Source organism: Nothobranchius furzeri, chromosome 5 (assembly GCF_043380555.1).
Source record: "Nothobranchius furzeri strain GRZ-AD chromosome 5, NfurGRZ-RIMD1, whole genome shotgun sequence".
NCBI classification, from domain to species: domain Eukaryota; kingdom Metazoa; phylum Chordata; class Actinopteri; order Cyprinodontiformes; family Nothobranchiidae; genus Nothobranchius; species Nothobranchius furzeri.
The window spans coordinates 7869624-7925344 of NC_091745.1; the positions used below are offsets into that span (position 1 = coordinate 7869624).

At 41.1% G+C, this 55721-nt stretch overlaps 3 protein-coding genes across 9 annotated transcripts; 1 reads left to right on the plus strand and 2 right to left on the minus strand.

Annotated features, from left to right (window-relative positions):
* The first annotated feature begins 4077 nt into the window (after nt 1-4077).
* map3k14a (mitogen-activated protein kinase kinase kinase 14a) lies at nt 4078-28647 on the plus strand. 6 transcript variants are annotated; one of them, XM_054740204.2, is made up of 16 exons: nt 12256-12283; nt 20671-20925; nt 21010-21091; nt 21169-21391; nt 21514-21903; nt 21998-22132; nt 23834-23963; nt 24093-24221; nt 25309-25413; nt 25499-25656; nt 25741-25891; nt 26180-26491; nt 26570-26676; nt 27909-28047; nt 28129-28229; nt 28305-28647. In XM_054740204.2, the coding sequence occupies exons 1-16, from the start codon at nt 12271-12273 to the stop codon at nt 28464-28466; spliced, it is 2592 nt and encodes an 863-aa protein (XP_054596179.2). In that variant the 5' UTR covers nt 12256-12270; the 3' UTR covers nt 28467-28647. The 6 variants fall into 6 exon arrangements, with proteins under 6 accessions (XP_015804196.3, XP_015804195.3, XP_054596179.2 ...); XM_015948710.3 differs by lacking the exon at nt 12256-12283 and adding an exon at nt 4078-4140 and having other exon boundaries at nt 27909-28229; XM_015948709.3 differs by lacking the exon at nt 12256-12283 and adding an exon at nt 4081-4167 and having other exon boundaries at nt 27909-28229.
* A 1660-nt stretch (nt 28648-30307) lies between these two features.
* On the minus strand, nt 30308-34561 carry LOC107378479 (apoptosis regulator BAX). 2 transcript variants are annotated; one of them, XM_015948713.3, is made up of 6 exons: nt 34473-34561; nt 33858-33906; nt 31261-31419; nt 31031-31166; nt 30852-30956; nt 30308-30775 (listed from the first exon to the last, which is right to left on the minus strand). In XM_015948713.3, exons 1-6 carry the CDS (start codon nt 34504-34506, stop codon nt 30677-30679), a joined length of 582 nt encoding a protein of 193 aa, XP_015804199.1. In that variant the 5' UTR covers nt 34507-34561; the 3' UTR covers nt 30308-30676. The 2 variants fall into 2 exon arrangements, with proteins under 2 accessions (XP_015804199.1, XP_054596181.1); XM_054740206.2 differs by lacking the exon at nt 34473-34561 and having other exon boundaries at nt 33858-34073.
* An 814-nt stretch (nt 34562-35375) lies between these two features.
* Nucleotides 35376-55241, minus strand: LOC107378480 (apoptosis regulator BAX). Its single transcript, XM_015948715.3, has 6 exons — nt 55079-55241; nt 36528-36576; nt 36259-36414; nt 35997-36132; nt 35815-35919; nt 35376-35727 (listed from the first exon to the last, which is right to left on the minus strand). The coding sequence occupies exons 1-6, from the start codon at nt 55104-55106 to the stop codon at nt 35635-35637; spliced, it is 567 nt and encodes a 188-aa protein (XP_015804201.1). The 5' UTR covers nt 55107-55241; the 3' UTR covers nt 35376-35634.
* Nucleotides 55242-55721: the final 480 nt, after the last annotated feature.

Sequence of the window (55721 nt, forward strand, 5' to 3'; positions counted from 1 at the left end):
TGGGATGTACTGGAGAAGGCTTTGTGCGGTGGTCAGACTCTACCATCATCAATGCAAGATCTTGGTGAAACATTAATGCAACACTGGATGGAAATAAATCTGGTGACGTTGCAGAAGCTCATCGAAACAATGCCACAGCAAATGTGTGCCATAATAAAAGCTAAAGGCTGCGTGGTGGTGCAGTTGTTAACACTGTTGCCTCGCAGCAAGAAGGTTGCAGGTTCAAAACTTGGCTGTGGCCTTTGTGCATGGCGTTGCATATTCTCCCCATGCATGCATGGGTTTTCTCCGGTTTCCCCCACAGATCACAACATGCCCTATAGGTTAAAAATTGAACATTGCTTTGGATAAAAACATCTGCCAAATATAAACACAAACATAAAGACAGTCCAATTAAATATTAGAGTGTGTGACCTTCTTTTGTGGGTTTTTGAAGAAAAAAAAAACCTAATAAATATTATCATGCATTACCAATATAAATGTAGTTAATAATTTAATTTCACAGGCAGACGCTAATCTTTTTCAGTCTTGTCATCCATTATTTATTCAGATGTTGATCATTAAAACACCTGCTAGCCAAATCATTTTTCATTTAAATGTATTCATTATTAATATCGTAGAGAGCTGATCACCAGAATCAAGCTTCATGTGACAGTGATCCTAACATTATGACCCCCTCTGGTGGTAAATCTGGACCAATACAGAAACCCATTTCTATGCATTCCCCAGTTTACAAGAAACAAGCCAAACAAAAAGAGAAAGTCAGAATGCACCGCATTCCTTTGGAGAACAAAGAGTCACATAATTTTATTTTTGGATTTCATTTGGTCAGACTACTCAACATATATTTCGTTTAGCATTCCCCATTACCAGTAGTTTCTCAGTATGAGTTTGTAGTTCATCACAATAGTCACATTTCATGGCAGACATGTTGATTTGAAAACATTATCAAGGACTGCATCCCCCTTTGTCACATGTGAACAATGGATGATAGTACCCATTTCACTACTGTTGGTTTAAACCTTTTTTTTAAAAAAAAGGTCAAACATTAAAGCAATACAATGGGTTTGTTGGTGCAAGGGAAAAAAAGAAGGAGAATTCTTACTTTTTTCTCAGAATTCTGACTTTTAATCTAGGAATTCTGACAGGGAATTCTGGGGAACAAGTCAGAATTCTGTTTCTTTTCTTTTCTTTTTTCCTTTTCAGTGGCCCCAATCCTCTTCCATGCCTCTGTCTGTCTGTCTGTCTATCTATCTATCTATCTATCTATCTATCTATCTATCTATCTATCTATCTATCTATCTATCTATCTATCTATCTATCTATCTATCTATCTATCTATCTATCTATCTATCTATCTATCTATCTATCTATCTATCTATCTATCTATCTATCTATCTATCTATCTATCTATCTATCTATCTATCTATCTATCTATCATCTATCTATCTATCTATCTATCTATCTATCTATCTATCTATCTATCTATCTATCTATCTATCTATCTATCTATCTATCTATCTATCTATCTATCTATCTATCTATCTATCATCTATCTATCTATCTATCTATCTATCTATCTATCTATCTATCTATCTATCTATCTATCTATCTATCTATCTATCTATCTATCTATTAGCAGTAAAGAGTTACAGCTACATGTCACAAATGTCACACAGGAACTTTTACTTATAATTAATGTACATTTTTAAATTTCCATCTAGGGGTGGGCAATATCATGTCATTCATAATATTACCAGTTATTATTTCCTGCCAAGAAAAACAATCCATCATGTTACAGTTTTTCTCAGTCGCTTTGGTGCGTTTCTCAGAACACTATTAACATTTGCACAGCAGTTAGTGCGTTTCTCAAAACAATTAGTGCAAACTGCACTGCAAAAGCACGTCACATGCTCAAAATTGATAATCCATTCCTCAAAAGCAAGTATTCATGTCAATGAAACTGTCAGTGCCATCAAAATGAAAAGTCTTGACACCATCACTATGAACAAGATAGTCAAATGGCTTTGTCATGTTTTCACTATGACAGTTTATAATTTCAGTGTTTTCCATTGCAAGAATATTTGGTGACACCAGAAAATGCTCAAGACAGCACTATGCCCTACTTGTACAGCCATTTGAAATGTGCAGTAAAGTTACTGTAGACGTTATGGGAGTTTGGGGAGTAACTGAGACACTGAATACGTACGTTTTATATTTTTACTGTATAGAAGTGTTTGTAATTCTACAGCATTGTGCAAAAGAAAATATGCTACAGTCACTTGTTTACTGTAGAATACATGTAAACAAAAAATCACCCTTTTGGTAGAGCTGTTCACAAATGTGAACAATATACAGCACATGTAACAGTACATACAGTATTGCACAGTACTGTAACATACAGGTACAGTAAATCATTCTGGCACATCCAGACGTTTCTGTCTGTCTGGCCACATATTTTCATCTACATCACAATGGATGTCATCCCTCGCAATGCAGCGAGGAAAGTATCTCCTGGAGTGGAGAAGTATACAGAAGTATAGAAATGGTACACACTAGCTCCTGCTCAGTTCATATATGCTTGCCAATTGAGGATTCACCTCCTCATGAGTGACAGATGAAATTCATCTGTGATCAATTGTTCAATTTAGGAGACATTTCCAGAATAAAATGATAAAGAAAGGTATAGAATTTGCTTGACAGATGACTGATATTTGACATTTGATAACTAGTTCAACAATTTTGTGTGTAATGACTCAAGCAAGGAAAGTAAGACTATTAGTTTTATTGAGAGTGACTATTCAGCATCCATTAGTATAATTCATTTTGACTGACATGACATAAGCAAATGGAAATGTCAAAAAACAGCAGAGAAATGTATGAAAGCAACTGATACATGTCCAAAATCATTTGCAGTTTGTTCAGAGAAAGGAGAAATTGCTACTATGATGTGCACAAATGACTAAATGTTGTGGAGGTTGAACTAATAGTTATGAGAATTTTAATTCTGATCTGAGAAACGCACCAAAGCGACTGAGAAAAACTGTATATCAGCAGTAGAAAAAAAGTTTGAGGAATTTTGGCCCTTCCAGGCTTCCGTACCAGTATCAGGAGGGTTCGCCTCACAAACAGGAAAAACACACTGGTGAAGTGGTGAATTAAAACATTAAAATATTGTTTGAATTCACCGCGTCACCAACTAATGTAGGAGAGGGAACATATGAGGGAGTCACCACGGTAGAAAGACCAGCTTGCTGTGAGCGAGTGATATGTGGCTGATGAGTGAAAACAAAAGAGAAACATTCGGGACTGAAGCTCCGTCAACACCGGCTGACGACGCGGCTGCATTTCTAAATAAAGCATGTCATTTTGATGGCACGCGCAGCCCAGCTCATGGTTCTGGGAGAACCGGACCCGTCCCATCAACAGCAGGTGGAGCTCACCGCTCCGTCCATCTCACAACCAGAGCGGGGGGGGGGGGGGGGGCACATTGGCTTGGATTATAAAATAAAAATCCTTTATTCATCAATCAACTGTGCAGTCACATTGTGATATAAAATCAAATTGTGTGCCGGGAAGAACCTATCAAGAGAGAACTATCCAAGGATGGAACTTCTCTGATGTTTTTGAAAAAACAAATAAAATACATTTGTAGTGTAAACAATGATCTCTCAAGTTTCAACTATTTGTTTTAGAATGATGCTTCTTTTAAAACGATTAACAGCATTAGATACATTATTCTTATTATTTATTAATGTAATAATTAATTATAATGGATTTTGCATGCATAAACTAACTTTTATGTTCTTATTATTGAACAAATGTCTTGCTTTTTTAGTCTGGAATAACTTTTTCTAACTCTTCACCAACTCTGCGTCTAAAGGCAAAATCACATTTTACTTTCAAATTAAAAGCACAACGAAAAATATGCCACAAAAATATGAAAATTTAAACTAGAAGTTTAAAAAAAACATTAAAACGTGTAAATATGGCAAGTTTCTAGTGTTTGTGTTGTAGTTTTGTTGAATGTGCCAAACAGATGCTGTTAATCATGAACAAAATATTTTGAAAATGACTGTTCGTTTCCGGTCTGAAAACGAGTCGAACTTCAGTCAGCCGACGCCTCTCACACCAAGAACCGTGAGTTACACTGTTATACGTGTAAAGGTAATTGTTCATATCACGTTTTGCGTCTGTAAACTTAGTGGCTTCTGTTTAACTTTTATTCCAGAAACGTTTTGTTAAGTTTCGGTGCTCCGTCGCAGTTCCGTTTTTGTGCCATCATGGCGTGCGGATGTGGCTACAAAGAAGTTACATTCTTTGCTTGTAAAGCACACGCACGAAATATATATATTCTAATGTTGCAATGGTGTCCAACCTGTTCATGTTAGTAATGTTAAAACCATAGTGAGGTAGATCAAGTCATCAACTTTTAGGGTGACCATACGTCCTCTTTACCCTGGACGTGTTCACTTTTCACTCTTCTTTCCTACATTGATCAAAATGACCGGTTTTTCATCTAGGAGCAGGGATCGAGTTATGGGGGGCTAGATATCTTTTAGGCAGGGGCGGATCTACAAAATTTATGGGGTGGCAGAATTGGGGCAAACATTTTTCTAGGATGGCAATACATATATACACACACATGTGGCAAGTGGTAGTCGTGATAAAGGAATAAATGGTAAAAAAGGTGGTTGCAACTGTCTGCCTGTCCCATCACATATACATATATACACATATATATATAAATACACACACACACACACACACACACACACACACACACACACACACACACACACACACACACACACATATATATATATATATATATATATATATATATGTATATATATATAATATACATATACACATAAACATATGTGTGTGTGTGAGTGTGTGTCCCCGAGCTGAACCAAGGTAAATCCAATTGCACTGTGTGTAAAGAAATATTTCACTGCAACGAGATATTGTACTTTGGTTTTATTGTTCACTCAGAAACATGTTTTCCTTTTTCTTTTCCCAGTATTTACATACTCATTTGTTTTGGGTCCTCATTTAATAAGCTTAAAGGCCCATCACGCAAATAAAACACATAATAAAATTATGTCCTTCCTACAACAGCTAAACGCGGCAGTTTCCATGTTGCTCGGCAAAACAATTTACACATTCATCAAGATCCAAAGATTTTGTCCATTTTGATTCAATGCTGAGTACAGCCTAGCTTGATAGTCTTATCTCTGTCAAAGCAGACTGCAAATAGGTCTTTATGAGTCTGAGAGTTGGAAAAACTTTGTTTTTTCTTAAATTTATAGCTGCCAGCTGGGGCGGCTGTAGGGGTAGCAAGACTTTCTTTTAGGGTGGTAACTGCCACCCTTGTAGATCCGCCCCTGCTTTCAGGGAAAGATCCAGTTTCTATATTACAATATTTATGGACTCTCAGCGTAGCGAGATTCTGTTGAGCGGAGAGGACGCAGATCACTGATCGTTGGTGCGCCTGCTGCATCCAGCGCACAATACATTCTCAAGGTGGTGCAACAAAACATTATTATTAACACGTGATCATTAATTTCTGTTTATATTAGAGGTGGGAAAAATGATCGATTCTAAGATGCATCGCGATTCAGCCGTGCACGATTCCGCATCGATGCAGCAACGTGACATAATGAGATTCTCTCCCTATGTCTATGTTGGGGGTCGGCAACCGCGGCTCTGGAGCCGCATGCGGCTCTTCCATCCATCTGATGTGGCTCTCTGTACTTATAAAATAATGAATGGATATTTAAATAAAAAGTTTTATATTTTACTGCATTAATTTTACATCTGTATGCCAATTCTAAATGTAAAGATCGTCTGCGTAAACCTGAACAGCTCCAACCCGGTCTTACTGTGAGACCGGGTTGACGCGTCACGCTTGTGCGTAATCATATAGGCGCATTCTGAGCTGACGAGGACGTGAGATTCTGAGATTCTCCTCAGCTCCTGGATGTGTCGCCACATTGGAGACAGGAACAAGCGCTATTCAGCCAAAGTTTCATAATCAGGGAACATTTTCTAAGTGACAAGTCTCGCTTCAGTCGGAGGAATCTTCCTGCGCTTTGGTTCTGCGACGTGCTCCAAGCCCCTCTCCACAACTTCAGCTCGCTGTGCGCCGTACGTACGCGCTGACAGCGAGCTGCGCTGAGCTCAGTGTCAAGCTCAGATGAGAATAATTTCTTAAGTGATTTAGCGACATCTGCGCGAAACGAATAAAGTGTCAGTTCGTCTGCATGCGTCGGGGTAGTTCTTTCTATTCTTTCTCCGTCAAAATAAACGGTTAAATACGGGAACTATCCGGTCAACACAACACAAGCCCTGCTTTTAACTGTTCTGTTTTCTTTTGAAAATTGTTGCAAAGAGATATAATTTAACTTGATTAACACCAGAGCCAGGCGCACTGCGCCGTTATCTCCGTCACTGTAAATGAGGGAAAAACAAAATGATCGGATCCTTTTCTGACCTTCCCCACCTACAAAGTTTAATTACAACAATCAAACGTGACAGAGCCTGGATTTGTATTCTGAACAGTCTAAACATGTTTTAAAAAGAAACGTATGACAAAAGTGGCACCTGCTCAGTAAAACCACCAACAGGGTGAAAAATATCAAAATATTGTAGGCAGAGACGGGCTACAGCTTCTGGATCAACTTTATATAAATCATTTTATTGATTATCTTCTTATGAAAGATAACTTTGATGTACACGAGCGACCGGTACTGGCTGCTGTCACCTGTTGTGAGCCAACACATTAGCGCTCTGCTGTCTGAGGGTAGGCCCCGCCCACAACGCCGCGGCTGCTGCGGTGTTTTCTTTACTGTGGGAAACGGTTAATAATGGGTAATAATGGATCTTTGATGGGAACAGGTTGCCGATCCCTGGTCTATGTCTATGCAGGACAATAAAGTTTTGAGGTTTTACAATTACTTCTGGGGGCAGAGTTGCAATGACATGTGCACTGAGTTGCCCTAGCGCCAATTTAAAACAGAAAAGGCAGACAGGGATACAGGGCCAACATTACCAGTAATCAAAGATGTACCCGTTACATTTAAATCGGATGTCTGGGCTAATTTCGGTTTTGGGATCCTGGATGTGAAAGAATCACTTAACACAGTATTTGTTTACTATTTTTAAGTTCAGTAATATTCTATCTTAAAGCTGCTCTACCGAAAACATTATTTCTTAAAGCTGCTCTACCGAAAACATTATTTCTTATATTATTTAAGTAATTATAGGCAGCACACTTTAAAAATTATTGCTCACTATAGTGAATAGATGAATGTTCTGTTTTTCAGGGATTTCTAAATCAAAAAGAAATTGAAAACTATTCTACTGCTTTTATTAAGTAATGAAAATTTTTGTGTGAAGAATCGTGATGCATTTCAGACTCAAATCGAATTGTTAGGCAGATAATCGGAATCGGATCGAATCGTGAGGCAGGTAGAGATGCACACCACTAGTTTATATCCTCTGGTATTCTGTCTTTTAATCGTTCCTGACGCGCTCCGCTCATCGTGTGCTGCGGTGATTTCACCTCACTGACGCAGCATCGAAACGCGCACTCCGCTTTGCGGTCAGGAGATCTCTTTGACCTGCTCAAAAGTAACTGATGAGGTGAAAAAGTAAGAATCCAGGCAGCAGTTTTTCTGGAGAGTTTAGAGGAGATGCAGGAAGATGAGAGACAGACAGGACAGGAAATAGTTCAATAAAAAACAAGAGAACAAAACTAAGTGCTGAAAAGTAAGAGGTAGCTTTATCTTCACTACATGTTTTTACCTGTATAACGTAAGTTATACACGTGTAATATTTATACATTTGATACAATTCAGATCACCTTCAAAACTGTCACACACCCAGGGCCGTCTCAAGGCATTTTGAGGGCCAAAGCAAAATGGAACACCCCCCATCTGTGCAATTCCTACCCTGTCCAGGAATGTTAATTATACAGTGTTTGTAAAAACACCTCAGACATCACTGACATGTTCTAATATTGTCCAACAAAAAAACAAAATTGTCAGGCCCGCCGTCTCATCTGCTTCTTTTCTAAACACAAAAATCTGTCAGTAACAAAACCATCTGAAAGACACTATTTGTGGATTCTCTGAAAGTTTCCATGGAGTCTGTGACAAACTATTTTTTTTTTATCATTGACCCTATCGTCTAATCTCACAGCTGAAACAAACATCCTTAATAATCTGTGCACAGGAAGCGTATCGATGCTGTAGTTAAACAAAAGGTATAATAATTTATTATTAACAATAAAATGTTGTTGCAGCACTAAAGCAGCAGAAAAGATATTTTGCAATAAATATGCAAAATATTTACATATGAATTGTTTTAGAGCCTTTTTGTTGGCAGAATCCGATATTAATTTTAACTCTTCACCTGGGAAAAAAAATGAGTCTAACGTGGTTTGTGTGGTCTTGCCACGTAGGGCTGACGTAGGGCTGGGCAATAATTCGAAAATGTATCTTTATCGAAATTTTTGACTCTTATCGAGATAATTTTTCCCATGTCAATAAATTTGATAATAAAAAAATGAAAAGATGTGTGTAGGTTGGCAACGGTTATGTCCCTTTAAGAAGCTGTACTACCTAGAGGCACGTAAAAATGTGACTCAACGTAATACACGTGACAGCCCCATCTAGTGGACAACTTTTGTTTCTGCGCATACCTGTAGTTATCCATTTATCGTTATCGAGGTTAAATCTTCAATATATCGTGATATTGATTTTAGGCCACATCACCCAGCCGCTAGGCCGATCCAAAATGTTAATGTGGTTTTCTGCTAACAATTTCCTCACAAATTTTGCTGTGTGTTTTGGGCCATTGTCATGCTGAAATGTCCACTGGTGCCCAAGGCCAAGTTTCTCTGCAGACTGCCTGATGTTGTCATTAAGAATCCTCATGTGTTGCTCTTTTTTCTTTGTGTTGTTTACTGAGATTCATTTCCCTGGTTCATTGGCTGAAGAACACCCCCAAAGCATTATGTTCTCTCCACCATGTTTGACAGTGGGGATAGTGTTCTTTGGGTTCAAGTCTTCTTTTTTATGCCAAATTGTGACCATAAATTTTTGTTTCATCTGACCCTAATACAGGTCTTCTTCAGATGAGCATTTGCAAAGGCCAAGTGAGCTTTCATGTGCCTTATCTATAGAAGCGGCGTCCTCCTCTGTCTGCGTCTGTGGAACCCAGCAGTGTGCAGATCTGTAATGGGCCATTCCCATCTGTACCGGGTCGGCCTGGGCCGGGTAGCCCCAGTCGGCCCCAGCCTGGCCTGGTTGATTCCACACATCCTTGTCTTAAGCCCATGCGGGCTGATTCTACCCACCAATCAGAGGCTTGCTCTAATGGAAGGTGTGATTTTGCTGTCAGCAGTGGGTGTGTTGGCCCTGGTCGGCCTGAAGCAGACCCCCTCGAGAAGAGGGCTGAGAATGAGCCTTGGTTGGCCCGGAAAAAACCAGGCCACCCAGATATGTAAACAACCTACGCTACCCGGCCCGGGCCGACCCGGTACTAGGGTTGTCACGGTATGAAAATTTAACCTCACGGTTATTGTGACCAAAATTATCACGGTTTTCGGTATTATCGCGGTATTTTTTAAACGGTGTTGCATATGTTCAGAAAGCATTGATAGTCCTGTTCTACACAAACTGAAATAGTTCTGAAAAGGTTTAACAGTGTTTATTAAACCTAAAATAACACAAAGCCTTAGCAAAAGTGCAACTTTTCACAAGTAAAGGAACAAATATCTTCTTTTTCTGGAACATGTTACAGTAGTCAGTGCAGGTTTAAATTATACAAATCCAAACATTCAAAACATAAACAATATGTAAACAAATCAAAGAAACACCACTTGTTTTCTCATATACTTGTTTTCTTCATTATCAACATGAAAATCTAAAACTCCAGTCCACACTTGACTTGAGCACTGTACAAGTCAACCTTAAAAAAATATGTATTTAAAACAAACAGCCACTTTAAACAAATTACTAAAATAACTACTACACTATGTAATCAAATCCAAATGTTCAAGTATAAATGGCATTGAATAAGTAAACAAATCAATGACAAGGAACTAATTGTATATTTCTCTTCATCATGAACAAATAAGATGCTTCATCCAGCAACAGGGTGTCCGTGACACGGTTTAAATGCTGGCAGAGGACGCTGCGGCTGCAGTATATAGTGACTCGTTGCATTCTCCCTCAACCAAAAGTCCTCGCGTCATGCATTTAAGCTAAAATGCTCATGTTGACTTACCTTGCACTGGCTGTGGAGACGTGGGTGATGGTCACGCAGATGAGCCATTAGATTCGAAGTGTTGCTGCCTTTTGCAGACACTTGTTTCCTGCACGTTCTGCAAACGGGATAGCAGTCTTCTATTAACTGTCCCTCGGCATTTTTCAGAAATCCAAAATATGCCCATACTTCCGATTTAGTCTTCTTTGAGGGCTGATGGATGTCCTGGGCGCTGCCGTCTCCTCCTTCGGCCATTATTTCAGCTTCAAAGTTTTGGTGCCGTTGCAAACTAAAAAGTGCGTGTGCGCGCCGCGGGAACTTCAGCTGAAGCGACGGTGGCTGGTAAGGGTCACCGCGCTGAAACCGCGGCCACGGTAAACCCACCGAGATAATATAGTTTTTTAAAAACTGGACGGTTATTTTTATTGTCAACTTTTTTACCGGGGTTTACCGCTATACCGGTTACCGTGACAACCCTACCCGGTACAGATGGAAATGGCCCATTGGATTGTCTGCCCTGAGACATTGCCACCAGCAAAGCCCACATTCACCAGGATGGCCTTGGTGGTGATCCTTGGGTTCTTTTTCACCTCTCTCTGTCCTCCTGGCCAGCACAGGTGTCACTTTTAGCTTCTGACCACGTCCTCTGAGATTTTCCACAGTGTGTGGAACATCTTGTATTTTTTAATAATACTATGCGCTGTAGCCACTGGAACTTGAAAACATTTAGAAATGACCTTGTAGCCCTTTCCTGACCTGTGAGCAGGCACAATGCACAGCTGCAGGTCCTCACTGAACTCCTTTGTCTAAAGCCTGGTTTATGCTTCTCCATCAGCTCCGCAAGGGACAGACACACACGGATTGACGGAAGCGTTTTGCTCTCATACTTCGTCTCCTGGAGAGTGTTGCAAAGCAATTCCCCAGCAGGACCACAGAGGGCGTAGCGCTGTTCTGTGGTAACCTGTCATGTATCGGTCCAAGATCGTGTGTTTATATTGTGTGTTTTGTGTATTTAAGAGACTTTTTAACACAGACAAATGTGTCTCTCATTCTCCACCTCTTCATGCGCTCGCCACCTCTAAACCCACGTTTCCTGTCATTTCCGTCCACAAATAAAACGCTTGCTGCGCATCTTTTCACTCCTCCAGTCACGGAGAATTAAACGTTCATGTTTTTAGAGTTTTTTCGCGAGGTATTCTTCAAGCTTCTCCATGTCTGCCGCTAGTTATCCTCGGCTCTCTTTATGTCTTTGAGGGCGCAAGGGCGGCGCTGTAGACAACAGCGGCGTCCTGACCAATCACAAGTTTGCGTTGTCTGTCTCGACTGACGGATGTTTAGAAAAGAGAGCTTGACTCCGTATGTCCTTGCGGAGCTCTCCAGCAGGCCCGCAAGGACGTTGCTTGTTTCCGCACTAACGCAGACGGAGAAGCATGAATCAGGCTTTAGCCTTTACTGTCCACAAACCCACTGCAGAGAGCTGCTGTTATTCACCTGTTGAGTTGATTAAAACAGCCGTTCCCAATTAAGTAGGATAATTTGGATGCTTTAGAACAGCTTGGACTATTTGGAATGGTATAGGACTTGGGATTTCCCTACAGACTTTGAGAAGGATAAGAAAGATTTTGGATTGGACACTTTTTGTTCAAATGTAAATAAAAGCTGAGAAATGTTTTAATTTCCATGACCCAGCTCTCACCCTGGATTCTCATGTCGGTTCTCTTGTTCGCTCTTCCTTCTTCCATCTCAGGAACATTGCTAAACTGAATCCCATTCTGTCCCACTCTGCACTTGAGACAGTTATCCACACCTTCATCTCCTCACGCTTACCCCTTCTTTCCACCTGAGCCGTCAGCAGCACGTTACTGCAGCAGCACGTCTTGGCCCTTCCCACGAGATGCGAAGCAGCAGGGGAGCAGCTGTCACCGACAGAGCACGAAGTCACACGAGTGACTTCGTCAGTAAACACAACAACAAGCAGGAGAAAATTACAACATGGCTCCAAAAGGTTTGTGTTTTATGTTCTGTCCATTTTATAATCGCCAATACGGACCTGAAAAACAAAGGAGACCGCTAGCTAGGTGATAACTTCTCACGGGGCCACACAGTTAGTGACTTTTTTTTAAAGTAAAGCAACCGGAAGGCAGTACATTTCTTTATTCTGAAAATCTCGGGAGCTTCGCTCCATTTCCGCGTCCGATTTCCTGTCTTTCCTTCCCCAAAAATGTCGAACTTGACCCGTTTCAGAGGCGTTGCGCGTAGAAAATAGGTCCGGCGCTTAAGGGCCGTGATATGCTGCTCTTGAGACGCGGCCGACTCACGCTGCTGACGGCTCCGGTGGAAAAAGTTCTGTTGACCACAGCGGTTCCTATCAGCAGCTATGACGTGCTGCTGCAGTAACGTGCTGCTGACGGCTCCTGTGGGAAGAAGGGGTTAGACTACTGTAACTCTCTTTTCACGTGTCTGAGCAGAACCTCCCTGAACCGTCTACAGGTGGTCCAGAATGCCTGTGCTCGGCTTCTGACCAAGTCCTCCAAACACACCCACATCACCCCATTTCTCCTCCAGCTTCACTGGTTGCCAGTCAACTTCAGGGTTCATTTCAAGATCCTGGTTCTGGTCTATAGGGCCTTACATGGACAAGCACCATTTACATTGGTGATCTTCTTGGTCCTTACACACCCAGCAGGTCCCTGAGGTCCAGTGATCAAAGCCTACTGGTTGTGCAGCACCAGGCTAAAGACCAAAGGTGACAGATCATCTGCTGCTGTGGCCCCCAGACTCTGGAACTCTCTCCCCCTGAGCCTGAGATCAGTGGACTCAGAGGTCTCCTTTAAAAAGCAGCTGAAGACTCACTTGTTCAAGCTGGCTTTTGTACGACGTTCTTCACCACTCTCTCTTTATTCTGCTCTCCCCACCTATTCCACCTTCCTCAGGATCCACTGATTTCCCTCTTTCCTACTCACTCTCTCTCTTTCATAACATTTTGTTTTTTAATCACAATTGTCTACTTTTGCTAATTTTAAACATATTTTTAATCATTTTCTAAATTCTTTTTTATATTTGAAATTTTTTGTTTTTTTGAAGCGCCTCGTGATTTTTATCTTGAGAGGCGCTATAGAAAAGATCTTTTCTTCTTCTAATGCCGCTTATACTACATCGTCTTAATATCTTTTGGGAGATACTTATGTTATTTTCCATCAGAAAAATACTTGCTGGTTGAATAAAAGTAACTTTAAGTCAAAATTTGCCAGGGCTATGATTAATTAGGGTTAGCACTGTGTATATATATATATATATATATATATATATATATATATATATATATATATATATATATAATGTCCAGCCGTACTTGATTCTAATTACAGTTGGCAGCTGGAAGAGGGATATTTCTAACTTGATACTTCAAATATTGTGATCGACAACACACGACTACTCCATACTGACAATACAGAAAACTTGTTTATTGGGCTTCCCATATTTTTACATGACTTTAGGCAAATGTATGTTCCAAAATGTACATGCCTAACATCTTCACAGTTAACTATCAGTTTATTTGTACTGAGCTGAGTCTAAATACCCATACGTGGATCTTTTCTTCCCCTGGTAAAAGCTTGTTAGTATGAACTCTAAACCGTTTTAGTCATGCAAACGTCAACAGTGAGAAACTTTAACAATCTCCGCATATACAAAAGCAAACAGCTTCCTCCTCCTGTGGAACTTAGCAACAGAGATACTGCCAAGTAAGCACTGGATCATTGATTAAACTCAGATGCTTGTTGCATCTGTTATCCTTTTGTAAGATCTCCTGGAGATTTGAGTTTTGCCTAAAACAAATCAGAAAGTTTAAATAAAAGTAGAAATAGATTCACTAAAGCAACTGAGAAATACCTACAGAAAATTGGACACAAAGGCTACACTGCAGGAGTAAAGGCAAAAGAAAGGCCAATAAGACTGTCGGGGTTCGCTAGAATATTATGGCTCATCTGTTTACTCTATATCTTTTAGTGGGTTTACATGCAATGAGAGAATACTGAATCATTATCTCTGCTAGGCATGTAAGAAAATATCGATATAGCAATATATTGCGATATTTTTTCCTGTGATATGATATCGATGTTCAAAAGCTGTGTATCAATTTTTTTTGGAAGAATTCACGTGTAAACATTTGTGTATTTTCTTTTCTTTTGGTGCAAATCAAATGTCGTCTGCTAGTCAGCAGTAGTGTGCAATGGAGTTTGTTTCCACCACTGAAATGTAAATCAATCTGTTATGGTTCAGATACCTCATGTTAATCATGTCAAGTATCAGTTTGGACCATTTATTGAATTTTCCTACAATAATTTTAGTCTAAAAAAAATCGCTAATATTGTCTGACTGAATGTATCGCAATATATCGTGATATATCATATCATCTCCCCTGTATCATGATAAGTATTGTATCGCCAGAATTTCGCCAATTCACATCCCTAATCTCTGCTGACTAAATTCAGACTTTTGAAATTCATATAGACACCAAGTCAAATCAAGCTAAGGTACCTAGATAATGTGTGTAGAAAACTGAATTTCTCTGCATGTTAACAATATCCCAGCTTAGCCGAGCTATGGCCGGCCTGGGCACTCCATACCGGAAGTAACGAGACCATGAAGGCAAGAATAAATATATTGCATACAACCAACCAGCTGCAAGTCAACTCTTCGTCAGGACACGTGCTGCTGAATTTTGTAAAAGTTGTAGACCTGAAGTCCTCCTTTTAGGAAGACCAGAAAGCAGGGCATTACAGTAGTCAATTCTACCGGTGATAAAAGCATGCATCAGCGTCTCTGTGTTCTAAACATCTGTCAAAAGAGACGGAGAACCTGAGCTTGTGATTCTCCAGGACGCCGCTTCCTTTAAATTCATCAACAGCATCGCCATTGCCCCCTCAAAAAAAAAAGTGAGCCAAAGAAATCTGGTGGCAGAAATGGAGCAGCTTAAACAATCCCTCACGGAAAAAAGATGAACGCTTGTTCACTCGTGACTGGAGAAGTATAAAGCATAAAGCAAGCGTTTTATTCGTGGATAGAAACTACGGGAAACGTGGGTTTAGATGTTGCGAGTGCATGAAGAAGTGGAGGAAAATAAGGGACAAATTGGTTCATGTTAGAAAGTCTCTGAAATGCAAAAAAACCCCTATAAACAGTAAACACTATAGTAAATGCACTATCTTGGACTGGATACATACGATTTGAGTATGGTTAGAGGAAGTGGGGCTCCTCGTATCACAGTATGGCAGTCTCCCTCTCTTTAAAGGTCCGGTCTGGTCCGGGGTGGGGGGTGCTGATGGTCTGGAGGCCACAAAGAGGGGCCCTCGGGCGTATTGAGTACTACTGACCTAGACAGCAGTTAACCGCTTAACATTGTACATCCCTTTTACGGAGTACTGTCAGTCTGGTGACCCTTAAGCCTGGTTTATGCTTCTCCGTCAGCTCCGCAAGGGACAGACACGCACGGATTGACGGAAGCGTTTTGCTCTTTTACTTCTCCGTCTCCTGGAGAGTGTTGCAAAGCAATTGCCCGGCAGGACAACAGAGGGCGTAGCGCTGTTCTGTGGTATCCTGCCATGTAGATAGTGTGTTTATATTGTATTTTTTGTGTATATAAGAGACTTTTAACATGGACATTTTTGTCTCTCATTCTCCTCTATCTCTTCATGCGCTCCCCACCTCTAAACCTACGTTTCCTGTCATCTCCGTCCACAAATAAAACTCTTGCTGCGCATCTTTTCACTCCTCCTGTCATGGGAGAATTAAACGTTCATATTTTTAGAGTTTTTTCGCAAGGTATTCTTCAAGCTTCTCCGTGTCTGCCGCTAGTTATCCTCGGCTCTCTTTGCAATGGCGGCGCTGTAAACAACAGCGGCGTCCTGACCAATCACAAGCTTGCGTAATCCGTCTCGTTCGACGGATGTTTAAAAAAGTGGGCTCGACTCCGTACGTACTTGCATGCCTGCCTGAGCCCTACGCAAGGACGGATAATGGCGTTGCGTGTCTCCGCACTGACGCAGACGGAGAAGCATAAATCAGGCTTTAGACAGCAGCTGAAGACCCTTTTATTTAAATGTAGTTCATTTGTAAACCTTTTGTGTTTTTCTTCCTTTTTTTTTACTTGAATTTAAAATCATCTTTCACTTGTTTGTAATATAAATAAAATTTACTTACTTAAAAATGTGCCATTTGCCAGACTAACTCATAGGCATAAAAATACATTGCTGATAAAAAAAAAAGATTGTTGAAGTTCTCGGACTGTCGGCGATGGTCAGCAAATTTGTCTGTTGCCCAACCGTAATGCCAATGTAAACGCACTATCTGTGTCAATTTCATACAGCACATCAAAGTTTTCACAGTTTAAATAGTTATGGGAGTGAAAAAGTCTATAAAACATAAAATGTAATTAAGAAACAAATAAGTTTATACAATTACAAAATGCAACCAAAAGCTAGATTGCTCCTGCTGTAGTGTAGAAGCTTAGAGAATTATGGAAACGTGAAACTTTTGCAAAATTTGAATCCTAATTGTCCACAACTGTGTCGAACAGTTTACAGATTTCAAATAACATGTACTTTTTCATCAGTGCAGGAGCATCATGCATTTAGTGTTTTGTGTTTTAATGGCATGCGGCAGAGCCTCTCGAGCGGTATTCTGAACTTCCGGTGTGCTGTAGTGGTTTTGATTTGAGTCGGTTCAGTTGTTTTGCTGCTTAAAAGGAAAGAAAGTGAGCTTGTTTCAGATAGATCAAGAACGCTTTTGCTCTTGCTCCAAATTCAGGTGTTGCAAATGTTTTCCACAACAACAAATTCATAATGTCAGATTTCTGAATTTCTCTTTTGTAAGAAGAATAAAAAGGCAGACAGACAGTGGTTGCTAATGACGAGTCAGTCTGAATAGTTTCTGATGGTGTGACATGATGTGATGGACTTTTACATGTAAGCAACACTAAGGTTGAAGGGATATTCTTACACACACACACACACACACACACACACACACACACACACACACACACACACACACAGCTTGCTTGTTTTTAACAGTTGCCTTTGTAGGTCGTGTTTTTTTTTATTTCCTCTAAACAAAAATCCCATCCTCCTTTGAGAGACCTGCTTTAAGAGCATTTGCGCTCGGCATTTTCCCTGATCACGGTTCACAACCAGAGCCAAATTCAAACATAGCATTCTTTTTTTCTGTGTCAGTGTGAATAAACCAACCCGGTTGGAGGGAGAAGGAGGAGGAGGAATATGGGGAAGCGTTACGCTTTTCCCATAAGCAGTCGGCCAGCTCCTCCCCCTCTGGCTTCCAGCTTGCATCAGAGCGAAGCAGCAGAGACGGAGAAACATGAAGGACAAATAGAGCACCTAGTTTCTGTAGATCAGGCTTCTCAGAGCAGATCCACGGGAGCGTGAGAGCGCTTCAGCCTGGTACATGTCAAGTAGGTGTTTAGATTACTCCGCCTCGTGCACACACACAGTTTTTTGGTGGTTATGTTTGTTGCAGGTTTTTTTCTCAACTTCCTTTCCACGTAACTTTGACAGGGTGTGGTAGGACAGCATTGTGATACGGAAGTAACAGTTGTTCTAGATAGACTGTACATGAAGTCGGCCAACAAGGTAACATCATACAACATTTTAACACCTTTTGTTAGAGATGAGCAGTAGTTTAGTGTCTGTAAGATGTAAGCTCTGCGTTTAGTGAAATTCAGTTGGTAAAATTGTAGTCATCTGTGTGGTCATTTAGGTCGAGATGTTTGAGATTGAGAGATGCAGCAAGCTGCAAAGGTGCCTCCACAGTGCTTAGATTAATGCTGTGTGTGTGCGTGCGTGCGTGCGTGCGTGTGTGCGTGCGTGCGTGCGTGTGTGTGTGTGTGTGTGTGTGTGTGATGGATATTGCAGTGACACATGTCTATGTGGTCATGCAAATCATTACTGGTTCCTTGGTCTTGTTTTACTTCACTAAAATACTTCCTGTAATGAAACAGTTGTCTAAGCAAGGGGGAGGGGGCCTTCTGCCTACTGCAAACACTCAAAGTTTCACCTCATTCCAGTAAACGAGTGTTAAACTCACTCTTGAGCTGTAGTCCAATATGTTGGTGTGTGTGTGTACTTGTCTTTAAATGTTTAGGTGGACAAATTTTAACTTTAACCTGTAACGTGGCCATTTCCACTTTGGGGATATTTTGCTGCTCCACACAATGCTAAGCACCCTAACACTTGGTTTTAGAGGTATGGTGTGAATTAACTTTTAGTTTAGATTAGTGTAAGGAATAGAACCCCACTGGTTAAGGTCAGGGTTAGGGTATGGGTTAGGCACAGTGGAGCCCCAAAAATAAATGGAAGTCAATGGAGGTTCCACACAAGGATACAGAGACAAGTATGTATGTGTGTGTGCGTGTGTGTGTGTGTTTGTATAGAAATTCACGATAACCGACCAATGTAAAATTTGTACATCACTCCATTTTCCTGCTCCCGACACAGGCCCTGCGCCTCCCTTAAATCTGTTCTGGGATTTGAAACCCACACAAGATATGTGTGTAGCTTAGGTGATTGCTGTCTGGTAACACACAGACATGTATACGTAGACTCCCTGTGGACTGGTGCTGCCTATTGGAGCTGTCATAGTGGCCGGATGCCATCTTAGATGGGTCTCCGTTCGCCCCCAGTGATTCCATTTCTACTGAGGAAGGTGGTTACCCTGCTAAAAAACACAAAATTAGACACATGGTATATAGCATAATAATTAAAATATAAATATCATCAAACAAAATAAATTAAAGTAAATTAAAATATAAAATCTACCCATCAGGAAGGCTAGAAAAGTCAATATCATGTGATCTGTTTTCAATTGTACGCCGGTTTATGCAACCATAGGCTGCACAAAAACGGGCATTGTTGTCCACTCTGCATTGACTGTAGAGAGTGAGGAGACCCATCTAATATGGCAGCAATGCTGTTACCCTCTTGCTCCCAATGGGACGTCTACGTATTCATGTCTATGTGGTAACAGACTTGGTGGTGCAGTGGTTTTGTGCAGGTTTACATCCTGGTCCGAACAGTAACTTCTTTTCTTTTTTTTATTAGCTACACTTGCCAGTATTATGTTTTCAGTCCTTTCTTGGTAAACTTTTTAAATATGAGGATGTTTTTTTTTTTACTTTCTCTTGTTTATTTAGCTAGTGTGAGTCCATGTGGGGTGAGCAGAGTAAATAAACCAAATGCAGAGATCTTTAGAGACACAAAATACTTTACAGAAATAATCAATAAAATTTCAGTATAAAACATGAAACCTACATCAGCTGGCTAAATAAATTACTGCCGACATTACTGGGAGTTGACGTCAGAACAGGACAAAATGGAGCTGGCAGACAGACGTCTTAACCCCTGGACTATCCTAGCCACACCAACTGACTCGCTTAAGACGCTCTTGTAGGCACATTTTGTTGGAGCGTGCATGGGCAGAGCTTCATCAATGTTACGTCCTCTATTGGTGGATATGGAGAAGGACGGGGAGTAACACAGAGGCATGTGTTTCAGTTGTGGAAATTGTAAACATTGATTTTATTAAAAGGATTTTAAAATGACAAAAAGCTCCAAATCTAAATGTACTTAAACACATTGTTAAAATGGCCAAGGGTTTACTTTAAAACAGACATCCGAATGCTCCCAAGCATTCACAAAACAAAGTCCACTGACTTAAACACAAGCTTGGGAGCCAAGAGGTAACCAGCACTCTGGTCCCTCGTCTGTTAAAAACCTCTAAAAGCTCTTAAGCCTCTCTAAGCTTAAAGAACTAAAACCCATTAAAACACCAATAAATGGAGCACATGAGAGAACTGGCACAGATCCAGTCTCTCCCTTCCTCCTGGCAGCTCTCCCTTTTATGCTGCTCAGGACGTGATCGGCCCAAGTGAGTGCAGCTGTGCAGGTAGGAGGAGGAGGCAATGCACTGATTGTCCTCTGCAGTGTCTGTTTTCTGAGGTAAACAGCAACAGCTGTAACCATCGAAACGAACCATTTGATTACTGGGTATAAATTCAGGCAGATGATAAAAACTCATATTTAAGATAAATTACATCTCAATTCTGCCAATGGTAATATTTTATCATTAACTGTACCTACTGTTGTTCTCAAAGGTTTAAAGTGGCATGATATGGAACCTTTAATTAGTATTTGTAGTAAACATTTAATTTTAATATTTTATCATTTATTTATCATTTTTAAACGTTTTATACTTGCATAATTATTTGCAGCCATATGAAACTGAGATACCCCTACCTGCCTCCTAATGAAAGATCTGCATAAAAATGTTTTGATTTGAAATCACCCAGAAAGAACCTGACTTGATATTCTTTCATTGCAGACCCTTCCGATGAAATGGCGGTGAGTCAGAGGCTTTTTAATTCTACGTCTCCGTTCTCCGACTCACCCAAAGCCGAGGTGAAGGGGTCTTACCCATCCTGCTCCAGCGTAGAGCAGGAGACGGAGGAGGGAAAAGGCCCCAAAAATGGCTCCGTGCGCATAAAAGAATGGGTTAGTAAACTCCTGACACATGGGACGGCGGAGACGGTGGGAGAAGAGCCCATAAAGACCTCAACTATCATCGCTCAGGCTGAATGTGAATATGTTAACTCATCTTTATTTATATAACGTAAAATAAATGCCTCTGGACAGAATTTAACACCGTTTTCTCTGTTTTCAGGCGAAACCCAGGACTCCCAGGAGTTCAGTCCTTCTTCTCACGAACGCAGTTATGTTCCCTCTCCAAATTGTTTCATTAGCAGGTAAACTAGACATCTCTCTCTGGTTTTTACTATTTTACATTTACTCACTAAACTTTGTCAACATGCGACTTTTGCAGTCTTTCTTCTGAGCACAACAATGTGGCATGTCCAGCTCCAGCCTCCATCCAGCAGCCAAGCTGCTCGTCGGTTAGTTTCACACAGAGAAAGAAGAGCCGGAGGAAACCGAAGAGCAAAGGGAGGAAAAAGCAGGAGAAGAGGAAGGAGACGCAGCGGCAGAGACATCGAACGCCCTCTGGAGTCCCTGAACAGGAGAGCGGGAGTTCTGTAGGCCTGATCCAGGTGAGAGCCGCTTACTTCTTCTAACCTGAGTTGTGGGCGTTCCTCACACAACAGCCTCTAAGAATATCAGCTCCCCTTTGTCTGATCTGATCAGCTCTTACTGTTTGCTTCTTCTTCTTTAGGAGGAATTGTCCCTGAGTGGGAGACGCGAGCTCAGCGCGTCCTGCTGCAGCAGTGTCGAGAGCCTGGTGGAGCAGGATCAGACACACACTCTCTACACCAGACCAGCCTTCAACACCGACTCCAGCTGTGCTGTTCTGAACTGGCCTAACTCGAGTTTGCGCCGGATCTCCAGCCTCCACTCCTATGAGGATGACAGAAGCTCAGACTCCCTCAGCACTCTGGGAAGCTGCTCCCTCGCCCTCGCCGGCCTGAGAGGCAGCGTCAGCCAGGCCGACCCCTGCTATGCAGGACCCTTCTTCAGAGATGTGGAAAATGACGTAAAGGAGAGTGAAGACGAGTTCTCCGCAGACGATTCACATCGCAACGAAGGAATCATTTTTTTTAATGAAGTAATGACATTTTTATTTAATCAACTACATCCTCTCGTGCTCCTTGAGCTGTTTCCATTAATTAGTTTCTTTTTCTCTTTTTCTTTCCTGAAAGAAATTTCAGCTTGTGGACTCTGAGTACAAAGAAGGCAGTGAGTACGTCCTGTCACATTTTATCAAACAAGGCTCTTATGGAGAAGTACACGGCGCTCGAGATGCCCAAACAGGATTCGAATTTGCAGCCAAAAAGGTAAACAGAAGCACACCATTTATGTTTTCTCACTGAGTGCGTTTACATGCAGCCAGTATCCCTTTTAAAACCCGAATATTCACAATAACCCCGTTCCGCACGGCCATGTAAACACCGCCAAAGACCCGGATATGCTCACAACCGGGTTTTTAAAATCCCGGTTACTACACCTGGGGTAACCCTTTTCTAACCCGAATGTTTGGTCGTGTAAACGCATGTCGGGATATCCCCATCAAAGCGTGTGTTCTGCGCATGCTCTGTTCGCAAGGAATCTTGGTCTTTTGAGTAGCGAGACGTCTTGTATGCGCCAGAACACCGGAAGTAAACAACAAGTTGGGAGCAACATGGCGAGTCGCGGCACAGCACCACACTTTTGGAGTGACGAGGAAACTAAAGCGCAAACAAACGCGGTCGCTATCTCTTCCGAACTGGGAAACATGTTGTTGTTTTCACGGATACCGGAACAAGAAGAACCGGAAATGACGCATATTGCGTCTGGACGTAGTCCATACGTCCTGACGCTACCCCAACGTCCGCATTTACATCGGGTTATGCAAGTTAGGGGTAACTCTTTCTATTAATGCTTGTAAACTATGGCGCGGTATGGGGGCCAAAATTAAGACTACTGCCCAGCAGCAGGAGGTTATATAAAGTTCGAAGCAAACTACCAATCGGATTAATGATAAGCTGGCGCCGGTAACTGAGAGGCTGGCGCTGCTTACTGACGAATAGCACCTTTACTGGCGTTACTACTAGATACGCTAGGGACTAGCAGCCCTCGGCTGGTCATTGACTGGTTCAAACACTCCCTCTGCTGTCTATTTGCATGGATAGGCTAGCGTTAGCCTGGACGGTCTGGTGCTAGCATTGGAGAGGCTAGCCATTAGCGTGCCTAGGCTGGCCACTAGCTGAATTTCCTACCTCCTCGACAGACCATTAGCATGGATAGGCTGGTGTTAGCATAGGAGAGGCTAGCCATAAGCGTACCTAGAAGAAGAAGAAGAAGAAAATATCATTTCTATAGCGCCTCTCAAGATAAAAATCACGAGGCGCTTCACAAAAACAAAAAAAAAAAAGTAAAAATATAAAAAAGCATTTAGAAAATGTTTAAAAATATATTTAAAATGAGCAAAAATAGGCCATTGTGATTTAAAATAATGTTAAGAAAGAGAGAGAGTGAACAGGAAAGAGGGAATGCATGCTAATGGCTAGCCTCTCCAAAGCTAACGCCAGCCTATCCATGCTAAAGGTCCGTCAAGAGGGTAGGAAATCCAGCGAGTGGCCAGCCTAGGCACGCTAATGGCTAGCCTCTCCAATGCTAACACCAGCCCATCCAGGCTAACGCTAGCTTATCCGTGCTAATAGACAGCAGAGGGAGTGTGTGAACCAGTCAATGACCTAGTAGTAACGCTGGTAAAGGTGCTATTTCTCAGTAAGCAGCGCCTGCCTCTCAGTTACCGGCGCCAGCTTATCATTAATCAGGTCGGTAGTTTGCTTCAGAATTTGTATAGCCTCCTGCTGCTGGGCAGTAGTCTTAATTTTGGCCCCTATACCGCGCCATAGTAAACGGGTTATTCTGATCAACTCAGAAACCCGAATACCGACCTTAACCCGATCATAACCCGGATATTGGCTGCATGTAAACGTAGTCACTGTTACACAGCGGAGTTTAAAAGTGGGCCATGTGGGGTTCGGTTGCAGATCGCCCTGAAGAGGTTCAGCAGTGAGGAGGTGGGTGCGTGGAGTGCCCTCAGATCTCCTCGTGTGGTGGAGCTCTTCGGAGTCATCCGAGACGGGCCCTGTGTTGTCCTTCTGATGGACCAGAAGTCTGGTAAACAAGTTTCATGTTATCCTTTTTAAATAATCAAACTCTGACTTTTTCATTGGTCTCTATAAAAATAAAAGCATGGTTAAATGGAAGCCTAAATATCTATTTACCTGTCTTTATTTGACTAACTAGGCTCCTTGGGCCAGCTGATAATGAAGCGTGGCCGACTGCCTGAAGATCTAAGTCTGCATTACGTCTCTCAAGTCCTAACAGCACTGGAGTACTTGGTGAAGAAGAAGGTGGCACATTTAGATATTAAAGGTATGCGGATCCCTTTCTTTTCTAACACTACAAAGTAGATCTGACCATGCTACTTTTATGAAAAACTGTTTTGTAGGTAAACACGGGCTGCATGGTGGCGCATTTGCTAGCACTGTTGCCTTGCAGCAAGAAGGTTGCAGGTTCGAAACTCAGCTGCGGCCTTTCTGCGCGGAGTTGCACGTTCTCCACATGCATGCGTGGGTTTCCCCCACAGATCACAACATGCCCCATCGGTTAAAAATTGTACATCGCTTTGGATGAAAGCGTCAAATAGTGTTAAAAAAACAGTTTTTTCCACAAAGTTCTTGTCATGAACATCAAACTCCAGGCATCAGCCTACAAACAGCAATAAACAGTTCTGTAGTTATAGTGACAGTAAAACAGAATGAAGCGTTCACTTGTTGTATCCAGTGGAAAATCAGACAAAGAGAGAGAGAGAGCGACTGTTTTCTTGAGGATTGAGAGCCGTTGTGGAGCTGCTGTGTGGAACACGAGTGTCATAGACGGTCTAGATTCGATCATGCAGCACCTGTGTTTTGTGAAACTTGATTACTGCTGACGGGCTGGGAATTTCCAACCGCGTGACTCACCGCCGCCGTGCAGCGCATGTGCACAAGACGGTGAGAAAGGCGAAGCAGATGGGGGGGATGGGACCGGGAGCAGGAAGCAGCCAGCGAGGATTGTACAGGAGTGATGTGGTACACGTACACAGAGATTCACAGATAGAGAAGTGGTAGTACTTGTATAGAACAGAAGATGAGAAAAAAGAAGGAATAAAATAAAAGGAGGAAACCGTAGTAAAGAAAGAGAAGAGCAACAAAGCAGAAGTGAAGACAACACGTTGTTTCGGTTGAAGCTCAAGCGCCCCCTGGTGTTTGTAATGCTGCAGGAGGAACTCATCTCTTTATGGGTTCCACATGAAGTGTTTCTTCCTGCAGCCGTCCCAATCTGGCTCCATGTGTCCCTGCTACGCAGCTCCTATGTTTGTGGGCAGCTGCCCTGTTTCTAATGTCCTCCAGCTCCAACAACGTCCCCGTGAGACCACCGAACCACACAAAGATTCATGTCTCTGATTTGATTCTCGCAGCTGATAACGTGTTGCTGTCAGAAGATGGAAAGGACACCTTCCTGTGCGACTTTGGTCACGCAGAGAAACTGGACAGTCAGGGGCAGAGCCTCAGAGGGTTGAAGGGTAAATGCTGTGCTGTCTTCTCAGCTAAGTGATTGTTTACCCACTTCTATGATTTTAATGACATATTCTGATTCATTCATGCCAGACCTGAAGGGCACCGAGACCCACATGGCCCCTGAGATTGTCAAAGGGGAACCCCGTGGAGCCAAAGCAGATGTGTGGAGCAGCTGCTGCATGTTACTGCACATGCTCAATGGGTGTGAGCCATGGACAAGATACTACACCTGTCGACTCTACCTGAAGGTGAGATTCACCACAGCGTACAGGCAGAGCTGTTGCTTCAGCACAAATGTGCGTTCATCACTAAATCCACTCGGATGGTTGCAGATTGCCAACGATCCTCCTCCCGTCAGAGAGATCCCACCTGACTGCAGCCCGCTCACAGCTGAAGTTTTAAAGGCTGGACTCCAGAAGGATCCCGTTAAGAGATCATCAGCATCTCAGATGAAAAACAAGACTGACAGAGCTCTTAAGGAAGGTAAAGACACGTTCTGTTTTTCCTCTTGTTTTAGTGTTTATGTTCCTTGTCATCAGTGTGTACGTGGGTGCTGGCTGTTTAAAGGAAACTAACAACTCGATACTCCGTTAGATCTGTGTTTCTTTGAGAAACGTTTAGTTTTTCAACTCTGCATGTCACCACCACGATCCTGCAGCTTGTAAATGTGCAAGACAAAACCAGGACCATGAGTCTTTAGCTGTGTTCATTTCAGTTTAATCAGCTCAGACCAGCTCTAATCTGCAGTATGGCTTTGTTTTTTTATTTTAGTTGGAGGTTTTACCAGTCCGGTCAAGGGTCCCTACGCAGAGCCTCTGTATGTTACCAGTAAATCAATGCAGCTCCCTTATAGCAGCGATGGCTCTGAGAACGGAGAGCTGCACCCGGAGTCGGCCGACAAAGTGACCACCGCAGAACGGAAGGCTCGGAAACTAAATCTTGGGAACGAGAATGAAACCGGCTCACGCGAATCAAAACAAGGGTTGCTCTTTGGTCCACAAGTGCTGATTTCTGAGCCGAACCAAAAGTGGGGCAACAAAGTCACCACGTTGCCCGAGCTGGAGCTTCGTAAACTGGAGCGAGGTGAGGCGTGTTGCTTCTGATCTTCTTGTTGCGTGTCATAGAGGTGGTGCTTACGCTCTGCTCGGGGTTTGTTTCCAGACTTTTACCTCAGCAGCCTGTCTCAGCTTCATTCTGCTGAGATGCAGGAGCAGCTGCTGTCCTGCATCAACAGCGACATTCTCAACTGGGAACCGCTGGATAAAAAGGTGACTTTTTAAATCTGGGACTGGAGTTGAGACTTTTTTACGCTTTAACTGAACATTCAAATTTAGAAGCTCTTTAATATTAATGAAGGCTTTTAATACCTAAGATGTGCTCTACAGGGTTCCCGCGGGGGGTCTTAAAAAGTCTTAAAAGCATTGAATTTAGGAATTTGGAAATAATACCTTAAAAAGTCTTGAATTTTAACAACTGGGTCTTAAAAATTGTGCTGTATGTAAATTCTCTGTGCTGTATTTGTCCTCTAAAGTTTCATTTATCATCCACAATAATTTTATTAAATAAAGAGTGGCAGAAACATTAGTTGAGAATGCAGTGCAGCCTCGGGTCAAAATACTCTGAACATGTGACGCATTCAGCTCCCGCGCTACAGCGGTGATGCAAAACAGTAAACGTAACCCAGACCTCCAGCAGAGGAGAAACAGAAGATCTCAGCTGACCATGAGAAAGGTTGAGTAATGCTTAGAGCTGGGCGCCAGAGCTCTGGATTTCTTTGGAACTGAGTGAAAACATTCGGTAGGTACCGATATCAGGAAAAAAGTATGAAAATGCTCCAGTGTACCGTCACGGGTCACATGACTAATCCTGAGTCACGTTATGTCAGGAGGAGACGTGTCTTCTTTCAGCAACACTTCTCTGCAGATGAAAAATGCTGTAAATCTCTAGCGTTTGGTGCATTTTACAAAAGTAAGCAGCAGCTAAATGCAACACCGGCGAGAAGATTTGTGCTGCGAAAATCAGAAGTACCAGCAATTTAACAAAGCACCTTGTCCTGCAGGGCGTCATCTTGAGAGCTGAAACATGAAAAGTCTTTGACAGCAAAAAAGTAAACCCGAGTCCATCACCCTCCAAACCACTGTCGGCCGATAGAAGCAGAAACGGGACATAACACCTACTTACTCGCTGTTTACCGGTGTTATAAATGCAGTTCAGCAGGGTTGTTGTTGCTGCTGTTACTGACACGAAGTGAAGCATTTGTGAAGGCTAATTTTAGACAAATATTTCAGTTTTGTGCCTTTACTGTTTGCACTGTAGCTTTGCTCCGTTTTGCTTAGAAAAAACTGAAATAAATAATATAAATAAATATAAAAAAAATAATATAAACAATAAGAACAAACCCTTTCAGTAGTTTATCCTCACTTAAAATGAAAAAAATATAGATTTAGATACAAAAGTATCGTTAAGGTACTGCCATCTAAAACCTTTGTTTCTCTCCAAGGACTCTGGCCGCTGGTCCCTCAGCCCAGCAGACGACTTCAGCTCCGGCTTCTTCTCCTACAACAGCCAATCAGATGCTCAGGTCTTGAGTACGGATTTGTTGGGTCAAACACCGTTTCGACCACCCTGGTGTTTTCAAGGTAAGATAAAATCCACAAAAAAAAACATCCCTCCACCTGATTTACCACACACTGCTCGTGTGTGTTCTGCTGTTGGGTCAGGGGTGGATGTCTGCATCAGAGACTTCAGCAGGAGAAGCATTCGGATCAGGGAGAAGCGGCGCGTGAAGGTTGGCCACATCGCCACTGGAATCAGTGATCAGGTGCGATGTTGCTGCAGGTTTTATTTATACGCTTCAGTGAAGCACGAGAAGGCGCTGAGTGAGTTTCTTTTGCAGATTTCTGAGCGGGTGTTCACCCTGGAGACCCTTCAGGGTCGGCAGATCGCTCACAACGAGGAGGTGCTGGAATCCGGACTAGAGCTGCGCTGTGTTCCTGCTCCAGACTTCAGCTCTGCATGGAGGTGGAGGATCAGAGACCGGGTGCTGGAGACACGCTAGAGCCCTCCCCGTCGGCTGAATGTTAAAGCGTCATTTCAAAATACGCTGGAAGGCTTTTAAAATGTTCCTGCTTTTATTTCAGTGTGGAGAAAAAGTCTCGTAGTGTTGAACCTGTCTTGTGATATTTGAATGCTGTTCTCATTGCACTTGTATTTAACGTAATAAACACCTTGAATTATTAGTTCATTTTGTTTTTCTTCACTCCTCAGTCACAACCACAGAGCAGCTTTGGTCAATCATTTCTACATCCCCTTTAATAAATTATAAGTGATTCCAGCTTTTATGTAGTGAAATTACTTTATTTTTTAATAAACTGAAGGTGCATCAAAATGAGATTAAAATATTTTTTGGTCTTGCGTGAGGGTTAGTTCTGATGGTTATGGTGAAGCCTTCAGCTCTTGTCCTGTTTTTACTCCAGTATTTACCATATGAGCAGCTGCAGCCCAAAGTACAAGTAGAGCCAGAATCATCTTTTACACTTTTAAATGTTTGAGGCAACTAATGTGCAAATTAAACCATGAAGGCCAAGTTAAACTCACGCGAGACACTCAAAAGTTTGATGTTAATGTGCCAAAAGCAGAAATGTAATAATTTAATGCAGGTGGCCTGGAGGTCCGGTATCAGCACACCTGATTTCACTCAGCATGTGATTAACAGGCTTCTGCAGAGCCTGATGAGCTGCTGTACAGGTGAGTCGTGTGTGTGGAATCAGAGAAACCACTAAAACATGCTGGACACCAGACCTCCAGGAGCAGAATAGAATACCCTTGACTCGAGCTAAAGGCTCTGGTATATAACCACTTCTGTAAATGTTAAATATAGTGCATGGTGGCGCAGTTGCCTCGCAGCACGAAGGTCGCAGGTTCGAAACTCGGCTGCGGCCTTTCTGCGTGGAGTTGCGTGTTCTCCCCATGCGTGCGTGGGTTTCCTCCAGTTTCCCCCACAGATCACAACATGCCCTACAGGTTATAAATTGTAAGTCGCTTTGTCTGCCAAATAAATAAACAAGACGACAAGAATTAAATGATTTATTTTTATAACATGAAAGGTCACTGCAAAGACCAAACCTAATTTCATTTTTACAAATGTGATAGAAAAGGTGAAAACTTGAATATCAAAATGATTTCATCATTTTAGAAAAGGACATCAAGGCACCGACAAAAGAGAAGGTATCAGCCTTTTTCTGCCCAGACCGTGTGGCAGCAGTCTGAAAACGGGTGTAAAAATACAGTACTCTGAACGTGTAAAAGTGAGGTAAGCACCCTTGAGCCGCCCACTGCTTCCCGTGTACGCAGCACCACTTGTTTCATAGGTGAAAGCCAACATCTGCTCCACACATGGCTTCATTCTTCTACAAAACCAGCACACAACTTGTTTTTAAACTGGGGACCACATTACGGTTATGGCAGTCACAACACCCCAGCAGGAACAGTTTTGATAGATCTATTGACATTTGCTGGAATTTTACTAATATAATTATTACTGTTAAATGTAAACAAATCCTTCCTGGTGTGGCACTTTTATTACCCCGTTAGCTAAAGTCTAGCTGTGTGTGTACGGGAAGACGGGGGCTTTAATGAGCTGTTCGTTTTAACAGTTTTAAGGGGACTTCGTCTACATAGATACAATTTTCAGATTCATAATCAACTGCAAAAACATCACATTACAATGAATGTGACCACCACTGAATATGCTCATAGCCACTGGACTAGAAAAGATGCTAAACCAGTGGCTACTCACCAACACATGTGAATAAAGCTTTGCTGGCATACGGACATAATGATGAGGTGAATGGTGGAAAGGTCCGAAATGTTAAATGACTTGAAAGACACAGAACTGCAAAAAAATAAAATAAAATCGGGATTTATCAGGTTTTATAGCCAAAGAGGGAGCTTAATGACTTTGTACCAAGTAAAAAATAAATTAATAAAATTCGCCCTCTTCTTTAAAGTCTCATATCCTCCTTCTGATTTTGCACAAGTAATCGTGCACAGCTCACTTAGTCAGTAGCAATGGTGATCATGGGCACAACGGTCAAACTCCCAGTTTCCTACTCCGATGTGAGACGAAGCGCGGCGCTCCATTAAGGAGTTCCTGTTCTTCCCTCTGCCATGTCGTCCCTCAGTCGACCCAGTGATCTCCTTTCTTTGCTCATGCTCCTTCAGTGACAGCTCTGCTCATCGCTCTCCGCGCTGCTCTCTGAACGGCCCTCACATCCTGCGAATGACTATAACAGTAGTAAGAACCCCAGCCAGGAAAACGCCCACCGTCTGCCATGTGGGAGTGCCAAAGTGGGAACGAATGCCCTCCTGAAACCCAGACACGAGCGTTAGCATCCAGCCTGACGAGAGTACGACTGCCGACTAAATGATTTGCATGACTTACCCAGCCACCTTGTTCTCTGATCCAGTTGATCACGTGATCCCGAAGGTAGTCAGAAGTCCAGCTGATGATGGTTCTGATAAGCGTAGGGATGTGGGTGATGAGAGCCTGCAGACATGTGAGGAATGCTGTTGAATGATCTGCTTTTACAGGAAATTATGTAAAACAGGAGCTTCTCTTACTTTGATGACGAGTCGACAGGCAAAGTAAAACAGCGCCACCACCCTGCCCCAGTTGAATCTTCCATCTGAAAAGATCTCATAGGCGACTTTTACAAACACCTCTTTTGAGGGAGTAAGAGCCGAGTCATTTATCATCCTAGGGAAAAACATCACGTGATGCTTAGGGAAATGATAAATCCTAAATTTTACCTAAAAACAGTTTTGTGAACTGTGCTAGAACAAGAAACTACCTTTGTAGCTCTGTGTTTGAGTCCAGCTCATCTCCGATCTGCTGTAGGCACTGAGCAAGTTTTTTATGATTCGGGTCACACAGCTCTGCTGCACCCAGCTCTTCCCTCAACACTACAGCATCGGCTCCTCCATGTCGGCGGACCCGCTCGAAGATGAAGCTACGCAGACACACACACACAACAAAAGATGTTAACCGAGAAGTTAACGGTTACATTAAGGAAAGGCAACATTTAAAAATTACTGTAAATGTTCAACTTTGAGGAAAAACAGCATTAAAAACAAATTAAGACACAAAATAAAATGTTGAGAATTACCAATATAAAGTTACGAGACAAAGCTTGAGGAAAATATAGTCCTAATTTCTTTTCTTCAGCACAAACATGTAAAGCACCACGATAACTCATACCTAGACTACAGAGAGAGAAAAGCGAGTGAGATCCACAGCAGTCATGACCTGGGGGCTCGTTTATAAAGCTTGTTGGTTTTTACACACTTATACACACTCTCTCTCACCCTACCTCCCTCTCCCTCACACACGTCAGTCCTCACCCGTCTCTGAACTGAGAATGAAAATGAGAATCAGAACAAAAATATGCTATTTTTAGAGTTTCACCAGAGTTAGTTCAAAGGAATGTCTGCATGTTATAAAGCTATAATGGTCTGACACGCACCGCGCCACGGCATGACTGGTGTTAACCAAACCATAGACGTGCGACGCACACACTCGTGTACATCAGGGGTCAGTGTGATCACCGAACAGATATAAAAATGCTGCAGGGACACTCGTGCATGACGATTCATGATGAATGTGCTCTGAAGATCAAGCCCATGGGCAGGATCCGGATGGGGAGAGTTTTTCAGAGAACGTGAAGATTTCTCGGCCAATGATGGTAACTGTCTGATCAGCTGATCTAGCCTCCATAGAGCAGTCCTATTTGATCTATGTGCTGAACTGGGCCCGGCATTAGATTGGCTGAACTGCTGGAACCTTGTTGCATCTCTGCAGCTTTTGACCACTCTCGGGTTTCCTGCAACCAACTTGTCCCAGCAGGAATTAACAGACAGGCGAGATGATATTTGTTTGATAGGATGAACAAATATGACATTTCCTGCCTAAAGGCCCTTTGGATGACATCGTTAAAATGACTGGTGTCATCTCTTTCTCCATCTTATGATCTGACCATTTATTTTTAAAACGTTTTCCAAACAGAGTACCGGTATTCAACGCTGTGCCACTCTAAACCAAATGAATGTATCTCTGTGCCTCTACGTCTCTCAGAACCTTGATTTGAATATGAGCGAAATAGTGTTTTCTATACTTTGGTTGCCACGGTTACACATGTCATAGATGAGCCGCCTTATGTAAATGCTAAATATTGATACGGTTCTTTTCACTGAACATTCATGGTAGAATGTGGGTTTGTAGGAGGCGGGATGCCAGCACATTTTTGTAGGAAGGGTGTGTTTTATAAAGAAGAAATGTATTTTTTAATATGGCACATCTATTTAGATAAAAATCAAAGCGCTTCAATTTAAAGGTATGGAGCACTGAAAAACTGTTTTTAATTATTATTTCCGATTATAAATCAGTCATGCAGGCTGAATATGAAAATAGTCTCCTACACCTATCTTGCAGCATGCTGCATATTGTTGGAACCCACGTTTTTTTTTTTTTTTCATTTTTATTTGCGGTTTTTAATGGTTGAAGGTTACAATACTTGATTACTGCCCATGTGTATATACATGTATTATTTTTCTTCAAATTATTCTCTTAAGTGTTAGTGCTGCAGTAACAAGTGAATTTTCCCACTGTGGGATCAATAAAGTCTATTCTTTCTAAAACATCAACAAAGTAAACAGTCAGTGGTAGAGTCGTGTTGCTGTTATCCAATTCGAGGCGAAGTGTCCAAATATCACGAAATAAGACTCCAAATCCTGTCGTGTTAAGCTCTCCTCCGATGTGGAATTCTGGTAGTTCCTGAAACAAGCACATCTGCGCCTAGTACGAGCATGGCTTGCAAGCATTCATTACTACTAGAGATCACTGCAAATACATAGGTCAAACAAGTGTCGAACACCTTTAAAGATGAATAAAAAAGATCAAAATACAGGAAACATTTTAAGATTTTAAATAATAACAAAAATGAAAATAAAAAACTGGAGTCTAAAAAATACAGAAATGACATAAACACCACATTTTGTCTTTCAAGCTGTCTTTTGATGTTGGACACTTGACGTTTTATGTTCATCGTTTCATTGATAAGGTCTATTTTGAGCAGTACAAAATAAAAATCATCAGTTGTTAAATTTTTGCAGAAAAGAATGCATATTTGTGGCTTACGATGACTTAACCTGGGGTATTTGGCCTTATCCTGAAAACTTTGGACATCCCTGCTCTAAAATGACTATAACTGAATTGTAGGTCTATTTACCAGCAATAAATGCAGCATCAACGTCAAAATGAATATGCCAAGTTTTACAAAGCACCTACACCCAGTCAGTAACGAGCATTAATCAGTAATTATTAAATTGGAGACACCTTCCTCCATACCATTTCTACACTTTAAAGACGAAAATAACATAAGTGTATACTCACTCCTTTAACAATAAGGTTCCTACTTCCAGTATCTGTTCACTGGAATTTCCTGGAAGACAAAGGTCAGGTTCATGAGTCACGTCTTCCAATTCACACATGTTTTGAAAACGACATTAAAGTTGATCACGTTCAAACAGAAACTCGATCAATTAATCTCTAAAATAGCTTTTGTTATGCGTCTTTACTGACTTGATTATAATGTCTGGTGTATTTTTGCCCTTGTCATTTTCGATGTTTCCAGTTCACATCACAAAGACTATTTTAGCTAAATTAAACAACGCTTGACATACTCCTGACGCTTTTTAGCTAAAGGGTAGCCTTATATAACATATTTCGTGTGTAAGCACACACTTTTTCTTAATTTAATGTTTTTCGCTCAGTCGCTGATGTAAGGGAATCTCTTCCATGAAAAAATACGTCCAGCAAGTGATGCTAGCTAGCGTTTAGCTGCGCCGCTAAGCTAACATCCCAGGTAACATTGCTACCGTTAACACAATCGATCTAAAACCAAAAACCAGGAGCCATTTGTTAATTCATCAGATTTCCTACACCTACCACAAAGTTAGAAAACCTGTCACATCTTATTCTATTTTATAATATAGCGGATGCGAGTACCTTGATCTCCTCCACCCGCCGCCTGTGACGCCATCTTGTTCGTCTGCTTTCTACTTCCGTAAAATCACGTGACCACGTTTAACTGTTCCCGCTGGATGTTGCTCTGTTGCTCTGGGGTGACATCATTCAGCCATGGGCATGCGGAATTGACAGGTTGTTTTGTTTATTTCTGTCAGTTCAAAACGTACAATAATATAAGTGCTACAATACAAAATAAGTGCCCTCAGGCATTTTTATGTACCAAAAGTGACCTAAAGTTACATGTGGAAGCTTTTGCTTCTTCTACAGACCTTTTAACAATTAAATATTTGGTAAATAATAAAAAAAGTACAAATGTAAGGTAAATATTTTTACAAATCAATAGAAAAATAGAAATAAAAAACATTAATTAATAAAAATCATTGTTTGTTTTGAGTGCTGTTTTCTATTGTATCACTTGAATTTATTACAGTTGACACAAATCTTTTTTGTGGAAATATGAAGTCTCATTTAAGTTAATTATAATTTACCCTGATCTGTTACTTCTAGACAGTTTAAATGCTAAACAATACATGAGCAACGAGAACAGGAACATTATAAAATAACTACTTAATCTGTAAACTTGAAAGCATTTTATCAAATAACACATGGCTAGTTGTTAGTCATTTTATATAGTTAAAAATTATTATTACTTATCCTTTTGCAGTATTTGTGATTGTCATGTCCCCCGTACAATGAAGAAAATGTCAAATATTTGAACATTAGTATTTGAATAAAATGATATTTTGGAAAACTGACACCAATTTCAAGCCCCCAAGATCCACATGACTTCAGAAAACACGAAGGCTGAAAAACAACAAATGTAAACATACATTTTTTCTGCATAGACAAAGTAGATATGTGGCAGAAAGAAGCAAAGAATCACTGATGGGTCAAGGTTTAATTGGAAGCCACATTAAGGTCCCAATTAATGTCATAAAATAAAATGAATCATGTACACATATCTCTGAAGTATGCAGCCTTGAAAAGACTAGGTCCTCTATGTGGAGATAAAGTGAGTTTTTGGCAGATTGTGCTGAACTTATTTCATAAAATAAACTTCAGTTAAGACACTTTTGCCATTCCTTTCTTTTGATGGAGTTCCTTCTACTGTAGTTCTCCCCGTCTGCTTTTTGATCTCCACTCACATTCTGAGCATGACAAAAATAGCTGTTAGAAATCCAGCCAGGAAAACCCCTACTGCCTGCCAAGTAGGAGTGCTGAGGTAAATGGCCTCCTAAAAATAACAAAAATATTATTATTTTGATTTTCATAAATACGAGCATAAGTCTCTAGTAAATCTGTTCAAACAGCATTTCCGTACCCAGCCACCTTGCTCTCTTATCCAGTTGATCAGATTTTCCCGGAGGTAGTCGATGGCCCAGCTGATAATAGCTTTTATCTTTTCAAGCAGTCCTGCTTCATGTGCCTGAGTAAAAGATGTTTCTTATGTGGGAATGTTTCCATAACACAGAAAATTAATTATAACAGAGGCAGGTCACTTACTCTGATGACCAGTTTACTGGTCAAGTAAAAGAGTGCAGCCACTCTGTACCAGTTGAAATTTCCATCTTTAAAGAGCTCATAGACAATGTCACAAAAATCTTTGAATGAAAAGCTGAGCTCTGGGTTCTTCATAATCCTAGAGAAAACACCATGTAATTAGTTATGGTACGGCAATATACTGTTGTAATTAAAAAAGAATATACGTACACACACACACACACACACACACACACACACACAAGCACATAGATTGGTGGTTTACCTTTTTATTTGTTCATTTCTATCCAGCTCATCTCCAATCTTTTGTAGGCACTGAGCGATCTTATTATGGTTTGGGTCATGAAGCTCTGGTGCCTCCAGCTGCTCCCTGGTCACAGTAAAACTGTTTATGTGTCGCTCAATCCACCTGTAGATGAAACTAGAGAGGGACACAAAAACACGTTAAATGATTATTGATTAATAAAATCTATCTAGTGGTGATAGTTTCACTAACAAACAAAGAGAAAAATGCAGTTGAATGTTTGTACTTACTCCCGTAACAGCTTAACTCCCAGATCCAGGATCAGATCTTTAAAACTCCCTAGAAGAGAAAGCTCAGTTAAGCATCATGTCAAACACCATCTATGCATCATACAGCTGGATCATACTGAAACTGACAGAGCCGTGTGATAACATTTATGGATATAGCTCGACAAGTGATAACAATTTGCTTACAATCGTAGAAAAGACTATTTGTTATTGGTTGGCTACATTCCCTCATGCTTATCTAATTATAGGAGGTGATTTTAATGTCACTTTGGACAACACCATGGATAGGTGGCCACCAGGTCCTCAATCTAATGCTAATATACACCTAAAATCAATAAAGCAAAGATTTGATCTAATAGATATTTGGAGGGAAAAATACCCACATGACAGAATTTTTAACTGGGGTAAAGAACCAGACAATCAAGAATAGATTTTTGGTTAGTTTCAAATAATCTCGATGAATCTGTTAAGGTTGACATCCTCTCGACCCCTTTGACTGACCACAAGGCCATCCAAATGAACATTTCTTTACTTCCTTCTTCCGCCACACGCCAACATGATGCATACTGGAAACTCAACAGTTCCATCTTGTGTCATGACGTAGTAAAAACCAAGGTTAAGGAACTAATACAAGCTTTTGGGAATGAGGCCCAAGCTGAAAAAGCATATGGAAGTAAATGGGAACTTCTAAAGTTTGAAGCTGGAATTTTTTTTAGAAAATACTGAGGTGAGCTAGCAAAATGCAAACGTTATGAAGAAGAAAATTTCCTTTGATGTTATTAATTGAAGGTCATGTTATTTGATTATTAATTGTTTTAGTTTAAAACACATTTTAGTGTCTGATCCAAGTCCAGGTTATTGTCAGGATCTGCTACGACCACTCTGACTCTCGGGTCTAGTCCACACGTAGCCGGGTTTTTATAAAAACGAATATCCGCCCCTCCAAAAACTTGCATCCACACCACCTCGTTTTAAAAAGAAACTGTCCACATGTACCCGGATAAATACATTGTTAAGGACATGCCAGACCTGTAGGCGGCAGTACTTCCCCCGTTATTAACCTCGTCCTTCGTCTGTGGTCTTCCGCAAGGAGCAGTAATTCCGCTTGCAAAAACAAACGAGCAAAAAGCGCTTGGACAATTGATAAAGCGAGCGAACAATAAACTAACAAAGACCATCAACTTATTTCATCATTTCAACTTAGACACAGCAAACCCCTAAGTGTTATGTTTCTAAGTTATATATGTTTTCGTCAGTTTTTTGTTTATTTCTTGTTTTTTTGTTTAATAGTTTCCTAATGTTGCATGTATGTTATTGCAATTGTGAACAACTGTAAAATGTGATCCATGGATATATTGAATGTATTTTCTGAATGTATCGACAACAAGTTAATAAAACCTGTTAAAAAAATTGATAAAGCGAGCGCAGCTCTGAGGGCATCCATGCTGTTGGCTAGTGTAAACACAGGTCGCACACATGAAGTCAGCATTTTTTTTGTCACGGAAAGTGACGTTGCAGACCTTAAAACTCCGGTTTTGTCTGTCCACACGCAAACACCCAAAACGGAGAAAACGCAGATCTTCACTTTGGCCGGAGTTTTAAAAAAGATCCGTTTTCGTGTGAAAAAACTCCGTTTTCGTGTGGATGACAGGCCAAAACGTAGAAAAATATCTACGTTTTGGCAGATCCCCGGCTACGTGTGGACAGGGCCTTGGTCTCATCTACCCATGCCCCTTGTTTCTTCTTCTCCTTTTGGAGTTTTATTGGCAGTTGGCAAACAACAAATGGTGCATTACCGCCACCAACTAGTGTGGAGTGTGGTCTGGAAGAGCAGCCTCAAAACATAACCAAACAGGGAAAAAAAAAAAAACTCAAAGTCTCCCAAACACCCTTGTCTCTCTCAAAAACCGAAATAAAATCTGAAAACAGTCACTCCTTGAATTTTGTCTCAATAAATCAACAAGATCCAGTTTCACTTTCATCTGACCAAGAGTGTGAACCATTGTCCTCCTTTCCGCCTGATATTTCTGACAATGTAATATAACATGATCTATTGTTTCGTCTTCTCCACAGTAATCACATTTCCCTGTATTATGTTTCCCTATCATGAATAATGTATTATTTAACCCAGTATGTCCAAACCTTAGCCTAGCAATGATCACCTCCTCTCTCCTACTCCTTCCAGTGTTTCTCATTTCTCCCACTCTTCTTTGAATGTCATACAACCATCTTCCCCTCCTTTCCTCCCTCCCATTGTTTTTGCCATTTCTTCTTCATTTCTTGCCTTATTATGCTCTTGATCTCTCTTTGACAATAGTGAATATCTAACTGAACCGATGCATTTATTGTTGCTCCCTTAGCCAACTTATCGACTCCTTCATTACCTCTGATTCCACAATGAGCTGGAATCCATAAAAAATGTGTTACAAGTCCCATCATGCTTATTCTATAAAGTGTTAGCTGAATCTCTAGTAGTATGTCTGGTCTGCTTTCTGAATGGCTGCACTTTAAACTGGTTAATGATGAGCTGGAGTCTGAACAAATAACTGAGAATAATGGTCTGTTTTCTTCCACCCATTGAACAGCTAACAGTATTGCGAGCATTTCACCTGTGTATACTGATAATCCATCACTCACCCTCCTTTTTACTCTAACATGAAACTCAGGAACAATAAAAGCTATGCCAATATGATCTGCAGTATTCTTTGATGCATCTGTATATATTTTTACAAAGTTATAATAGTGATCGATATAATCCTGTGCTGTATGTGAGTTTAGTATGAACGACCCATCCTTATTTTTTTTCTCTCCAACAAAGTTAAATCAACAGCCGCCTCAGGAAGAATCCATGGTGGAATGGCAGGTAATGGAACTCTTTGACCGATTATAAACTGATCTAACTTAAGTTCTGCATGGTGCATGGTGGCTGCATGGCTGCATGGTGGCGCAGTGGTTAGCACTGTTGCCTCGCAGCACGAAGGCTGCAGGTTCAAAACTCGGCTGCGGCCTTTCTGCGTGGAGTTGCGTGTTCTCCCCATGCATGCGTGGGTTTCCTCCGGGTACTCCGGTTTCCCCCACAGATCACAACATGCCCTATAGGTTAACTGTTGTACGTCGCTTTGGATAAAAGCGTCTGCCAAATGAATAAACATAAACATAAGTTCTACTGGTTATTTGATCATCACCCATCCAAAACTTGTTTCCTTCTTTTCTTTCTCCCAGCAAGGTTTTAGTATGTCTCGTGTTGGATGATCTTCTTCCTGACCCTGAAGATTCGCCCAATAATTTAAAGCTATTTGTTCTCGTCTGATTGCTATTGGCATCTCACCCATCTCCACCTGTAACGCAGCTACAGGGGGTGTTTTAAATGCTCCTGTACAGAGTCTCCGTGTCTGATTCTGGATAGACTTTAATTTCAAAAGAGTAGTATTTGCTGCTGAATTATATGCTACACACCCATAATCTAATACAGATCTGATCAAGCCATTATATATGGCCTTCATAGACTTCCTGTCAGCACCCCATTCACACCCAACTAAACAGCTCATTATATTTAGAACCCTTTTACTCTTATCCATTATACTCTGAATATGAACACCCCAAGTCAACCTTTCATCAAACCATACGCCTAAGAATTTAAATTTATTTACCCTTTCTAACTCTTGACTATATAATTTAAGTTTAACCCTCTGATGCATGAATTATGAAATCTTCAACCATGATTTTTTAAACAATTTTTTATTCATCTTTAGGTGTGAATGAAACAAATTTCAACAAATATTTTTTGTAACATTTTGTTAATTTACAAATAATTTATTACATGTCCGCCCCAGTGGACAGCGTGCATTCTGAACATGAAATATGGTGGCTTGGCTTACTGAAGTCCAAATGGAGGGGCTCAAATGCAATAAAGTCTTCAACAGCTGTGCTTAATAGCAAAAATAAATAAATAACAATTTTGAGTACCTGTCCACTGTAGTGACCATTATGCATCAAAGGGTTAAGATCCTCTCTTACTTTTTTCCTTGTAAAGAACAACGTTTTAGTTTTATCTACAGAAAATTTAAAACCCCATTTGTATGACCATTCCTCCACTTTGCCTATTGCTTCTTGAAGTTTCTTTACAATAAACTACATTTTTCCCTCTTTTCCAAATTGCCCCATCGTCTGCAAAAAGTGAAAACCCCTTCCCATCTTTTATACAATTAAAAACATCATTTATCATTAGAGAAAAAAATAACAGGCTCACAATACTACCTTGCGGTGTACCATTTTCCACAGGAAACTTTTCAGACAAAACCTTCCCAATTCTCACTTGAATTTGTCTTCCCATTAAAAAGTTCTTGATCCATTCAAACATTCGTCCAGTAATACCCATTTTTCTGATTTTAATTAAAAGGCCTTCTCTCCACATCATATCATAAGCTTTTTCAATATCAAAAAAGACAACAACTACACTCTCTTTGTTTATTTGTGCTTTCCTCACTTCATGTTCTAAACATAAAACAGGATCCATTGTATTCCTTCCTCTTCTAAAACCACTTTGATAGTTAGATATGTATCCTTTACTTTCAATGTAGTACAATAATCTTTCATTTATCATGCACTCCATTATCTTACAAATATTAGATGTTAACGCTATAGGTCTGTAGTTTCCTGGATTGGTATTATCTTCTCCTGGTCTTCTTATGGGTACAACCACCGCTTCCTTCCAGCTTTGTGGCAATATCCCACCCTCCCAAACTCTATTATATAATTCTAACAAAATTTCTTTAGCTTTATCACTAAAATGGCTTATCATAATATAACAAATCTGATCCTTACCTGGTGCTGATACCTTGGATTTTTGTAAAACCCGATTTAATTCTGTTTTTGTAAATAAAATATTTAACAAGTTATCATTATCTTCACCCTGTTCCAATAACTCTATATATTCCAGAAATGTATTTTCTCTTCCTCTTTGATCTTCTACACTAACATTATCTAAACTATGAATTTTAACAAATGTCTTAGCTAACAAATTTGCCTTCACATCGTCTTTTACTGCCCTTACTTCACCATCACTTAATATTGGATATCCATACTTTAACTGCCACAATGTAAATTATGTCAATTTGTTTGATTTATTGTGTTATGTATATATCTTATTTCCCTTGTCTATTGTTGTTTTTTTTTGGGGTAGGAACTAAGTTTCATGCTGTGTTGCGCTCGGCCCATTATGGGTGACGAAAAGGGAAGTCAAAGGGCATGTGAAAAGAAGCTAAGCTATAACCTACGCAGTCACAGGAATGAATAAATAAGCAGTTTAAAGTAAGGGAAAGCTGTAGAGAAGACGAAGAAGAAATTGCGAATAACTTTTGTTAAGTTTTGTTCCTGAAGCGGATTCACTCCCTTATGGTTACGTGCAGCCAGCGAGGTACGTTAACTGTGTTAATTTATCGTATTTGTTAACTTGGGCTATTGTTTATTTGTAATATTTATGTTTGGTTATTCTGTACTTTGGTGTAATGACAGTTTGGCGGTGGATTAATGGTGTTTTGGAAGAGAAGTGTGAAGGAAGAATAAATCCATCAGTGAATGAAAAACCGTGGTGTCGTCTATTAACCGGAGGGAGCGAAAGTCAAACTCGAGGCCCAAACATGCCCTATCAGCGCAAATTCTGCAGCTCATCATGACGGGAACACAGATAAGCCACTGTTTAGGCCACACAGGTTCATAAGGTTTTCATGAAGAAGTCTATAAGTCAGACTCTAAAGTTTTGGTCTGAAAAGTGACACAAGAGTTGAAAACTAAGAGGGACTATGTATAACCTGGCAGCCACGGTGTTTCACGTACATGAATGTGCACTTAAGTAAGAGATGTAAGTTCATGTTCAGTTGAATAATAATAGTTGGCTCTTAAGGAGCAGAAGTACACCTTGTACATTTGGTAGACATCCACAGTTTGTATTTACGGTTCAGTGTCTCTACAAGTTCGGTGTGTGACAGGTTATAATAATAACTCTGTTAAGTGTACTTACTCTGTAATATTCTACATGGAGAGTGACTTTAGTTAGTTAAGCCCCTTATTCAGTATTGACAAATAGTGTTGCAGCTTGCTCTTGTATGTTGCCTGTGTACAAATAATCAAAATGTCACATACAAGTAAAGAAGCTCAGGGTGCAGCAGCTGCTCTGGAAGAAGACACCAAGTTAGAGCAGACAGATTAATCAAATATCGGGCAAAATATATCACCACCTGAAGTGCCTCGTAGAAGTGAAAGAGCCCGGACATTAACAGAAAAGGGAAAGGAGTTTCAGAAAGAGCAAATCAAGGGGCTAGTGCTTCGCTTTGACAGCAAATATGAACGATGGAAAGCTCTAATTAAGGTAGCTAAAAGATCTGTGTTAAAACAGGATCCTAGTGACATCCTACAAGAACACATCATCGGTATTCAAAGGGAATTATCTGAATTGAACATTGCTTATGATGACTACCGAAAAATTGATCAACCATCCCATGACATGCGCCGCAAGATGGATAACTGCATCTCGATCACCAAGACTGTATTACGAAATGCTCAATTTGAAATACAGGGTACAGCTGAGGAGTTGATTTGGACAGACCACAGTTCTGTATTCGCATCTTCAACTTCCAGTGTTTCACTTTCTGCCTCTAATGGTTCTAAAGCATCTTCTATTCACTCAAATGTATCTTCACTTAGAAGACAAGAAGCTGCTGCCGAGTATGCAGCTACACGGGCTGTACTGCAGATTATGACTGAACAAGAGGACCACCAAGAGAAGCTGCAAAAGCTTGAAGCTAAAGAGAGGTTGTTCATCGCAGACCAAGAAGCAGCCGCATTAGCTCGTCGTCTTGAAGGAGAAAGAGAAGAAAACGAACGCAGGCTAGAAAGAGAGAAACAAGAGGCCGCTCTCTTAAAGAAACAGCAAGAAGAGAATGCTGCAAGAAAGAGGTCTGTAGAGAACCTAAAGAGAGAGCTTGATCGTTTAGAGAATTTGAAAAGGATGAATGCAGCCAAAGCAAGGCTTCAAGTGTATGATGAGAATGAGCTCAGCCCAGAACAAGGGAATGCTCCACAGAGCCTAGATCTACATAAGGTTATGCAGCCACTCAGCCAGATGAAATCTGACAACTGGCACTCACAATCACCAAAGGACGCAGTGCCAACACGTGCTTCAAGACAGCACAGGAGAGCTTGTGAAAGTCTTAGCTGAGGCTTTATCAGCAAATAGGCTACCCATTCCAGAGCCCACAGTTTTTAATGGTGATCCACTCAAGTTTAATCATTAATCGAAATCATCCTTCCAAACTCTTATTGAAAGGAAAAATATTTCAAGTTCAGAGAAAATATTCTTTATTCAGAAATATGTTGGAGGAGCAGCTAGTGAGGCATTAGAAGGTTATTTCCTGATTGGTTCAGATACTGCATATGTAGCTGCATGGGGACTGCTCAATGAGATACGGCCAGCCTTTTATGATTGCAAAGGCCTGCCGAGACAAATTACATGCCTGGCCAAAAATAGCGTCAAGAGAGAGCGCTGACTTAAGGAAATCTGTGGATTTTTTACGCAGTTGTGAATGTGCCATGACTCACAATGAGCGTATGCGTATTCTTGATGATGACGTCGAAAATCAAAGGCTGACAGCCAAGTTGCCTGATTGGTTAAGCAGCAGATGGAACCGAAAAGCCACACAGTATCATCTGGAGCATGGGAGGTTCCCAGATTTCAAGTATTTCGTAACTTTCCTGACCTTGGAGGCTAGTATTGCTTGTAACCCTGTTACATCTTACTATGCTTTGCGGCAAGGGGAGCAGGAAAGGACAAGATCTAAACCGCAGAATGTAGTGACCCCAAAGAGCCAAGCAGCAAGTGCAAGGATTTTTACCACTAACACCACTGAGAAGAACATAAGCACATGTATGTTTTGTAAGAAAACCGGACATGTCTTGCACAAGTGTCGTAGACTAACTGCAAGGCCAGTTGCTGACCGAGTGAAGTTCATTCAAGGTGAGAAACTGTGTTTCGGCTGTTTGAGTCCTGGCCATCAATCCAAGAATTGCAGCAACCGAATGGTCTGTGACACCTGCTCTAAGCGCCACCCCACATGCTTACATGAGGATCGCTCAAAACAACAAGAAAATGATGGGACAAGTTGCATTAAGGAAAGAAAGCTACAATCGCTGCAAGACACCATTCAAGAAACCACATCCAATAGAGTTGTACATGATGGTAACAGTGCTCAGCCTTCAGCAATAGTTCCTGTTTATGCGTCAATGCCTGGTAATTCAAATAAAGAGGTCCTTGTCTATGCTCTGTTAGATTCACAAAGTGACTCTTCATTCATTCTTGAAGAAGTAGTGGATGCTCTTGATGTTAATGCAGAGCCAGTCAAGTTGAAGCTGTCCACAATGTCGTCCAAGGAGACAATTGTACCATGCAAAAGAATCAAAGGTTTACAAATAAGAGGGTTATCTTCTTCTAAGAAGATCACAGTGCCAACGGTCTACACTCGTGAATTCATACCTGCCAATTGCACACACATTCCAACATCTGAGACAGCAAGGGCACGGCCTCATTTAGAGCATCTTGCAGAACACATTGCCCCACCGAAGAACTGTGAAATCGGTCTTCTTATTGGGTATAACTGTCCACAAGCACTGATGCCAAGAGAAGTTGTATGTGGTGAGGACAACCAGCCCTTCGCACAGAAAACTGACATAGGCTGGAGCATAGTAAGCTATGGTGATCCAAGTGAAAACTACAGTGATGCGATTGGAGTAAGTCACCGCATCATTGTAAGGCAAGTGATTCCTGAACCCAAAGTAACAAGTAATCTGAAGAGCAACGTTCATTATGTTTTCAAAACAAGAATTAAAGAACTGACTGCTTCAGAAGACGTACTTAAGGTGCTGGAATCGGACTTCAGTGAAAGACTTGGAGAAGAGGCAAATCTTTCGCAAGAAGATCTCCAGTTTTTCACCAAAATGAAAGAAGAAATTAGACACAAAGAAGACGGACATCTTGAAATGCCTCTGCCTTTCAAACAGAGTAGGCCAGAGTTACCAAATAACAAACCATGTGCTGTCCAACGCCTTAAGTGCTTGGAGAGGAGGCTCAAGAGAGACCAGAAATATCAGGCAGATTACATGAACTTCATGAAGGACATTATCAGTCGTGGTGAAGCAGAAAGGGTCCCAGAAGAGGAGCTTGATAGACAATCAGCTTGGTATATTCCTCACCATGGCGTATACCACCCTCAAAAACCAGAGAAACTGTGAGTGGTCTTTGATTGCTCGGCAAGATTTCAAGACATGTCATTGAATGACTACCTTCTTACAGGTCCTGAGCTCACAAACACCTTGGTGGGAGTTCTTTGTAGATTTCGAAAGGGCCCAGTCGCTGTTATGTGTGATGTGGAACGAATGTTCCATCAATTCCATGTAAAGCCTGAAGACCAAGACTACTTGAGGTTCTTATGGTGGGAGAATGATAATCTCGAGGCTCCACTATCAGTTTTTCGGATGAAAGTCCATTTGTTTGGAGCAGCTTCTTCACCTGGCTGTGCCAATTTTGGACTTAAACATCTAGCCACAGAAGGTCAGGATCGATTTAACGAAAGCACTGTCAGGTTCATCCGAAGAAATTTTTATGTTGATGATGGACTGGTAAGTGTAATGTCTGATGCGGAGGCAATTGAACTGATCAAGGAAGCTAGAGAGCTTTGCAGTGCAGGCAAGCTTAGTCTGCACAAGTTCATTTCCAACAGCAAGAAGGTATTGGAATCAATACCAAGGGAAGAATGTGCTGACAGTGTCAAAGAGCTGTACATAGATTTAGGGGAGCCACTCCTAGAAAGAGCACTGGGCGTGCAATGGTGCGTATCCTCTGATGACTTTCAGTTCAGAGTAACTGTCAAGAAACACCCAATGATGAGAAGGGGAGTGCTGTCCACAGTAGCTTTCATCTACGATCCTCTGGGTTTCGTAGCACCTTTTGTTTTGTGTGGTAAGTTGATCTTGCAACAGTTGAGTCGAGAGAAAGTTAGTTGGGATGAACCACTTTCAGAGGAGTGCAGATCACAATGGCAGTCATGGTTACAAGATCTCCATAACTTGTGTCAAGTAAAAATTAAGAGGTGCTACATACCAGCAAGCTTCATAGATGTCAAGCAGTACGAGTTACATCACTTCTCAGATGCTAGCTTCACAGGTTATGGGGAGTGCACTTATCTAAGAGCAGTGAACTCTAATGGCAGCGTACACTGCTCACTTGTCATGGGGAAAGCGCGTGTTGCCCCCACTAAGGTCACAACGATTCCAAGGCTTTAGCTGTCTGCGGCAGTGGTTGCTGCGAAGATAGGTGCTATGTTAAACCATGAGCTTGAAATAGACAACCTTAAGGAATATTATTGGACTGATTCTAAGGTTGTTCTCGGGTATATTAAGAATGATGCCAGACGCTTCCATGTTTTCGTGGCAAATAGGATCCAGAGAATCAAAGCCACCACAGATGTCAACCAATGGTATCATGTGCAGTGTGAAGACAATCCGGCGGACCATGCTTCGAGAGGGTTATCGGCAGATCGGCTCGTTGCTTCAAATTGGTTCACTGGCCCAGACTTTCTGTGGGAAAGGGAACTACTCACAACGGATGCCAAGGTGGGAGAGGTTAGTGATACTGATCCAGAACTTCAAAGGGCTCAAGTACACATCACCAGTGCAAGGACAAATAGAACATTGGTGGATCGCCTGACCAAGTTTTCTGACTGGAAAAGAGTTGTTAAGGCTATTGCTTGTCTTAAACGTCATGCTAAGCAAGTTAAGGGTCTTAGCCCCAAACTCAATGGAAGTACAAGTGTTGAGGAAAGACAACAAGCTGAACTTTTCTTAATTAGATTGGTCCAAAGAGAAGTATTCAACAGTGAAATCAAGAATTTGCAACAATGCAAGGACGTAAAATCCAGACAAAGCAAACAAGCTATGTAAATTAAGTCCATTTTTGGATGAGCAGGGTGTGCTTAGAGAGGCGGCCGCTTGACAAGAAGTGATCTTCATCCGCTCGTTAAACATCCTGCTATTCTGCCAAAAACAAGCCATGTGTCTTCTTTATTGATTAAGCATTATCATGAGAAGGTGCAGCATCAAGGAAGAGGTATGACTGTAAATGAATTGCGATCTAATGAGATATGGGTTGTTGGATGCAGTGGTGCCGTTGCCTCACATATCTTTAAGTGCGTCACATGCAGAAAGTATAGAAGGAACAAGCACGACCCAAAAATGGCAGATTTGCCAAAGGACAGAGTGGAAATGACCCCTCCATTCACATATTGTGGCATGGATTGCTTCAGACCATTCTATGTGAGGAATGCAAGAAAGGAACTGAAGAAGTATGGCCTTCTCTTCACTTGTATGTGTTGCAGAGCTGTACATATTGAGATGCTTGATGACCTCAGTTCGGAGGCTTTCATCAATGCATTGCACGTATTCATTGCAATATGTGGGAATGTTAGGCAGTTGAGAAGTGATCAAGGTACCAACTTTGTGGGCGCAAAAAGAGAGTTCATGGACTCAATGAAGAACTGGGATCATGAGCAGTTGAAGGAATATGGCTGTGAGTTTGTAATGAATCCCCCATCGTCAAGCCATATGGGAGGAATTTGGGAGAGGCAAATAAGGACAGTCAGAAGTGTCCTAACAGCAATCCTTGATCAGTCTGCTAAAAGACTTGACACCACCTCACTTAGGACATTTTTGTATGAAGTGATGGCTATAATAAATAGCAGACCCCTGACAACAGAGCACCTGAATGATCCAACAAGTCTTGAACCGCTCACACCAAATCACATTCTGCTGATGAAGTCTAACATCATATTGCCACCTCCAGGTCTGTTCGTAAGTCAAGATTTATACCTGCATAAGAGATGGCGGCAGGTGAAGTTCTTGGCGAATGAGTTTTGGACAAGGTGGAGGAGGGAGTATCTTCTTAATCTCCAGCAAAGACAGATATGGCATGGGGATAAGAAAAACATCAAGGTCAATGACATTGTTATTCTCCAAAGAGGACAGTGCTCCGCGAAATCACTGGAGACTAGCAAGAGTCACAGAGGTGTACCCCAGAGCTGACGGAAGGGTCAGAAAGGTGAAGCTGTTGGTTAGCGACTCAACATTGGACGAACGGGGAAAACATTCAACTAGGCCAGTTTATCTTGAAAGGCCGGTGCAAAAAATAGTTCTACTGGTTGAAGCTGGTGTTAAACTGTTGTAAATGCTTATAACTTGAAGGTTCAAATCTTCGAGGAAATCTCAAGTTGAGATTTGGTGGGAGTTTAACTGCCACAATGTAAATTATGTCAATTTGTTTGATTTATTGTGTTATGTATGTATCTTATTTCCCTTGTCTATTGTTGTTTCTTTTGGGGTAGGAACTAAGTTTCATGCTGTGTTGCGCTCGGCCCATTATGGGTGACGAAAAGGGAAGTCAAAGGGCATGTGAAAAGAAGCTAAGCTATAACCTACGCAGTCACAGGAATGAATAAATAAGCAGTTTAAAGTAAGGGAAAGCTGTAGAGAAGAAGAAGAAGAAATTGCGAATTACTTTTGTTAAGTTTTGTTCCTGAAGCGGATTCACTCCCTTATGGTTACGTGCAGCCAGCGAGGTACGTTAACTGTGTTTATTTATAGCGTATTTGTTAACTTGGGTTAATGTTTATTTGTAATATTTATGTTTGGTTATTCTGTACTTTGGTGTAATGACAGTTTGACGGTGGATTAATGGTGTTTTGGAAGAGAAGTGTGAAGGAAGAATAAATCCATCAGTGAATGAAGAACCGTGGTGTCGTCTATTAACCGGAGGGAGCGAAACATACTCTTTTCTTATGCCATTCATTCTCTTAATCGTTGACCAAACATTTTGTATTTTTGTCTCCCTCCCCACTGAATTACAAAAGCCCCTCCAATACTCCTTCTTTGCATTTTTAACAGTTCTTCTTACCTTAGCCTGTAATTTTTTATATTCCGTATAATTAACAAAACTTTGATTCCTCTTTAAAATTTTAAAAGCTTTATTTCGATCCTTATTAATTTCATCACAATCCTTTGTCCACCAGGGTACTATCTTCTTTTTTCCCTACCTACCTTCATCTTTATTGCCTGGTCAGCTGCCTTCAAAACTGCATTACAAACAGAAAAATTTAATGCATCAACATCAACATTCATATCTATTATTTCCACTTCCTGGTCACAAATAATTTTAAATTTTTCCCAATCTGCCTTACTAAAACACCAATTTTGTACATTCCCTGTATCATATTGTTCCATAGTCATCTCAAGTTCAGTCAGTATAGGATAATGGTCACTACCAATGGTTGTTTCTTTAATCACCTGCCACGAACAAAAACCTGCTAATGAATCCGACACTAATGTGAGGTCAATTGCTGATTCTGTACCAGCTCTAATATTTAATCTTGTACCACTTCCATCATTCAAACATACATTATTTTTTGTTTCCATCAGTTCCTCAATAACTGCCCCATTCCTATCATTGCTATTGCCCCATAAGGAACTGTGCGCATTGAAGTCCACACACCAAATTACTTTTCCCTCTAAATGTGTATCCAGTTCATCTATATCTAATATTCTGTTGCCTGGATTATAAAAATTGCTTACTTTAATATTACAATTTCTTGACCAGATTTGAATTACTATGTACTCTAACTGTGATCCTATGTGTACAGTTCTATACTGAGTTCCTTGTCTCACGAATGTCACACAACCTCCTCCATTACCTTCCTTTCTGTCTCTACGGATACCATCATAACCTGCAATAATAAAATCTAAATTAGGTTCAAGCCATGTCTCCTGAATACATACTATATCTGGTTTTATTTTGCATTTATTGATAAATCCCTTAAGTTCCTGTCCATTTGCAATCAAACTTCTGGCATTCCATTGTAATACAATCATGCTGTCCTGTCACTAGGACCTCCTGCTTTCCCTTCCTCCCCAAGTCTTTTATTGATATGTTCCCATGAAATGTCTTTACTGCCAAAAAAACCTCTCTGCACCTTTCACAATTATCTTTATTTTCTCTGTTCTGTGTTTCACTTGATCTGTACAGTTTATGACATACGCCATAAACAAAATCATCTTTTCAGAATCAGAATCAGAATCAGAATAGGTTTATTGCCATTGTCAGTGAACAAACAATTCACAAACTAGGAACTTGCTTCGGTACTAATGTGCTACATATAACATGAATAATAAGATTAAAAATAGAATAAAATAGAATAAAAAAAACTAGAATAAAACTTTCAGCTATAAAAAATGGCAGGTAATGGTAACATGGCCGATAACGTGACTTTGTGTCGAGTACAGAAGACGAGCATGGTTGTGTGTTTATAAGCTAGTCACAAGTCTAACGGCAGATGGAAAGAAGCTGTTCTTATGGCGGGAGGTTTTGGTCCGGATGGACCGTAACCTCCTGCCTGAGGGAAGCGAATCTGTTGTTGTGTCTCCACCCTGTTACGTTGTGTCTCCACCCTATTACGTTGTGTCTCCACCCTGTTACGTTGCTCCTGCTGTATCCTTCCTGCCAGTACTCATTAAACCCGATTTATTTTTGATCTGAGCTGCATTTCTGCCTCCTGGTCCAGCTCCTCCACACACGGGTCCGCCTCCACCCACACCGTACCGTGACAGTTTTGACAACAACAACAAACAATTTCCAGCCAGTCGTAGGTGGCAGTGAGGCAGCATGATGAATCGTGGAGAGGAGAAGAAGAAGAAAATATCATTTCTATCGCGCCTCTCAAGATAAAAATCACGAGGCGCTTCACAAAAACAAAAAATATAAAAAATTGTAAAAATTTAAAAAAGCATTTAGAAAATGTTTAAAAATATATTTAAAATGAGCAAGAATAAGCAATTGCGATTTAAAAGAAAAAATGTTAAGAAAGAGAGAGAGAGTGAATAGGAAAGAGGGAAATCAGTGGATCTGAGGAAGGTGGAATAGGTGGGGAGAGCAGAATAAAGAGAGAGTGGTGAAGAAGGTCATACAAAAGGAGGAGGAGGAGGGAACAAGGATGGGGGGGGGGGCGGGCACAGGGAGGGTGCTAGTTTAGAAGATGCTCTCTGAAGAGCAGGGTCCGACGAAGGACATGTGCAAAACAAGGGGTCACAGTGACTTTGAGCATTTTTAATGACCTGCTAATAGTGAGTCACATTCCAATACTTAATTAATTAATTCAATTTTATTTTTTCTATTTTGATTTGTTTATTTTAATGAGCACATTTCATTCATCATTACTTCACAATACAAACATCAATTATACCACTTTGCGCTGTATAACATACGAAAGATCAGACCATACCTAACACAACATGCCATCCAGCTCCTGGCGCAATCTACTGTCATCTCCCGCCTCGCTTTGTTTGGGTAAATGACGCATGTACGCCCGCCGCACTGTCTGGGTACGGCCTTCCCACCCCCTCCCCCTCAGACATCTGGAAGTTTTCCCTGCTGTGTGAAGGCAGCCGAAAGGACAAGTTCAGGTACAAAAGTGGTGCGTCTGAAAACACAGTTCTGGTTAAAAATCGGACTGAATTGTCCGCACATATTCCAGAATGTCAATCTGAAAAGGGTTTTAGCTTCCCAAAACCAACCTACTGTATTTACATTCAACCAAATTAACATGAATTAACGTTAGAGTTGTGACGTTCGCGAATGAAACGATTCTTTTGAACGGCTCCTAAACATGAACGATGGGGCCGAGTCACGGCTGAGGGGAGCCGATCTTTCTGTCGTTCTTTTTTTTCCTATGCGTGTTTCACACAGATGCACACAAATGAGCTCCTCCACGAGACAGAACGGTTATAGGGGAAGGGCACACCCAGTAGTGATGTGACATACACGAACGAATCGTCTTCCGGTAACAAACCTCCCCGGAAGTTGGCAAAGCTTACCCGCGCAAACCCCACCCACCGCTGTGACGGACGTAGGAAGAACGCTACCCTCAAGGACACCGGAGCAACACGTTACTCCTACCCCCACCCCCTCGGCTTCCCTTCGTTCAAAGGAGCCAGTCTTTTGATTTGAATGGCCATTTGAGGTAAGCGACTGACTAATGAGCGGCTCTGGTGAAAGAGCCATAAATCTCATCACTACTTAACCCTCTCAGGCTCAAAATAAGTTTTGATAAAAGGACAAACAACTAAGTCCTTCAGGGGTACTTCTGAGTTAAAAAATGCTCATGAAATATGTATGTGGAGTAACCAGGTAGGTAGGTTTTAACGTTGCTAATCTGCAGCGCCTGCCTCCAGAGGGTTAATATGGTTGTGTTGACATTAACTAATTAACTTACGTATAACCTAACTATAATATTAAAGCAGCAACATTGAACAGCACAAGCTAACTCTATGTGTTTCCTAAGGTCTGAGTGAGAACCCCCTATAAATGAAACAGCAGAGTGGCACAGTTGTGTCATTCCTCTGGCTGACCTCACTTATGGTGCCAACATGTCACATCAAGTAACGCCACATTTACAGTGAATGAAGTAATAACTAAGAACAACACGACCCTAGGATGATTTAGAAAGACCAATTAACCTGACAATCATGTTTGTGGACAGTGGGAGGAAGCCAGAGAGAACCCACGTGTGCACATGATGCTACGTTTTTGCAGAGAGACCCTAGGCTGGGATCTGAACCCAGAACCTCGTTGCTGCAAGGGACAGTGCTAACCACTGTGATGAAACGGCTTCTGATGAGCGCAGTGAAAATGAGGAACTGCCACTGGAGGATGGAGACGTTAATCAGGACAGTGAGACTGAGCCCGACCAAATGGTGGATATTCAGGAGGAGTCTGACCAAAATGAAGAAGATGATGAAGATTCTGCCCCAGAACCTGATCTGGATCACAGAACAGCCCGGTCTGACAAAACTCAGAAACCAAATACACACCGTAATCTATTGGGTGACACTCCTAAACTAAGGCCTAAGAGACCGATTAAACCAGTAGTTCGTTTAACCTATGATGAGCCAGGAAAAGCTAAAGATCAGCCTATCACTATTATACATAGAGGGGTTGTTATCACTATAGGCAAAGACTAAGAGCCATAGTGTAAAAAAAAAAAGGGTCATCCTACTTCCCAAGTTCTTGTAGTTCCTTGGTAGTCTGTTGAGGACACCAGACATTTAGTGGGGGGAGGGTGTAACCCGGGTTAAAAGATGCATAAATAGCAAAAGATAAGTAAAGTCTAAGAATATAAATATCAAAGAGTAAAATTCATTTGTTCAATTTTCTTGTATATTAAAAAGATCAAAGTTCATGTCAAATGGGTAAAAACCATAGACTGTACATATACATTATTATTATTGCCGTTTTCGTTTGTGACCATTACTAACGCGTGGGTTGGTTCCTTCTCTCTTTTAGTAGCTCTCCAGAGACACTCATGGGTAAGGTGAGACATTCGGAGGAGCGATGCGCCCCCTACAGGCGTAGCAGCTGAGATGAGTGCATCTCCAGCAATCTCTGTCATCTCCACTTGTTCTGGACTTGTGAACACACTCGGAAACTTTGGCAAGGCGTCTGTAGATTTATATTGGACCATATCCACGAGACCTTTGTATTACATTTTCACAATGTTCTGTTTGGATTTCTAGACTATCAGAGAGATTTGAAAAATTAACTGTTCCTATCTAATCTTATCATATTGCATGTTTTGCATCCATAAATGTAAAGTGTTAAAAATAAGACCTTCCTTTTGTGTCTTGAAAAAAGAACTCGAGCTTTATTTGAAAACGATCTCCACCTCGAACAATAACACAGCCATTAAGACACTAAGTATCTGCTCGAAATTTCAAATTTCCATAGTTCCTCATACTCAGTTGCATGTCTCATATTGTTTCCTGTTTTGATCATCATTCACATATGTTTCATAATTTGTATACAGTAACCCCTGGCGTCGAATCTGTTGGTATGTTTTTGTTGTGTTTGTACTGTTTCCACGTACTTCATATTGGACATTCAGTCATTTATGTATCTTGATTGTATTGTTAATGACCCAATACTCGAATTTAAATAAAAAAATAAAAAATAAAAATAAAAAAAGGACAGATCCGTGTGATTTCCCGTAAGGACTGCACGTGAATAACTACACTATAACCATTAACCCTAATGTAGGACCACAGTTCTCCCTTTAACTTTGCCATTGTCAAAATAACTTATTATTATTAGTACGCTTCTAAACATGAAATAAAGGAGAATGGACTGTTTTCACGACGACCTGTTGGCAACGCCGACGATAAAAACAAGCGCTCCACAACTACGGAAGCCCATGCAAATTTACTATAAATTAAGTTTACTTTTAACTAAAAGTAATATCACTTGTTATTTATTTAAAAGTTTGCCATATTATCATATTAGACTTATTTGAACGTAAAATACTGTGAGAGTTTACGTTAGCGACAGACATCATGCCCGGATCTTAATCAAACTGGTCTTCCTACACCGGTTAAACACGCTGTTTCAACATGTTTATTATTCTGACAGGTACCTTGATCTGCTCCTTCTCCCGATGCCATGTTGATGCTGATTTCTGCTCTTCCAACAGTCCTCTCATGTTAAAACTCCTATCTGGATCTTCAACTGGAGTTTCTGTTTCGTTCCCTCCTGACTGCCAGTGGCAATAAACTGAGTGGATGTATCTCCTCGCGCTCTGCGCAGGTCGAGTACTAAAGTAAACAAAGTCACGCACGTCAGCAGGGGCGGTTCTAGACCAAATTTTCCAGGGGGGCCACAGTGGGGCCAGTATTTTTTCATGGGGGCACAAGAAAAAAAATCATAATAAAAGACAATGAACAAGTAAACTATTACGGCCAATGCAGTAATGGTTTACTTGTGAAAGTAAAACTGGCATGTTTTTATGGTACTCAGATAACAATTCTGAATGCTTCACTGCAACATGTGACTTGAGTAAAAAACAATTCTAGTCAATTATTATAGTTTGTGACTTTATTTGAAGATTATATGAACTGTACATATGAAAAATAAACATTCAAACAAATAAAATATCTGCGCAATACAATTTGCTTTTAACACACACACACACACACGCACGCACGCACGCGCGCGCGCGCGCACACACACACACACACACACACACACACACACGTAAGCAAAATCACTTCACCAACTGT

Bases quoted from the DNA above. Each gene is read 5' to 3' on its own strand.
- map3k14a (XM_054740203.2), top strand. The intron at 21,392-21,513 runs GTGAGAGCCGCT...CTTCTTCTTTAG, and splicing joins GTTCTGTAGGCCTGATCCAG to GAGGAATTGTCCCTGAGTGG. The intron at 25,657-25,740 runs GTGAGATTCACC...GGATGGTTGCAG, and splicing joins CCTGTCGACTCTACCTGAAG to ATTGCCAACGATCCTCCTCC.
- LOC107378480 (XM_015948715.3), bottom strand. From the start codon at position 55,106: ATGGCATCGGGAGAAGGAGCAGATCAAG. The intron at 36,133-36,258 runs GTAAACCACCAA...TGTTTTCTCTAG, and splicing joins AGAAATGAACAAATAAAAAG to GATTATGAAGAACCCAGAGC. The intron at 35,920-35,996 runs GTAAGTGACCTG...TCTTTTACTCAG, and splicing joins CCAGTAAACTGGTCATCAGA to GCACATGAAGCAGGACTGCT.
- LOC107378479 (XM_054740206.2), bottom strand. From the start codon at position 33,955: ATGTGTGAATTGGAAGACGTGACTCATGAACCTGACCTTTGTCTTCCA. The intron at 31,167-31,260 runs GTAGTTTCTTGT...GTTTTTCCCTAG, and splicing joins TCAAACACAGAGCTACAAAG to GATGATAAATGACTCGGCTC. The intron at 30,776-30,851 runs GTAAGTCATGCA...TCTGGGTTTCAG, and splicing joins TCAGAGAACAAGGTGGCTGG to GAGGGCATTCGTTCCCACTT.